A 60,948-nucleotide genomic window follows, 5' to 3' on the forward strand; every position below is an offset into this window, starting at 1 on the left:
AGCATTATTAAGACAAATTGCTTTGATTGAAATTTTGGAAAATGTGCTTTTAATCAAATAATTTGAGCAAGTAATATCGCAAACGCCAGATTGTGCGAAGATAATAGGCACACATGTGACCATCTCGAAGATGCGTCTATTAAGACTATAAAATATCTAAAAGATCCATATGATGGATGAATAAGTCCACATATATCGTTTTGAATCATTTCTAGGAATTCAGGAGTCTCAAATCTAATTTTTACTGGTAATGGCTTTAAAATTAGTTTTTCCTGAGAACATGCAGCACAACAAAATTCACTAGATTTAAGAATTTTTTGGTTTTTTAGCGAATGTCCATGGAAATTTTCAATAATTTTCTGCATTATGGTTGTTACAGGATGTCCCAATTGATCATGCCAAATTATAAATTCATTTGGGTTAGTAAACTTCTAGTTTACAATGGCGTGTGATTTAATTGTACTAATTTTAGTATACTATAACCCAGAAGAAAGTGATAACAACTTTTCTAATATAACTTTTTTATTTGAATAATGAGTTGTGATACATAAGTACTCATGATTTTCCTCAGCAAGTTTCTTAGAGACTTGATAGACAATAATGCATTATTTATTATGAATTTTATTTCTCCGAGAAACAAAATTATAACTCTTTTGGAGCCTTCTATCACATTGTTTGAGCTAATAATAATATTAACATATTTTTCTTTTGGTACAAGATGAGTAAAATATATATTACTTTTAAGAATGGTATGCGAACTTGCACTATCCGCAAGACAAACATCTTCATTATATATTCTTACCATTTTCTTCAAAGACAAATAATAATAAAATAAGTAGCAAAAAATTGTATTCCTGATTAGAATTGTTTTTCTAAAAAAACACTGTACATAAAAATAGTGTCATATACTAAAATATTATTATTATTACTATTATTATTATTTTAGAACTTGACACCTTTAGTGATTTTGAAATTCATAAATATAAATATTTTATTAAATATTATTTATATACGTCATACTTAAAATTTAAATACATTGGCCAATATTTCTTTTAGAATCCTCAATGAGATATTTCATAATGAGTTGTGTAATTTTTAGCAATATCTTTTGAAACAAAATTTGTCTCCTTTCTTTTGACATCATTTTTCAAAAGTGCTTAATAAAAATCAACTAAGTGCCTTGGGATACGACAGTTACGTGACTACGACAGTTACGTGACCAATGACCCTTTCCACCACAATGGAAATATATATCCTCTGTTGATTTATTTTACCCATTACTTCTTTCTTCATCCCACTTCTGATGAGATCCTTTTTAGTGAACATAATTTTTCTTCTTTCCACAATTTTTCTTGTTACCAAAACCTTGTCATTTACCTCTTTGGGGGTTATGATTTTCCGCATTTGCTTTAGGAAATGGGGTGGCGCCAGCTGAGTGTGTTTCATGATTTTTTAAAAGTAATTCATTATTACGTTCAGCAACAAGAAGGCAAGAAATTAGTTCAGAATATTTTTTAAATTCGCTTTCTTGATACTGCTGCTGTAGGAGCACATTTAAGGCATGAAAGATCAAGAAAGTTTTCTCTAACATGTCATTATAAGTTTTTTTTCCACATAATTTCATTCGTGAGATAATTCGGAACATTGCTAAATTGTATTCATTTATTAATTTAAAATCCTGTAGACGCAAGTGTGTCCACTCATATTGGGTTTGAGGAAGTATTACTGTTTTTTCTATGATTATACCTTTTTTCAAAGTTTTTCCACAGATCTGCACAATCTTTTAGTGTGAGATATTCATTTTACAATCATTCGTCAAGATGATGACGAAGGAAGATCATAACTTTAGCTTTATCATTTTGGGATGCATTATTTTCAGCTTTAATGGTATCGCCAAGATCCATTGAATTAAGATGAATTTCGACATCTAATATTCATGATAAGTAATTGTTTCCAAATATATCAAAAGCATTAAATTCAATATGAGAGAACTTTGACATAAAAAAAATTTATTACATGAGTCTTCCTAAAATTTGATCGGAGTCTCGTGTTGATAACGTGTTGTAAAATAAATAAATAAAAAAAATAAATATAAAATAAAAAAGTATAAATAGAAAACTCTAGTATTAATATAATAATATCCACCAATATTATTATCTCAATAAAATATAAATGATTCATATATATATTATATGTGACAACGTAAAAAGAGATATTAGTCTTTGATATTATTGCTCTGTGTATATTACCTTTGACTACGTCTTCTATTTATATTTGTATAAGTTTAACTTTTTCAAATTTTAAAAAAATAACATTATTTATTATTAAATATTTGTACCGATCAAGTAATTCTAATTGAAAAAATGGTTAATGATCATCTATATTGTAACAACTCACAAATTAATATTAGAAATATTTTGAAAACAAGAAGCTACTATAAAAAAATATATATAATAAAATAAACATATTCGTAATTTAAATATCTGTATAATAAAATAAAAAAGATATTTGAAGTAAGGTCCTGGAAACACTTTGGGAGGTGTGGCTCATGCTAAGCCCCTCATTCCTTATTCTTCTTCTTCATACTTTTCGATCCATGTTTCTCTCTCTCTCTCTCTCTCAATGCGTTGACTCTCTCTCCGCCATAGTCTCTGTCGTCGCTACGCCATCTCAGTCGCCGCTCGCTTTTCCTCTCTCTTTCTCTGTGCCTCTCTGGGTCGCTTCTTTCTTCCTCTTAACTTGTCGTAGGTGTTTTCTTTTTTGTTATGGTTTCTCTTGATCTTATCGTAGTGTTCACGGGGATGATAAATTGATGCGTTTGGTCAATGTATTTTTTCTTTACATGACTGCGTGCTTGATGAAATGCCCCAATAACAAGTAGGTTCTTTCTGTCGTGTGTTTTGGTCCTTTGCTACTAAATTGCACCATTAGTTGAAAGGTGTATTTACTTATTCTCTCTCGGTTGTTCATGGTGATTATTGTGTGATTTTCTATTCTTGATTTTTTTTTATACTTTCTTCTATTGCTTATGTAATGTAACTTTTATGATTCTTAGTTGCTTGATTTTGTTTTGATAAAATGATTTTGTGCTCTGTTGTTAATTTGAACTCTTAAATATAAATTTGAAATGAATACATGGATCCATTCTTACGTGTTTTAGTATTTATGAATGTTCAACTTGGTTGTTTCTTAGAAATTCTGAGTTTGTACCTTGGGTTTGTTCCTTCATCCTTTAGAGTTGAGTGGCATGATCTGTTCTGTTTTCCTCTTGGATGGTCAAAGGCGCTTTTTGCAATGATTCAACCCACTTATTCAGTTCTTGGTGGCTTGCATTGATTATTGTATGGACTTTTCTTTTGTTATGTGAGTGGGTGAATTAATAAGAGTAATGTTTTATTATGAGGTTGAAGAAAGAGGATTGAGAATTGGGATTAGATCCTAAATTTATGTTCACATTTAACTTGTGAATAATTGTTTCTGTGCTAATTTCAGGTTCTCGAGGAGATCAATCCTCAATTTTGGCGGCCCTAAGAGATAGATTCGACGAAACATTTGTGTGAGTGAATGTTTTTATGGTTATTTCTAGTGTATTTCTTAGTGCCTAATAATCTGGCCTTCTATTCATTAAATGTGTATAAAAATAATAAATATAACACCAGTCAAAATGATAAATATCTTAGTATCTTACATTTGAATTAAGAGGTATTGAACTATTGATTCAAATTTTAGAAATATCAAAATATACTTTTTACACCAAATATCTCTTCTTTCCCCGTTGGGGTAAGATTTTGATTTTTTTTTAAATCTAGATTGAATCTTATTTCTAATGGTTACATCTATTTACAAATAATTTTTTTTTCATTCATGATTATTCAGTTTGAACTCATTGGAACTATGAAGGGCTTTTGGAAACATTTACAATTATATAAGTTTTACAATTAGAGGGACAAGCTCTGCAAATGGCTGCTTGGTTATGATTTTTTTTAATTGACAGATTATATTTAGATTAGAGAAAATTATGAAATGGATTTGCAAGATGTGTTAGTACTTTTGTCCGTTCACTCTTGGTTATTTTTACTCTTGGAAGCATTGTGTAATGCTGTAATTTGAAACTGAAATGATGTTTTGTTGGAAAATAATTAGGTTAACAGTAGCCAGCGACCTTTAACACTAGCATTGTTGATGATAATGTCATTTGCTTGGTCTTCGGAATCTTATGCAAACTCTTATTGCACCGGGCACCCTTTTTCTTGGTTGCTTAACTGATAGAGGAAAGAATATGATAAAAGCATGTGTATTGATTGTCTTGTGCTTCTCTTTGGCCTAAAAAATAGCCAACTTTTTGAGTTTCTTTCCTCTCCTGCAATCAAATAGATTTAGCATCCCATCCAATTGCTCACTTTTTATTTTCTTCTTTAAAATTTTGTGAGATATCTCATACTTCTTTTGTCCACTTCTCTTCTTCATATTGGTCAATGTATTTGCTTTCTATTCATTCATTCATTCTTCTTCTATTTTTTCTTCCAGTGCATTTGTCAACTGAATCATAAGCATAATTGAAATGGAAGGTGATATATTTGGAGAATTAGGCAATACAACTCAAGTAGATAGTAGAATTCTACAAATATTTCAAAAGAACTTGTTGCAAGCCCAAGATATCTTGAACCAGAATAGGCTACTAATCAATGAGATAAACCAAAACCATGAATCCAAGAGGCCCGATAACTTGAGCAGAAATGTCGGTTTGATTCGAGAGCTCAACAGCAACATCAGAAGGGTGGTTGATCTCTATGCTGATCTTTCTGGTTCTTTCACCAAGTCTCGGGAAGCTTCATCTGAAGGGGACTCAAGTGGAACTTTGAAATCTGATGGAAAAATCAGTCAGAAGAGAATTAGATCTACCTGATTGATCATTGATATTTGAGTTTGAAAGCAGTTAAATCAACATGTTCATTCTAATGGCGGATAGAAATTGTCGAGTGGGACTATGTAAGTACTCTCCAAATTATTTTTTGTGTTCCATATTGGGTTTATGTCTGGAGGGCATAGAGCTTTAGTTAATGATCTAATCTCTTGTACCAATTTGTGTACCATATAATTGTAATTTCAAACAACTCGTTAGCCCCGTGAAATGGAAAACAGTGGGCCATTAATTCAATTTTCCAAGCTTGAACTTATTTAACATTGCTGATAGTGATTAAATTTTTCTGCATTGTTTGATAATATTTGATGGGTCATTCTTAGTTTCATTCCTGGTTCTGTACGTCTATGATCCAATCATCCAGCAACTCAAACTAAATGTCATCATTTATTGATGATTGTGCTCTTCGACTAACACACTCTGAGGATTAAAATTATGGGAGGTTGTGTGCTGGTCTGTTATCACTTAAATGTGCTAATCATTTTTTACTTTTTATAGTAGATGTTAGGTAGCGTTTGGTTCATGTCCATGTGCACTAGAGACATGGACACGGTGGAACGTGTACACTGTTTGTTTGTTGAGACACAAAATTTTGATGGACACGGTTACACACAGATGTACATGAAATACATGTATTTTGTGTATCTCCTTTAAGCTGTGACACTGAGACATAACTCATGAGACACAAAATTTTTTAATTTTATCCCTAGTTATCTTTTAAAATTCTAATTTTATCTTTTACCATATCTTCATAACTCTCTCTCTTCTTCTCCAATTCATTCCACCTTCCAACCTCTGTTCTACCCTGCCTTCTCCTTCCACCATTGTCACCGCCACCACTGCTGGCGTTGCCACCGCCTCCTTCCTTTGTCCGCCTCTCTTCCTCTCTTCTGCCTTCTCTCTCTTCTTCCGCCGTCGCCCTCATCTCCCTCTCAGCGTTGTTGCCGTCACCATCGTTGTGCTGCCTCCCTGTCGCCTTCCGTCATCCCCATCGTCGTGCCGCCTCCAGATCTGCCTTGGTTCGCCGCTCTTCTTCGTCGCTTGTGTCGATGCCTCTATTGCCTCTAGATCTACCTTCACCCACTTCCGTTGCCTTTGTTGGTTCATGCTGGTGCCGACGCCTCCGTTGTCTCTTCCTGTATATAGATCTATCTTCACCGCCTCTATATCTGTTTTTCAAATTGTACTTGTTTTTTGTATTTTTTTTCATTATTCTTTTTCATTGGACATATTTTGTTCAAGTTTCTTTTTTTTTCTTGGATCTCTGTTTTAATTTTTTATATATAGAAAAATTATTGATTTGATTATTGGATTAAAGATTTTGATGATATTTCATAGTTATTTAGATTGAGGCTGAAAAATTAATGACAGTGATGGTGGAAAGCAATGTTGGTAGTAGTGTTGCAGTGATAAGGGTAAATATGATATTTAGTTAAGATCAATGTGTCTTGTACATCATTACCAAACATAGCAAAAAAAAATTGTATATTTTGTGTCTATGTCTTACTGTGTATTTGTGTCTCAAAGACACTATCCAAACACTGCCTAGTACTAAAAGGAACATGGAGAATCACAGGAGGAATAACCATTTTCAAATACAACATCAAGCATTTAATACTACTAGATGTGGGATTTTGGGCATTCCAGTAATACTCATGAAATAAATACAATAATTATGTGATGAAATTGATTGTGACAAATAAAAGGGAATATAGGTGGAGTATTGTTTTGTTTTCATGTGCTTTTCTAGGATTGGAATGGAGGATTATATTTAATAATTTGATAACTTCAGGAGCTATTTTTTGCTAAATGTGTTGAGGATGCTTTTTGTCTGAATAAAGAAAGTGATCATAGGTAGTCTAACTCCATCTTGGTAACCAAACACGCCCATATTGTAACTAGTCACTGCTAATAATCACATGGAATATGATTGAAGTTGTAAGACATGAGTACTTTTTCCTGCCTTTTGGGTGGGGGCAATGGCATTGCATATGATTGTGATTGTAGAAAGATTACTAAAAGAAAAGAAAGTTGGCATTCTGCCAAACCATTAAAAGTAGCAATAAATAATTGACCAAGAATACTAAAAAGCAAATGAAAGATTAAAGAAGGGTGTATTCATGATGAAGCCTTTATTTGGAGCCTCTTGGATGCTTATTAGTTTTTTTTTTTTTTTTTTTTTGGTCAGAGATGCTTATTAGTTTTTACTTTTTAGGATGCAACCCCTTTCCCTTCTCTTTTCTTAGGAGTTAAAGACTACAGAGCTTTATAGAGGAAACAAGCCTTTTGCACTGTACTTTTTTATAATACATTTTGAGAAAAATTGTTCTTGGGATAATGGAAAAGCTTTAATCTTTTGGTTAAATATAATTTACCCTTTCAAGCTAAGACATACATGAATTATTTAGAATAAAATGATAATAATGTAAAAATGAAATGCTATGCACATACCCATATTAGAGCAAAATATTATGTGCAGAAGTTTAATTCACATTAGATTTATTAAACTACTCAATGCCCATTATTTTGAGTTTTTACTTTTTACCCTTTATTTTCTCATCCCCCCAACCTTTTTTTCTTTTTTCCTTTTTGAGAAATTAGCTCTCTCATCTATAGATCTAAAAATACCATAGACATAGACCAGGAAAAATAAAATAAAAATAAAAGAAACATACAGAAAAGAGTCTCAAATTAATGAAATTATACGATCCAAAACCTGGCACAGTTTTTTGTTATCATGGGTTCAATTTTAAGTAAAAAGCAATGTAAGCTAAGGTTGATTTTGGACTTAGAATTGAAGACCAGCTACATGACCAACAATTTTCAATTTTCTAGCTAATATTCATCCAACACCTAAGAAAACATGACTATTATCCAAGATGCATATATTAACAGTAATGGAATTATTAGCTGTAGCTAAAAAACTATTGATTACATATACTTTCTCATATATGTAGTCTATGGTGCCCACAAGTTTTGGTGGCTACGGTGACTATGGACTTTACAAATCATCAGATGCTGAAATTTTCAACCAAAATGAAAAATTGAAGCATGTTTCAGTTACAGTTCTATTAATAAATAATGACATGTTTATGGGTCTGTAAATAAAAGAAAAAAATTAGACTATTTATCATATTTCTTGACAAAAAAAAAATGGTCAATCGTTTTCTCTTGTCGTTGGAAATAGAGTCGCTACCAATGTCCAAAATTAAAAAAATGATAGTATCTGAAAATACTTATATTGTATTAATCTTTTTTTCTCAGGTTAATAAATAATTATTTATATCTTTTATTTTTAATTAAAATAATCACTTTATTCTGCAATAAAAAAAGACTAATAATTGTTTATATCTTTTATTTTTAATTAACATAGGTCAATGTATAATTTTTTTTGTAAGGATTATGTTAAATAACTAATAATTTTTTTTAAACAACATAAACAACGGACTTTAAAATTAGTCCAATTCAAATAAAATATATTATACTTCAAATTACTCACTTAAATCTTAATATTAGAATAATTATCTGCACATTTAGTAAATTGAACATCCGATATATCTATTGTTCACATTATTTAATATTTTCATTGTCTACTTATACTTTTTTTTTTTTGTAATTAATAATTTTAAATTTCACTTGACTAATATAATATTAAAATTTAATTAATAACAGTAACTTTAGACTTTAAATTTTTTATTGCAGAATAAAATGATTATTTTAATTAAAATAAAAGATATAAATAATTATTTATTAACGTGAGAAAAAAAGATTAATACAATATAAGTATTTTCAGATACTACCATTTTTTTTATTTTGGACATTGGTAGCGACTCCATTTCCAACGACGAGAGAAAACGATAGACCATTTTTTTTTGTCAAGAAATATGATAAATGGTCTAATTTTTTTCTTTTATTTACAGACCCATAAACATGTCATTATTTATTAATAGAACTGTAACTGAAACGTGCTTCAATTTTTCATTTTGTATGGTTGAAAATTTCAGCATCTGATGATTTGTAAAGTCCATAGTCACCATAGCCACTAAAACTTGTAGACACTATAGACTACATCTATGTAATATTGTAGTAGAGAATCAATGTTGTCCAAGTCTACTACAAGAGAATCCATGTCGTCCTAATGATGAACTGATGATAGAGAACGATGATATGCTTAAAAATTAGGAGGAAGAAAAGAATGATGACATGCTTTTCTTTTTGGTTTTCCATGATATTCTCAGGTCAAAGACTAATCTGTCACGAATTTGAGTTCTATTTAAGAGTTTGTCCAACGGGTTACTGCATGCACAAGACGAAATTCGAACTCCCAACACTTGTTTAAATAGACTAGTGAACTATAACTCTGTAACCCTGTATTAATGAATTGATTGGGACTTTGGTGACTGCCATAACAAATGAAAATGCTGCCATCCCGATTGGTTTAATATGCATGTCGAGTTTGAATTTGAAAAAGAAAAATTGAATAAAATAGTTGAGCCGATGAGCCTAAGTAAACTTATCTCATCCCCATTCATTTGCACAACAGGGTGTTGATGAAAATGCGGTTCTAGTATTCACCAACAATTTCAAACACTAGAATAGAAAAAATAAATAGGGTGCCATGTGAAAGATCATTGAAGTCATTGATTCGGTTTCTCCATCAACGCTGTCAAACATTGTTTCCAATCTGAAACTTGATTTTGGCCATTCGCCACCTCAAATATGAATCCAGATTGTGGGACACAGTCCAAGGCTTGTACACAAACAAAGGCAGCATCTTCTTTGCTAATACTTCCACTAGCTGCACAACCCTGCTTTGTATATATATTAGTGCATATCAAATAAAGTTCAATGCCATGCTAATACTACTTTTGTTTTCATCAAATATTGTTGCTTCAAATTTTACTTGTAACTCTTTTTTAAATCTAAAATACGAGGCTGTTTATTTTTCTCTGTTATTGAGACTATTATAAGTATTCTGTCAAATATAATGCAAGTAAATCAAATTGTCTATATTGCACTCTTTCTATGCGGTCCTTTTCCGAATGACCGGACCTATATAACACAAGATACTTTGTGCCAGATTGTCCTATTATATGCATATATTTTACAACCATGTTAGGTGTATTCCAAAATCAACCACCAGTAAAAATGCATATTGAAATACAAAAATACATAATAAAAATTAGTTAAACTACATATGTATTTATACACAAATACATAGTAACTGATTTGGTATTTGATTTTTAATGTGCACATAGTATTTCTGTATATTTTATTGTACCTTATTCAATACTTGTATCATATTGATCCAACATAAACTAGAAATAACCATTTTAATAGAAAGAGATTGCTAATATTAGATCAGAATAGCACTCACAGAAATGTTCTAATAACAAGTAGCAATATCAAATAGTGACGAGATTAGTTGATAGCAATAGCATGCTTTGTTTTGGGTTTGACAAGTAAAAACATCCTATGAAACATATACTTATTATGTCTCAGATTGTTTCCATTATCAAAAAGAAGAAAAATAAAAATGTAGGGTGTTGTATGTACCTGGTCGAAGGTAAAGCCTTGATTTCCACCAGCTGTATCTTGAAATGCACCGGTTCTAATAATGGTGTAAGGAATCCCTGAGCTCTTCAACACTGATTCATCTTGCTCTGCCAATTTCTTTGCATTGCTTTTCATCATAGATTGGATCCCACTTTTACCACTATAAACTGACAACTGCTACTTTGTTAAAAAAACAAAACAAGGCAACAAATAAACACTCTTCTTGTTTTCTTCAACGGAAAGTAACCTTGAGAAGAGTAATGCTTCTCCTATGACTCAACTTTGTTGGAGAAATAAAGTTTTGAATCGACCAAAAAAATAAAAAATAAAAAAATTAGGATCAATATGATGTTTGGGTAAATACTTAATCAAATTAGCATTCATAAAACATCAAATCTTATATGAAATAAGCTAGTATATTCTTCCAAATCTTATATCTATTTAGATATTTTTATCCAAATGTTATTTCTAATAATGCTTGCAAAAAATCGCATAAAAGATATTATCTCTAAAACCTTTTTTTTTAATATATATTTAATATTTGGTTATTTTTGTCACGATTTTAAGTATTTCGGGTGTTCGTTTGTCATTTGTATCTTTCAAAATTATTTTTGTCAACGCTATAAACTTTTGGGTACCATTTTGATAGTTTACTTAGAAAATAGCATTTCTAGGGATAATAAAGGAAAAGGGTACCTGTGATAAGAGGATTATATGTTGTACCCCTTGAAGGCTCCCAACATTGGAAAGAAAACCCTCCTGGAAAACATTAATGAAATAATTCAATCATTTATCCATTTGGAACATTGTTCTAAGGACAACAAATATAATAGTATCACCTTTGTCTTTGTCTTTATCTCTATAAGTGCAAAATTTTGACACTAAAAAATGATCAAGTATCATTGTTCAAATTTTACAAATGCAAATGAGTGAAGGTGTTCATACATACATTTGGGCATATAATTGTGCGAACTCCTCTGAGAGCTTTCTTGAGGAATCGATTGTCACTTGTATCACCTGTCATGGACTGTTCCCAACAAATATCATGCAATGAGTAAATAATAATCATGATTAAATAAGGAACTATAAAAAAAATGAAAAAAAAAAAAGGTTATTAACTTTTATCCACCTCAACATAAGTTCCAAAGGCTTCAAGTGCAGCCCGTTTATCCTTTACCAGTGCCTTTATTCGAGTTGGCTTCACAATTAGTGACAATATCACCATCTGTGTAAAACCCAGAAAACATTGACTCAACAAGGCTTTAATGTCATGGATTCCTTTAATACAGGGTAAAGAGATATAAATATTCGTGTATCCTCTCCTATTAGTTTAAATTTTTAGAAAAAGTGATTTCACGACATGGCTTATATGAAAATTAGAAAAAGTTTAAAATTCGCTCCTTGTTAACCCCAAAAAGAAAATTCCAGCTCTCTTAGTTATATATTTTGTAAAATATAGCACTAAATACTCCTCTAATTATAACACTATTCCTAAAAAATAACTTTAAGGGAAAATCAATCTTCCTAATCAGATAGAAGTCGTCAAGATGATTTTCACCAAACTATTTAGTAAAATTTTCCCTTTAATATAAGTCAATCAAGACAATGGATACATATTTATGAAGTATAAGGTTCCAGAAGTTCGGAGGCAATTCTCTTTAAAATTTAATTTTGATATATTGCCAATATAAAAAAATTTTATACGTACATTTAATAATGTAATATTACGTAAGTAAAAATAATTACTTTTTACATTAGAAAAAGACTCGCATATATACTCAAACAATGCATAGAATACAAAGGTGTATTCATTGAAGAGAAGAAAAAAAAAGAAAAAAGAAAAAGAGGGACTCGCATGTTTGTTTTTTCTCACCTCGGAATTCTATGTATGCTTACAATATATATGCCAGCAAACACCTTTACATTAATCGCGTAAATGATAATTTAAAAGAACGGATGTAACTTGACGATTATGTAAAACGTTTTACATTGTGAGTGCATCAAAATAAAACTCTTTCCACTCAATGTAAATCCTATGTATTACATCTATACATATGTTGATTCATGTTTCAGTTAGTTGTAAATGTAGTGAATAAATAGGGACCAACTTTTCTGCCTGTGTAAATAACATTGTTGATAAGAAAATTGTTCTTGAATTACAAGATTTTTATATATCAATAATAAGGCAAAGCTTGTAATAATAATTTAAAAAAAAATTGGCAAGCAGACCTGACCCATCTCACTATCTCCATCTGTTACTAGCACTGCATCCCTGATTTCATCTTCTGCGTTGGTACAATACAATTGTGTGATATCAAAATTTCAGAACAAATAAGCATAAAAGAAAAAGAGTAAACTATCAAGTATAAGTATTGATGGACGGAATCAATATTTCATATTCGAGTAAATGCAATTACCTTTCATGCGAAGTTAATAACTAAGAATCCATTAAATAATTTAACAAATTTGATTAAATTGTAGTATAAAGACTCTCAACTATCAACTTCACGTTCAACTTCTTTCATATGAAGTTAATTGCGCTCAAATTTTCACCACTAAAATAACTTACCCGGATAATCATCCTCTTCATCTTGTGTGTTAGTGTCGTCTTTTGGAAGGAGATCAGGTGCACCATACCATTTCCTTAATTTTGGACCCCCTAGAAATTAATTAATTAATACATGTTTGATTATAGAGGAAAAATAGTATCCAAAATTATTTTCGTTAATCTATAATGTGAGAAGAACAGGAGGAGTATGTTTTTAAGAAGCCAAGAAGAAAAAAAGAGGGTACGTGGAGAAGTATCCACCTTCGATGTAATCGAGAATTTGGTCGAAAAAAGTGAGCTTCTTCTTGGCATGACATACAAGAGAAAATGAGTTATCTGTGTTGATGAAGAGGAAAGAAGAACGAAATGGTGTGGTTGAAGTTTGAGAATCCAAAAGAAGATGATGGCTTTGGAGGGAAAGGATGGAAGAAAGCGTAGAAGAACACACCAACGCCATTGTTGGCAGTGGCGCCTTCCTCCAACCGTTGGTTCCCGCTTGAAAGGATAACACTCTGCAATTCCCTAAAAGCCCTTACTAATTCGTGTTTCTTAATTCTTACCGACAAAGGAGTTAGAGTCATAGTTATCAGAATCGAACTGGTGATGGAACCAGTCAGATTACTGGATTATTGGATTATTGATTCAATCGATGAGTTATTAGTCGAATTGGTTAATTCGGTCACTAGTCAGACTATTAGATAACTGGACATACAGTTATTTTTATGTGAAATTGATATTTAAAAATTGTTAAATGATTTAACAAGTTTGACTAAATTATCATCTAACGATTTTTAACTATCAATTTCATATGAAAACAAATATACGTGAGTCTTTACCTATCATCAGAACGGCGCCTCCAACCTCCTGTTAAACACCGTTTATAAACATTTTTAAGTAAAACTCTATCTTTTTCACCAATAATAAAATAAAAAATTCAGACCAAGGTTCTTATGAACTATAATCAAACTGACCACTAATTACTAGATCACTGATTTAAAGATTTCTAAGTTTAATTGTATTTTAATTCTTAAGTTTATCTTTTTTTATTTCAAACATGTATATTTTAAATTTTTTAATTTTAATAAATATTTAATTTAAATTAATTATATTATATTAATATTTTAAAAATAAATAAAATTTATTATATAAACAAAGAAAATATTAAAAAACAAATTTTATAAATAAAAAAAATTTCATTTGTTAGATAAAGGTAGTTCAAATATTATGTTAATCCTAAAATTAAAATTTTATCATCCACAATTGGTCTACTAGTAGTCGAAACTCCAACTTTCTTCCTCTTTGATTTATACTCTATCATATATGCATTCACCGTTGTTTGTCATGGTCATCCATAGTTCTACATCTTCAATTCATGTCTTGTCACAACTTCTTCTTCACTCAAATTGTTTGGAGAATAGATTTTTTTTATTTTTTTTTTAATTATTTGAAAAAATATAATCTCTCCTCTTATATTTTTTAAGTGGAATTAATACATATGAAAAAATATATTAAATAATAAAAAAAATAATATTTTACTAAACAATTAAAAAAATAAAAAAAAATCTATTTTTTATTATCTGAATTTACTTCTACTCACAAGTCACACCACCTCTTTCTTTATCAATGTATATGTTGTTATTTATTTTTGGTGAATGCTAATGGTGCTTAAAAAATAGTGCCTATTTATTAAAAAATATTAAAAATTAATATTTAATTTAAAAAATATAAAAATAAATTATTTTTAAAAATTCAAATTTTAAATTAGGTAAAAATTAGACAACAATTAATAAACACCATAAAATTTTTCTTATTTTTTATGTTATCACCTATCTATATTTGTTTTTGCTTGCATCACCCTAGACTTTGTCTCTCATCACACTATCAGTGTCTCTACTCTGATTCTACCCCTTGCCTTTATTATAGACAAAGTACCTTTTTTTTAACATCGCCCCTTCCTCTATTACATTTGAAGATCTACTAGTTTTGCCTCTTTGTGTTTTATTTATGATTCTTTCAAACCAAAAATAACATTGCTATATTCCAAGTCTAAAAACTATCGAATTTTTAGTTCGGTTCGATTTACCAATTTTTGGATGATTTGGTGTTTATCGCCATTTTAAATATAAGACGATTTTACTTAAGAACCGAACTGAATTGGATATTCATTTTTAATTGATTCAGTTTGACCGATCGATTCGAAATTCAAAACTAAAGGCAAGTTATCTAAGACCTATAAAATCAAAGTTGAATTTGGATCGGATATAAAAAAAAAAAATCTACTTGTAGATAGAGGATAATATGATAGTTAGTAGCGAATTTTGGTACTACTCAACCTACCTCATTTCATTCTATCTTACCCATATATTGTCCTACTCCTATTTGTGGTATTGAAAGTTTAGGAAAGTTTTTAAGTATACCGATACATCGGTGTTTCAGTGATTTTTAATCGTTGATTTTAATTATATATATTATATATACTTTTTATAATTAAAATTAATGGTTAAAAATCACTGAAACACCGGTATATCAGTACACTTAAAATTTTTTCGAAAGTTTATATCCAAAAATATTTCGTTAGTTATTCATCTTACCTTTATCTACTTTGTTCTTTCTTTACGTATCTTGTTTCTCCCAAATATATTTGTCACTATTTTGGTTTATATTAATAAACTTTAATCTGTAAAATCAAAATATATGAATGATGAAATATATGTACTGACTAAAATTTAAAGAGTAAATATCCAATTTGATATCCAAAATTCAAAGTGTGCATCAATTAAATCTATAACTTTTATAAATGACTAACTACGTCTTTTAAATTGAGAAACATGAATTCAATTTCATTCCTAAGTAAACTGTCATTTTAATGGTATTGATGTATACTATTAAGTGCCTGCTTGGCATTCTAATTGTACACTAATGTGGACAAAAGTTAAATCAGACTCAAATTGGTCCCAGAATTTGTTTTATGATATCCAAATTAGTCCATCTTAACTTATAAAACCCTAGTCCTCTCTTGTCCCTAATTTTAATCATTTCTTATCTTTTGTTCTCTATTTTTTCTTTTACAGTTCATCTTTTGAATGTCTTTACCATCAACAATATTTTCTACAAAAAAAACTTAAAGAAACCTTCTCCTCATGAATGATATATTTCTCTGTGCATATATATCTGGTGAATAATTTGAGAATAATTGCGAGATCTGCGACGAAAGAATTCATGGAGACACTGTAGGTCGGCGTTGACGTCAGCATGATTGAGCAATTCGGTGTTGGATTCTACTTTGCGTACTTGGTTGTCGAGAAGGTGATTGTGACAACCAAGCATAACGATGATAAACAATATATTTAATCATCGTAGGGAGGTCAATTATTTACTGTGACTCGGTCAGAAACCAAATGCCCCCTCTTCCACAAGGAGAATCAAATAAAGAACATATTAATTTGTGTATGAATTTATTTAAAAACACATTGAAGTATGTACATCAATTTGAATCATTGTGCATGCTTAGATCTTAGACTTTAGGAGAAACTTTTATAATGTTTTAAGAATTTTTTTAATTGAAAGAATTTGATGTTACAATAAGAGATAATAGCTGAGTGATTGATATTTTTTTTGTTTTAACCGATAGACTACTTAGAGGAGAAGAGGATTAATTAAGGACCTTGTAAAAAAACATTCAGAATTCATTCGGTATTCCATTTATCTTTGGATTGAGAAGACTATTAAAAAAGATATTAGGTTGCGTATATTTATAGGAACGGGATACTGAGATAGGGATACAGAAACACAAAATTATGTTTGACAGATGAGATATAGATAGAGACATTGTGTCCAGAGATACTGAATTAGTGTATTTTGTGTCCATCCTGACATGAAGGACACATATATACTAACAAGGAACACAACTTATTTTTTATTTTTTATTATTCTTATTAGTTTTTCATAATTATATTTTTCTTCTCAAATTTTTTGAATAAAAAAGAATAAATTATATTTTCATAATTTGCTCTATTTTATTACCAAACAGAATATAAGAACACTAAATTCCGTGTCTCTGTCTTTTATGTTTTGTTCTTAATGTCTTATCTTGTCTTATTTTCAGAAACAAATGCAGCCTTAATAACGATAAAAAAATGAACTAAAGAAAAAGGAGGAAGGTGATGTTGAAAAAGTTGATGAAAAGAAGAAAAAGGACTCCAAAAAGATGAAGAAGATCAAAGAGATTTCTCATGCAACAAATAAACAAAAAATGAATAGGAGAAAAAAAGACAAAGAACAGAAGAGAAGAGATGAAAATTGGGGACGAAGGAGGGTTAGGATTTTATAATTCAACATGAACTAATTTAGATATTAAAAAATAAATTTGAAACCAATTTGAACATATTAGCATACAACTAGAATGCCAAGTTGGTACTTAATAGTACATATTGTTAGGATTTGGTTGAATTAGTCTCACATTGCTTAAGATAGCAAATGGAGTGGGTGGCTTAGGCTATAAATATGAGGCTAATTTTTTCATTTGTTTTTGCACCGGTCAGAAACACTTTAAGCTTGTATCTGATTTTTCTTTTCCTCTGTACTCTTTATTAGAGAGTGTTGTGAGGTGTAGTTAGATATTTGCTTTGAGAGAGTGTGGATGTACTGGGGTGCCGGTGTTAGAGAGAAAGAAGTCTATGTGTTGTAACAATTTTCACATAGTGATATTCTCTAGTTGTCATTTGACAACGGCCGTGGTTTTTTCTCCGGTAATTGGAGTTTCCACGTTAAATTCTTTTGTTGTGATTGTGTCTATTTTATTTCTTTGTCAAAGGTGTTTTCTCAAGGGGGAATGGTGTATTATTCCCAACAAGTGGTATCAGAGTTTCGGTTCGGTGGGATTTATTCTTAGTATGCTCTGTGGTTGCAACTTAGTCTGACCTTCCACATCAGAAAAGAATTTTGTCCTGTGGCTTGAGGTTGATCTTTGGTTGCTGTTGTTGTTGCTGGAAGGCAGTATGACACTATGAGAGTGCAGTTTGGAAAGGTTCTGGCTAAGGAAAGACTTGGTATTTAAGTGTGTCCATTGTGACCCACCTCTCTTTCCTGGGGACCCTTCCTAGTGCACGGTTGAGTTATACTATTCCAGTATACGGTTGCAACAATGTCAGGATATTCAAGTGCTGTGAAGTTTGAAATAGAGAAATTTGATGGAAGAATCAATTTTGGCTTGTGGCAAATACAAGTCAAGGATGTGTTGATACAATCAGGTTTGCACAAGGCGTTGAAGGAGAAGATCTCTGGTTGCTCTCTCTATGAGAGAAGATGATGTTCTCTAGAAGACAAGAAGTATCCTCATGGTATTACCACACTGCCATGGATAAGGATAAGTTGTGGCAATCGGGTCCACAATTGCACACAGGCATTGGTTGGCGTTAAGATGCAAGGTGTGTGGCGGAGTTAGGTCGATGGCTGAAGAACTTCCAGGAAAAGCCAATTTGGAAGTTGCACCATGAATTTTCAGCAAGGTTTCGATCTGTACCAAGGCGAAATGCTTGGAGTGGTCTAATTCCAAGTGAGTATACTTTCATGGTGGAGTATGATAGTTCTCTGAACTATGATTGTCGGTATAGACAATGGCAACAAAGAATTGTCGGTGTTGACAATGGAAGCTGAAGATGTGTGACTATTTCAATCAAGGTGGAGATTATTAGGATTTGGTTGAATTAGTCCCACATTGCTTAGGATAGCAAATGGAGTGGGTGGCCTAGGCTATAAATATGAGGCTAATTTTTCCATTTGTTTTTGCACCAGTCAGAAACACTTTAAGCTTGTATCTGATTTTTCTTTTCCTCTGTACTCTTTATTAGAGGGTGTTGTGAGGTGTAGTTAAATATTTGCTTTGAGAGAGTGTGGGTGTACTGGGGTGCCGGTGTTAGAGAGAAAGAAGTCTATGTGTTGTAACAATTTTTACATAGTGATATTATCTGGTTGTCATTTGACAACGGCCGTGGTTTTTTCTCTGGTAATTGGAGTTTCCACGTTAAATTCTTGTGTTGTGATTGTGTCTATTTTATTTCTCTGTCAAAGGTGTTTTTTCAAGGGGGAATGGTGTATTATTCCCAACACATATGAGTCTCATTAAAACAGCAGTTCACTCAGAAACGAACATAAAATTCTTAATTTAAAGAACGTAGTTAGTCATTTACAAAAATAAAAAATTTAATTGATGTACGATTTGAATTTTGAGACGAAATTAAATATTTACTCAAAATTTTATTTTATAATCTTATATATTTTTATGTTTATTGTTTCTATCAATTTTCTGTATATAATAGTACCTATTATAATTATATATTATATTTGTTCTTTTATATATATATATATATACCAAGTAGGTGAGGCGGATACACTACGATTCCAACTCTCACACTAGATCGAGTAATTATGCGTTTCTAAATAGCGATGAAGTTGGTCGATACATACAGATTTAAGTGGTGTTATCAATCCTTTTTATAGTTTTAATTCAATAAGATTTAAAATAAAAAAAAAATTATACCATCATTCCATTCGATTCTAACTCCAATCATAAATTGAAAATTCTTTTTTACATGGTAACAAATTACAATTAAATTGATATTTTTTTAATTTTAAACATTATGTTTGTTCAAAAAATATTTTAAAATATTACATATAATTAATAATTTATTAGAATCAACCTCTTCTAAAATAAAAAACTTAATAACATAAGAACCTCCTTAAATAAAAATACTAGGACTCTCATACATAATAGAAATTACAAATATAATAATAATTAATTCTTTATTTTATTACTTTATAATTTTGTTCACTTTAAAAAAATTTCTTATAGATATAAATATTTATATTTATAAATATAAAAATAATATATTTAATAAGAGTAAATTATTTATCTTTTTTTCATTAGTGATTTATTTTCACAATCAAGCCAAGTCCTCCAAATAAAAGCTAAAAATTAATATTTAGAATTTATATTTTATATAGTAAAAGTTTAATGAAAAAATTAGTGTCAAGAATCATTAAGAGACTTTAATTAACGAAAAAGATTAATTATATTAAAATTATTAAAAAGGACCAAATAAAAATTATATTAAGAAAGAACCAATAAATAAAATTTGAAATGACAAAATTATCTTATTATTCTCTTCTCATCTTCATGTCTTTGCTTTGTGCTTTTTCCTCTTCTATCATCTCTATTGCCGATGTGTTTTCTCTTTCTTTTTCTCGACATTTCTTATTCTTCGTTTTTGTCAGCTTTATCTTCTTATATACAAATACCGTAGGTGAATTACATACGGATTTATTAGGTGGTGTTATCAATCCTATCTATGGTTTTAATTCGATAAAATTTAAAATAATAAAAAATTTTCTGTACCACCATTCCATTTGATTCTGACTTCAATCATAAATTAAAAATTCTTTTTTACATGGTAATAAATTACAATTAAATTGATATTTTTTAATTTAAACAGTAAATTTGTTTAAAAAAATATTTTAAAATATTACATATGATTAATAATGTAAAATAAGCTCTTCTAAAAATAAAAAAGTTAATAACATCCTTAAATAAAAATACTAAGACTCTCATACATGTTAAAAATTATAAATATAATGATAATTAATTCCTTATTTTATTACTTTATAATTCTTTTTACTTTAAACAATTTTTTATAAATATAAATATTTGTATTTATAAAAATAATATATTTTATAAGAGTAAATTATTTATCTTTTTTTCATTAGCGACTTATTTCACAATCAAGCTAAGTCTTCCATATGATAAAAAATAAAAAATAAAAATTAATATTTAGAATTTATGTTTTATATAGAAAACGTTTAATGGAAAAATTAGTGCCAAGGATCAGTAAGAGATTTTAATTAATAAAAAAGATCAATTATATTAAAATTATTAAGAAGGACCAAATAAAAATTATATTAAGGAAGAATCAATAAATAAAATTTGAAATGACAAAATTATCTTATTATTCTCTTTTCATCTTCCTGTCTTTGCTTCGTGCTTTTTCTTCCTCTATCATCTCTATTGTCGATGTGCTTTCTCTTTCTCTTCCTCAGCATTCCTTTTTTTTCGTTTTTGTCGGCTTCATCTTCTTGTGTACATGTTGAGTATGTTATCCATTTGTCTTAGTTACAAATTGAAACAAGCACTTGATTCGAAGCCAAATCAAAATTCAACTAGTGTTGCAAAAGGTCTTTATGTCTTGTGTTATGTTAGGAGAATTTAAAATTTTTAATCTCATGTTCTGTATTTTTTTTTATTGATAATCTCTTACCCAAATTGAAAAATATTGTCTTACTCATGAAGTTTGCATAATTTTGTATTTTGTTTGATATGTATAGTGGATTGTAACTATAACATTCTTACTATCAAAGTGGCGCAGTCGAAAGCGTGACATTCTAATAGTGAGGGTGTTACAATTTACCTATGCAGTTGGGGTAGTCTGTGAAATGTTTATCTCATTTGGCTTTACATGAGACCTCTTTGGCATTTTTTTTTTGTTTTTCCTAGCCTTGTTCTATATCACAAAAAGATTTATTACAGCCACATATGTTTACGAAGAATAACTCATTGTGAATACACAAATACATAACCCAAAATCTACACAACTAACAATATATTGGTCTAAAACAAAACAAAAAAAAAAAAAACTTACAAGATGGTCCATGTTAATAGGTTCAGGTTCTTCAACAGGTATGTTATTGGCACCATCACCAATACCAGCCACATTTTCTATAGGGGAAGGTGCATAAGCTACATTTTCAGTCATCACAATCAAAACTTTGCTAGCAGCTTTTGCCTTTTTCTTTTTTGGTTGTCAGTCGGGTTTAGCTGGTGCTCCTTTGCATGTTTTATAGTAATGCCCCTTCTTCCTGCATTTGCTACATATTACCTGAAAAGTTCTTCTCACCATGTCGCCACTCACTGGGGGAGGGGGAGGGTGCACTGGATTCAGTCCGACGTTTCTTTGGATGACCAGCTGGTCTTACTATCCTAGGAGGTTGTGGTTTTGGATGGCCTGTCTTCTCCCAAAATTCTTCGCTGTTAACTTGATTTACACACAAGTCATATGTTTTTCTCACAGCATCCATGGTGAGATAAAAGCTACAAAGTCTTTGACATCCTTGATCCTCAGTCTAGAGATAGCAGCAACTACATGAACACATGGCATCCCTAGACAACAACAACAAAAGCACGAATATGATGTGCCAAAAATAGTGGAAATAATAAGCCAAGAAATAACAATTAATGTTTACCTGTCAACTACCATGCATTGCAAGTGCATGTATGTTGTTGAATATTGACTCCCAATTTGTGTTTTTCCCTAGTAACTTCAAACAGAATCTGATGTCAGGGCATCTTGGCTAGTTTTACAAGCCATTTTGAGTATGTTTTAGGTTAGTTTTATGCATTTTCTTAGGCAATAAGCAAGCATTTGGATGAGTTATGCATTCATGTCTTGATTCAATCAAATATTTTGAATTTTAAACAATTTCATGAGAATAATGCAAGGATTAATTGATGCAATGAATGATACATTATCTTATGATTGGAGCAAGGCTTTGATGCAATTGTTTGATTGATTTCAGATAAGAAGGAAGCAGGAGAAGAGCCACGTTAGTGGCCAAATTAGTGCCACTAACGTGGGCACTAACGTGGACAAGGCAAGGAGAAGGACCGTTAGTAGTAATGTTAGTGCCACTAACGTCATCAAAGGGTATGCTCAAAAGAGGAAAGCCACATTAGTGCCACTAACGTGGGAAAAAGAAGGAGAAGGACTGTTAGTGGCAACATTAGTGCCACTAACGTAAGCGAAGATGTGCTCAAGGGAAGAATAAGCCACGTTAGTGGCCAAGTTAGTGCCACTAACGTGGCCATTAATGTGGGAAGCTCAAGGAAGTGGCGTTAGTGGTGGCATTGATACCATTAACGTCATCGAACGATGAAGCAAAGGCAAGGATTGAGTGGCGTTAGTGGCCACATTAGTGCCACTAACGCCACCATTAACATGGGCTTAGGCAAGGTGTGGCGTTAGTGACCACGTTAGTGCCACTAACGCCAGGAGTAACGTGGATTCAAGGGGTTTTAGGACGTTAGTGACCACGTTGGTGTCACTAACGTCTTCGAGCCAGGAAATTACACATAACATTACTCACACTAATGGCCTAACTAACGTGACTACTGCCTCAACTGAACTCTTCCAGCAAGCTGAGCAAAGCCCAATGAGTTTGTTAACTGCTTCAACTAAGGACAAGGGCCCACATCCAGAGACTTCAAGACTCAACTAAGGATAAGAGAAATGGTATATATAGGAGTAGTTTTGAACTAGAGAGGAATTGGAACCTGGAGGGGATCCAGATTTGTAAACACTCATAATTTACTCTTCTTTATAATTAGTTGCTTTCCCATGCATTTTACATTTCAATTTCCATTTCCCAGAGCCATGATCAACTAAACCCCACTTCATTGGAGGAGGGAGCTCTGTTGTAATTCAATGGATCAATAATAGTTCTTATTGTTCTTTTTCTATTCATTCTCTTTGATTTGCTTGAAAACTTTTGATCTTCATCCAATTGAGCAATTGTCTCGGAAGAGAAATTGTTCATACTTGGATTTCCTCAAAACCTTGGAAGAGGAATGAGGAAATCATGCTAGAAACGCTTTCTCATGTTGGACTAGATTGGGGGTTGGACGGATATAGTGACATATAATCCTCCCGATGCTTTGATCTAGAAAAACATGTGGTATAATCAGTGATCGTACTTCATCTCTTCCCATGAGCAATTAGATCAAGGAATTGGGCAATTGTTCAAACTTAGAGAAATTGAATTGCCAAGGAATTGAGATTTAATCACCTAAGATTACCAAGAGATCAATGAGTTTAATGGATTAAGGAAGAGATGAGAATGAACTTGATTTGGAGAATGCAACATCTCCTGAACCCAATGAACTTCCCTATTCTTATTTTCCCATTCTCTATATTTTGCTTACTTTAATGTTCATCACCCCCATTCCCATCTAATTTCCTGCAATTTACTTTCTGTAATTTACTTTCTGCAATTTACATTCAACTATTTACCTTTTCGTCATTTACAATTCTTGCTATTTACGTTTCCTGAAATTTAAAATTTTGCAAATCTCAATTCAATTCTGTTTAGTTCAACTAGACCATTCCTCTAATTAAAGTTGCTCAACCAATCAATCCCTGTGGGATTCGACCTCACTCTACTGTGAGTTTTTACTTGACAACAAATTCGGTATACTTGCCGAAGGAAATTTGTTGAGATACAAATTTTCCGTATCAATTTTATGGCGCCGTTGCCGGGGATTGATTTTGCATTGACAATGATTAAATCAGAGGATAACTAGATTGAACATCTTTCTTTTCTTTTGTTGTTTAGTTTAATTTCAGTTTGATTACTTTCATTTTAGCAATTTCAATTACTTTTCATTGTTTATTTACATACTTGCACACTAATCCACTAAATGTTTGACAAATTGCACCAATCACTCTAACCACAATTCTTAACAGAGTGATTCCTCCACTTGCTTTCTTTTGTTTTTGGCTGTGTGTATGACAGGTAGAAGAAGGGGAGCTACAACCTCTTTTGAATCTGAACCTGAGAGGACATTTCTTAGACTAAGGAGGGAAGCAAGAGGAAAGAAGGTTATTGGTGAAGAAGAAGAGGAGGAGGATCTGGATATAGATATAGCTGATGATATGAACAACCATCATGGAGAAGGTATGGGAAATCATGTTGGAGAGGGTGCTGGCAATCATGTTGTGTAGGAGAGAAGAGTTTTAGGCTCTTTCATCAACCCAAACCCAGGAAATTGTGGAAGTAGCATTCTAAAACCAACCATTCACGCCAACAACTTTGACACCTATAGATTGCTCTTGTTCCCCTTTTCTCTTAGGGACAAAGCATCTAAGTGGCTTGAATCCTTTCCTAAAGAGAGTCTGACCACCTGGGAGGATGTTGTCAATAAGTTTCTAACAAAGTTTTACCCTCTACAGAGGATAATCAAGCTGAGAACGGAGGTGCAAACCTTCAGATAGCTAGATGGAGAAACCTTATATGAAGCCTGGGAAAGATATAAGGAGCTAACAAGAAGATGCTCCCCTAATATGTTCAACGAATTGGTACAGCTGCACATTTTCTATGAAGGTCTTTCTAGAGAAGCAAAGAAGGCCCTGGACCATTCTTTAGGAGGCTCTCTCAATGCCAAAAAGACCATAGAAGAGGCCATAGATATCATTGAAACAGTGGCTAATAATGAGTACTTCTATGCCTCAGATAGGAGCACCAACAGAGGAGTGATGGAGCTGAGTCATATGGATACATCGCTAGCTCAGAACAAGTTGATTACCAAACAATTGGCAGATCTCACCAAGCAGATGGAGAAAAATCAGGTTGCAGCAGTCAATAATCAACCACCAGCTCAAGAGGGGGTGAACACAGAGGAAGGATGTGATTGGGAACAGGCCAATTATGTTAAAAACTCATCAAGACAATCCTATGATCCACACTCCAAAACATACAATCCTGGTTGGAAGAACCACCCAAACTTTGGGTGGGGAAGCCAGCAAAACCAAACCCAAGACCATAGGCCTCAAAACTCCAATCATTACAACAATTCCACTTATCAACACCCCAACCAAAGACCATATCAAGCCCCACATAACACTTCCTTCCAACCTCCATATCAAACACAAAATAGCCATCCTCAACCTCCACTTCCCAACCTACCATCACATTCATCATCTGAGGATAGAATCTCCTGGATTGAGGCTTTGCTTGAAGAACTTTGCAAGGAGTCTAGGGACATGAGAAATTTCAAGGAGGAAGTGAGATCCAATATGCAAAACCAGAGGGCTGCCATTAAGAAGTGGTGCGCAGAAATCGTGACGGTTCATTCCTTGGTAACGGCGCTAAAAACTTAATACGCACGTTCATAATCTTAGTTCTTTGTCACAACTTCGCACAACTAACCAGCAAGTGTACTGGGTCGTCCAAGTAATAAACCTTACGTGAGTAAGGGTCGATCCCACGGAGATTGTCGGCTTGAAGCAAGCTATGGTCATCTTGCAAATCTCAGTCAGGCAAATTCATATGGTTATGGATATTTGATAATTAAAATATAAATAAAACATAAATTAAAGATAGAGATACTTATGTAAATCATTGGTGAGAGTTTCAGATAAGCGTATGAAGATGCTTGTTCCTCCTGAACCTCTGCTTTCCTATTGTCTTCATCCAATCATTCATACTCCTTTCTATGGCAAGATGTATGTTAGGCGTCACCGTTGTCAATGGCTACATCCTGTCCTCTCAGTGAAAATGGTCCAATGTGCTGTCACTACATGAATAATCATCTGTCGGTTCTCGATCATACTGGAATAGGATCCATTGATCCTTTTTGCGTCTGTCACTACGCCCAGCACTCGCGAGTTTGAAGCTCTTCGCAGCCATCCCTTCCCAGATCCTACTCGAAATACCACAGACAAGGTTTAGACTTTTCAGATCTCAAGAATGGCCGTCCATGGATTCTAACTTATACCACGAAGACTCTGATTAAGGAATCCCAGAGATATTCATTCAATCTAAGGTAGAACGGAAGTGGTTGTCAGGCACGTGTTCATAGGTTGGGAATGATGATGACTGTCACGATCATCACATTCATATTGAAGTGCGAATGAATATCTTAGAATCGGAATAAGCTTGAATTGAATAAAAAAACAATAGTACTTTGTATTAATTCATGAGGAACAGCAGAGCTCCACACCTTAATCTATGGTGTGTAGAAACTCTACCATTGAAAATACATAAGAACAAAGTCTAGGCATGGCCGAATGGCCAGCCCCCAAAACATGATCAAAGGATCAAAAGATAATCCAAAGATGTAAATACAATAGTAAAAAATCCTATTTATACTAACTAGTTACTAGGGTTTACAGAAATGAGTAAATGATGCAGAAATCCACTTCTGGGGCCCACTTGGTGTGTGCTTGGGCTGAGCATTGAGCTTTACACGTGTAAAGGCTTCTCTTGGAGTTGAACTCCAGTTTGTAACCTGTTTCTGGCATTTAACTCCACTTTGCAACCTGTTTCTGGCGTTTAACTCAGAATGCAACATGGAACTGGCGTTGAACGCCAGTTTGCGTCGTCTAAACTCGGGCAAAGTATGGACTATTATATATTGCTGGAAAGCCCTGGATGTCTACTTTCCAACGCAATTGAGAGCGCACCATTTGAAGTTCCATAGCTCCAGAAAATCCACTTTGAGTGCAGGAAGGTCAGAATCTAACAGCATCTGCAGTCCTTCTTCAACCTCTGAATCTGATTTTTGCTCAAGTCCCTCAATTTCAGCCAGAAAATACCTGAAATCACAAAAAAACACACAAACTCATAGTAAAGTCCAGAAATATGATTTTTATTTAAAAACTAATAAAAATATACTAAAAACTAACTAAATCATACTGAAAATTATGTAAAAACAATGCTAAAAAGTGTATAAATTATCCGCTCATCACAACACCTAACTTAAATTGTTGCTTGTCCCCAAGCAACTGAAAATCAAATAGAATAAAAAGAAGAAAATATACTATAAATTCCAAAATATCAATGAAACTTAGCTCCAATCAGATGAGCGGGACTAGTAGTTTTTTGCCTCTTGAATAGTTTTGGCATATCACTTTATCCATTGAGGTTCAGAATGATTGGCATCTTTAGGAACTCAGAATTCAGATAGTGTTATTGATTCTCCTAGTTCAGTATGTTGATTCTTGAACACAGCTACTTTATGAGTCTTGGCCGTGACCCTAAGCACTTTGTTTTCCAGTATTACCACCGGATACATAAATGCCACAGACACATAACTGGGTGAACCTTTTCAGATTGTGACTTAGCTTTGCTAAAGTCCCCAATTAGAGGTGTCCAGGGTTCTTAAGCACACTCTTTTTTTTTGCTTTGGACCTCGACTTTAACCGCTCAGTCTCAAGCTTTTGGCTTGACACCTTCACGCCACAAGCACATGGTTAGGGACAGCTTGGTTTAGCCGCTTAGGCCATGATTTTATTCCTTTAGGCCCTCCTATCCACTGATGCTCAAAGCCTTGGATCCTTTTTATTACCCTTGCCTTTTGATTTTAAGGGCTATTGGCTTTTTGCTCTTGCCTTTTGGTTTAAAGAGCTTTTAGCTTTTTCTGCTTGCTTTTTTTGTTTTTTCTATTTTTTTCGCCATTTTTCTTTTCTCTTTTTTTTTTCACAAGCTTTTGTATTCACTGCTTTTTCTTGCTTCAAGAATCATTTTTATGATTTTTTAGATTATCAAATAATATGTCTCCTTTTCATCATTCTTTCAAGAGCCAACATATTTAACATTCATAAACAACAATTTCAAAAGACATATGCACTGTTCAAGCATTCATTCAAAAAATAAAAAGTATTGTCACCACATCAAAATAACTAAACTAGTTTCAAGGATGAATTCGAAACCATGTACTTCTTGTTCTTTTGTAATTAAAGCATTTTTCATTTAAGAGAGGTGATTGATTCATAGGACATTCATAACTTTAAGACATAGATAATTAAACACTAATGATCATATAGTAAAGACACAAACATAAATAAAACATAAGGCTCAAACCGAAAAACAGTAAAATAGATAGACAAGGAGATTAAGGAGTGAGTCCACCTTAGTGAGGGTGGCGTCTTCCTCTTCTTGAAGAACCAATGGTGCTTTTGAGCTCCTCTATGTCTCTTCCTTGCCTTTGTTGCTCCTCCCTCATAGCTCTTTGATCTTCTCTTATTTCATGAAGGATGATGGAGTACTTTTGATGTTCCACCCTTAGTTGTCCCATGTTGGAACTTAATTCTCCTAGGGAGGTATTGATTTGCTCCCAATAGTTTTGTGGAGGAAAGTGCATCCCTTGAGGCATCTCAGGGATTTCATGGTGGGGAATTTCCTCATGCTCTTGTTGAGGTCCATGATCTCTTATTTGCTCCATCCTTTTCTTAGTGATGGGCTTGTCCTCTTCAATGAGGATGTCTCCCTCTATGTCAATTCCAGCCGAATTGCAGAGGTGGCATATGAGGTGAGGAAAGGCTAACCTTGCCCAAGTGGAAGACTTGTCAGCCACTTTGTAAAGTTCTTGAGGTATAATCTCATGAACTTCTACCTCCTCTCCAATCATGATACTATGAATCATGATGGCCCCGTCTATAGTAACTTCAAACCGGTTACTAGTAGGAATGATTGAGCGTTGAATGAACTCTAGCCATCCCCTAGCCACTGGTTTGAGGTCATGCCTTCTTAGTTGAACCGGCTTGCCTCTTGAATCAATTTTCCATTGAGCTCCTTCCTCACATATGTCTATGAGGACTTGGTCCAACCTTTGATCAAAGTTGACCCTTCTTGTGTAGGGGCGTGCGTTCTCTTCCATCATTGGCAAGTTGAACGCCAGCCTTACATTTTTCGGACTGAAATCTAAGTATTTCCTCCGAACCATGGTGAGCTAATGCTTTGGATTCGGTTCACACTTTGATCATGGTTCCTAGTGATCCATGCGTTTGCATAGAACTCTTGGACCATTAAGATCCCGACTTGTTGAATGGGGTAGGTGAGAACTTCCCAACCTCTTCTTTGGATCTCATGTCGGATCTCCGGATACTCATTCTTTTTGAGCTTGAAAGGAACCTCAGGGATCACTTTCTTCTTAGCCACAACTTCATAGAAGTGGTCTTGATGGACCTTTGAGATGAATCTCTCCATCTCCCATGACTCAGAGGTGGAAGCAATTGCCTTCCCTTTCCTCTTTCTAGAGGTTTCTCTGGCCTTAAGTGCCATAAATGGTTATGGAAAAATAAAAAGCTATGCTTTTACCATACCAAACTTAAAATGTTTTCTCGTCCCGGAACAAAAGAAGAAAGAAAGTAGTGGTAGAAGAAGAAGAATCAAGGATATGGAGGGAGAAGGTGTATTCGGCCAAGGGTAAGAAGAGAGGGTTGTGTTGTGTGAAAATGAAGAAGGAATGAGGGGTTTATATAGGAGTGGGGGAGGGTTTAGGGTTCGGCCATTAGGGTTGGATTTGGGAGGGAAAAGAGTTTGAATTTTGGAGGTAGGTGGGGTTTATGGGGAAGAGAGGATGGATGTGAGTGGTGAAGAGGTGATGGGAAAGAGTGATTGAGGTGATTGGTGAAGGGTATTTGGGGAAGAGAGTTATGAAAAGGTGTGAAGAAGAGAGAAGAAAATGTGGGGATCCTGTGGGGTCCACAGATCTTGAGGGAATCCTGTGGGGTCTACAGATCCTGAGGGGATCCTGTGGGGTCCACAGATCAAGTGGGGTCAAGGACTTAGCATCCCTGCTCCAATTAGGCGTGTAAAACGCCCTTCCTGTGCAATCCTGGCGTTTAACGCCAGACTGCTGCTTGTTTCTGGCGTTAAATGCCACCTTGGTGCTTGTTTCTGGCGTTAAACGCCAGACAGATGCTTGTTTCTGGCGTTTAAACGCCAGACTGCTCTCCTCTAGGGTGTGCTATTTTTAATGATATTTTTCATTCTGTTTTTTTTTATTTTTCAGTAGTTTTTGTGACTCCACATGATCATCAACCTAAAGAAAACATAAAATAACAATAGAAAATAAATAAATATAATTAGATAACATTGGGTTGCCTCCCAATAAGCACTTCTTTAATGTCAATAGCTTGACAGTGAGCTCTCATGGAGCCTCACAGATGTTCAGAGTAAGGTTGGAACCTCCCAACACCAAACTTAGTGTTTTGACTGTGGGGGCTTTGGTTGACTCTGCAGTGAGAGAAGCTTTTCATGCTTCCTCTCCATGGTTACAGAAGGAGATCCTTGAGTTTTAAACACAAGGTTATCCTCATTCAGTTGAAGGACTAACTCTCCTCTGTCCACATCAATCACAGCTCTTGCTGTGGCTAGGAAGGGTCTTCCAAGGATGATGAATTCATCATCTTCCTTCCCAGTGTCTAGGATTATGAAATCAGCAGGGATGTAAAGGCCTTTAACCTTTACTAACACGTCCTCTACTTGTCCATAAGACTGTTTTCTTGAGTTGTCTGCCATCTCTAATGAGATTCTGGCAGCTTGCAACTCAAAGATCCCAAGTTTCTCCATTACAGAGAGTGGCATTAAGTTTATTCCTGACCCCAGGTCACACAGAGCCTTCTCAAAGGTCATGGTGTCTATGGTACATGGTATTAAGAATTTGCCAGGATCCTGTTTCTTTTGAGGTAATTTCTGCCTGTCCAATGAATTTAGTTCATTGGTGAGCAAGGAAGATTCATCTTCCCAAGTCTCATTACCAAATAATTTGGCATTCAGCTTCATGATTGCACCAAGGTACTTAGCAACTTGCTCTTCAGTAATTTCTTCATCTTCTTCAGAGGAAGAATACTCATCAGAGCTCATGAAGGGCAGAAGGAGGTTCAATGGAATCTCTATGGTCTCTAGATGAGCCTTAGATTCCTTTGGTTCCTCAAAGGGAAACTCCTTATTGGTCACTGGATGTCCCAGGAGGTCTTCCTCACTAGGATTCACGTCCTCCTCTTCCCTTGTAGGTTCGGCCATGATGGTCAAATCAATGGCCTTGCACTCTCTCTTTGGATTTTCTTCTGTATTGCTTGGGAGAGTACTAGGAGGAGTTTCAGTGACTCTTTTACTCAGCTGGCCCACTTGTGCCTCTAAATTTCTAATGGAGGATCTTGTTTCCTTCATAAAACTTACAGTGGCCTTAGATAGATCAGAGACTATATTTGCTAAGCTAGATGGATTCTGCTTAGAGTTCTCTGTCTGTTGCTGAGTGGATGATGGAAAAGGCTTGCTATTGCTAAACCTATTTCTTCCACCATTATTAAAGCCTTGTTGAGGCTTTTGTTGATCCTTCTATGAGAAATTTGGATGATTTCTCCATGAGGGATTATAGGTGTTTCCATAGGGTTCACCTATGTAATTCACCTCTGCTATTACAGGGTTCTCAGGATCATAAGCTTCTTCTTCAGAAGATGCCTCTTTAGTACTGTTGGATGATTCCTTCAATCCATTCAGACTCTGAGAGACCATATTGACTTGCTGAGTCAATAATTTATTTTGAGCCAATATGGCATTCAGAGTATCAATTTCAAGAACTCCGTTCCTCTGAGGCGTCCCATTACTCACAGGATTCCTTTCAGAAGTGTACATGAACTGGTTATTTGCAACCATGTCAATGAGTTCTTGAGCTTCTGCATGCGTTTTCTTTAGGTGAATGGATCCACCTGCAGAATGGTCCAATGACATCTTTGATAATTCAGACAGACCATCATAGAATATATCCAGGATGGTCCATTCTGAAAGCATGTCAGAAGGACACTTTTTGGTCAGTTCCTTGTATCTCTCCCAAGCTTCATAGAGGGATTCACCTTCTTTCTGTCTGAAGGTTTGAACATCCACTCTAAGCTTACTAAGCTTTTGAGGAGGAAAGAACTTGGCTAAGAAAGCCGTAACCAGCTTATCCCAAGAGTTCAGGCTATCTTTAGGTTGAGAGTCCAACCATATTCTAGCTCTGTCTCTTATAGCAAACGGAAAAAGCATAAGCCTGTAGACCTCGGGATCAACCCCATTGGTCTTAACAGTATCACAGATCTGCAAGAATTCTGTTAAGAACTGAAAGGGATCTTCGGATGGAAGTCCATAAAACTTGCAATTCTGTTGTATCAGAGAAACTAATTGAGGTTTCATCTCAAAATTGTTTACTCCAATGGCAGGGATTGAGATGCTTCTTCCATCTAGATTGGAATTAGGTGCAGTAAAGTTACCAAGCATCTTCCTTGCATTGTTATTATTTTTGGCCATGTCTCCTTCTTTTTCGAAAATTTCTGTCAGATTTTCTCCAGAGAGTTGTGCTTTAGCTTTCCTTAGCTTCCTCTTCAGAGTTCTTTCAGGTTCAGGATCAGCTTCAACAAGAATGTTCTTATCCTTGTTCCTGCTCATATGAAAAAGAAGAAAACAAAAAAGAAGAGGAATCCTCTATGTCACAGTATAAAGATTCTTTTATGTGAGTAGACGAAGAAAAGAAATTCGAACACATAAAGAGGGAGAGGGTTCGAACTTTTAAGAAGAAGAGTAGTGTTAGTAGATAAATAAATAATTAGAAGGGGGTGAGAGAGAAGAATTTTCAAAAATGAAATAAATTAAAAAAATTGTTTTTAATTTAAAATTAAAATTAAAATTCAAAAATTAAGAAAGGAAAATTGAATCAAATTAAATTAAATTTAAAATAATTAGTTAATTTAAAAAGGAATTTTGAAAAAAAAGGAAGGTGATTTTCGAAAATTAGAGAGAGAATTAATTAGGTAGTCTTGAAAAATATATGATTGAAACAAAAAGATAGGATTAGTTTGAAAAAGATTTGAAAATCAATTTTAAAAAGACAAGAAATTAGAAAAGAAGTTAGAAAAGATTTTGAAATTAATTTTTTAAAGGATGTGATTGAAACTTATTTTGAAAAAGAAATTTAAAAAGATTTGATTTTGAAAATTAAAGTTGATTACTTGACTAACAAGAAACAAAAAGATATGATTTTGAAATTTAAAGATTGAACCTTTCTTAATAGGCAAGTAACAACTTGAAATTTTTGAATCAATCACATTTAATTGTTAGTAAAGATTTTGAAATTATGAAACAAAATAAGAAAAAGATTTTTGAAAATCAATTTGAAATTTTCGAAAATATGAAAAAAAATGAAAAAGAATTGATTTTTGAAAAACATTTGAAAAATATAAGATTTTTAAATTGAAAATTTGATTTGACTCATAAGAAACAACTAGATTTTAAAAATTTTTGAAAAAGTCAACTCAAATTTTCAAATTTTATGAGAAGAAAAAGAGAAAGATATTTTTTTTATTTTTGAATTTTTAATGAAGAAAGAGAAAAACATGAAAAAGACTCAATGCATGAAAGTTTTGGATCAAAACAAATGATGCATGCAAGAACACTATGAATGTCAAGATGAACACCAAGAACACTTTGAATGTCAAGATGAACACCAAGAACTTATTTTTGAAAATTTTCAAGAAAAGAAAAACATGCAAGACACCAAACTTAGAAATTTTTTATTTTTAGACACTAAGAATGCAAGAATGCATATGAGAAACAAGAAAAGACAAAACATAAAAATGCAAAGATCAAACAAGAAGACTTACCAAGAACAACTTGAAGATCATGAAAAATGCAATGCATGAATTTTCGAAAAATGCAAGAAAGAGATAAGCATGCAATTGACACCAAACTTATGACTTGACACTAGATTCAAGCAAGAAACATCAAATTATTTTTTTGTTTTATGATTTTATTAATTTTTTTTTGGTTTTTTCGAAAATTATTTTAGGAAAAACGAAAAAGAAGAAATTTTTTTTGGTATTATTTTCGAAAATAAGAAATAAAAAAGCTTAAAAATAAAATAAAATTACCTAATCTGAGCAACAAGATGAACCGTCAGTTGTCCAAACTCGAACAATCCCCGGCAACGGCACCAAAAACTTGGTGCGCAGAAATCGTGACGGTTCATTCCTTAGTAACGGCGCTAAAAACTTAATACGCACGTTCATAATCTTAGTTCTTTGTCACAACTTCGCACAACTAACCAGCAAGTACACTGGGTCGTCCAAGTGATAAACCTTACGTGAGTAAGGGTTGATCCCACGGAGATTGTCGGCTTGAAGCAAGCTATGGTCATCTTGCAAATCTCAGTCAGGCAGATTCATATGGTTATGGATATTTGATAATTAAAATATAATTAAAATATAAATAAAATGTAAATTAAAGATAGAGGTACTTATGCAAATCATTGGTGAGAGTTTCAGATAAGCGTATGAAGATGCTTGTTCCTCCTGAACCTCTGCTTTTCTATTGTCTTCATCCAATCATTCATACTTCTTTCTATGGCAAGCTGTATGTTAGGCGTCACCGTTGTCAATGGCTACATCCTGTCCTCTCAGTGAAAATGGTCCAATGCGCTGTCACTGCATGGCTAATCATCTGTCAGTTCTCGATCATACTGGAATAGGATCCATTGATCCTTTTTGCGTCTGTCACTACGCCCAGCACTCGCGAGTTTGAAGCTCTTCGCAGCCATCCCTTCCCAGATCCTACTCGGAATACCACAGACAAGGTTTAGACTTTCCGGATCTCAAGAATGGCCGTCCATGGATTCTAACTTATACCATGAAGACTCTGATTAAGGAATCCCAGAGATATTCATTCAATCTAAGGTAGAATGGAAGTGGTTGTCAGGCACGCGTTCATAGGTTGGGAATGATTATGACTGTCACGATCATCACATTCATATTGAAGTGCGAATGAATATCTTAGAATCGGAATAAGCTTGAATTGAATAGAAAAACAATAGTACTTTGTATTAATTCATGAGGAACAACAGAGCTCCACACCTTAATCTATGGTGTGTAGAAACTCTACCGTTGAAAATACATAAGAACAAAGTTGATGAGCGGATAATTTTTTTGCATTGTTTTTACATAGTTTTCAGTATGATTTAGTTAGTTTTTAGTATATTTTTATTAGTTTTTAAATAAAAATCACATTTCTGGACTTTACTATGAGTTTGTGTGTTTTTCTGTAATTTCAGGTAATTTCTGGTTGAAATTGAGGGACTTGAGCAAAAATCAGATTCAGAGGTTGAAGAAGGACTGCAGATGCTGTTGGATTTTGACCTCCCTACACTCAAAGTAGATTTTCTGGAGCTACAGAACTCCAAATGGCACGCTCTCAATTGCGTTGGAAAGTACACATCCAGAGCTTTCCAGAAATATATAATAGTTCATACTTTGCCCGAGTTTAGATGACACAAATTGGCATTCAACGCTAGTTCCATGCTGCATTCTGGAGTTAAACGCTAGAAACAGGTTACAAAGTGGAGTTAAACGCCAGAAACAGGTTACAAACTGGCGTTCAACTCCAAGAGAAGCCTCTACACGTGTAAAGCTCAATGCTCAGCCCAAGCACACACCAAGTGGGCCCCGAAAGTGGATTTCTGCATCATTTACTTATCTCTGTAAACCCTAGTAACTAGTTTAGCATAAATAGGACTTTTTACTATTGTATTCAGATCTTCGGATCATCTTTTGATCATGTTTTGATGATTGAACCCTCCTTGGGAGGCTGGCCATTCGGCCATGCCTGGACCTTGTTCTTATGTATTTTCAACAGTAGAGTTTCTACACACCATAGATTAAGGTGTGGAGCTCTGCTGTTCCTCATGAATTAATACAAAGTATTATTATTTTTCTATTCAATTCAAGCTTATTCCGATTCTAAGATATTTATTCGCACCTCAATATGAATGTGATGATCGTGACAGTCATCATCATTCCCAACCTATAAACGCGTGCCTGACAACCACTTCCGTTCTACCTTAGATTGAATGAGTATCTCTGGGATTCCTTAATCAGAGTCTTCGTGGTATAAGTTAGAATCCATGGACGGCCATTCTTAAGATCCGGAAAGTCTAAATCTTGTCTGTGGTATTTCGAATAGGATCTGGGAAGGGATGGCTGCGACGAGCTTCAAACTCGCGAGTGCTGGGCGTAGTGACAGACGCAAAAGGATCAATGGATCCTATTCCAGTATGATCGAGAACCGACAGATGATTAGCCATGCAGTGACAGCGCATTGGACCATTTTCACTGAGAGGACAGGATGTAGCTATTGACAACGGCGATGCCTAACATACAGCTTGCCATAGAAAGGAGTATGAATGATTGGATGAAAACAGCAGGAAAGCAGAGGTTCAGGAGGAACAAGCATCTTCATACGCTTATTTGAAACTCTCACCAATGAATTACATAAGTGACCATAGCTTGCTTCAAGCCGACAATCTCCGTGGGATCGACCCTTACTCACGTAAGGTTTATTACTTGGACGACCCAGTGCACTTGCTGGTTAGTTGTGCGAAGTTGTGACAAAGAACTAAGATTATGAACGTGCGTATTAAGTTTTCAGCGTCGTTACCAAGGAATGAACCGTCACGATTTCCGCGCACCAAGTTTTTGGCGCCGTTGCCGGGGATTGTTCGAGTTTGGACAACTGACGGTTCATCTTGTTGCTCAGATTAGGTAATTTTATTTTAATTTTAAGCTTTTTATTTCTTACTTTCGAAAAATACAAAAAAAATATTTTTTTTCTTTTTCGTTGTTCCCAAAATAATTTTCGAAAAAATCCAAAATTTTTTTATAAAATCATAAAATCAAAAATATTTTGTGTTTCTTGTTTGAGTCTAGAGTCAAGTTTTAAGTTTGGTGTCAATTACATCTTTTTAATTTTCTAAATATTATTTTCGAAAATTCATGCATGTGTTCTTCATGATCTTCAAGTTGTTCTTGATAAGTCTTCTTGTTTGATCTTTAAAATTTCTTGTTTTGTGTCTTTTCTAGTTTTTCATATGCATTTTCAATTTGTTAGTGTCTTTTCTAGTTTTTCATATGCATCTTCAATTTGATAAGTCTTGATGTTCATCTTGATCTTCAAAGTGTTCTTGGTGTTCATCTTGATATTCATAAGTGTTCTTGCATATTTTTCTTGTTTTGATTCATAATTTACATGCATTGAGTCTTTTTGATGTTTTTCTCTCTCATCATTAAAAATTTAAAAATAAAAAAAATTATCTTTCCCTTTTTCTCTCATAAATTTTTGAAAATTTGAGTTGACTTTTTCAAAAATTTTTAAAATCTAGTTGTTTCTTATGAGTCAAATCAATTTTTCAATTTAAAAATTCTATCTTTTTCAAAAATCAAATCTTTTTCATTTTTCCTTTATAAATTTCGAAACTTTCAAAATTATTTTCAAAATCTTTTTCTTATTTTTATTTCATATTTTCGAAATTAATGCTAACAATTAATGTGATTGATTCAAAATTTTTAAGTTTGTTACTCGCCTAATAAGAAAGGTTCAATCTTTAAACTCTAGAATCATATCTTTTTAGTTTCTTGTTAGTCAAGTAATCAACTTTGATTTCAAAAATCAAATCTTTTCAAATTTCTTTTTCAAATCTTTTTCAAATTAAGTTTCAATCATATCTTTTTCAAAATCAATTTCAAAATCTTTTCTAACTTCTTATCTTTTCAAAATTAATTTTCAAATCTTTTTCAATTAATCCTATCCTTTTGTTTCAATCATATCTTTTTCAAAACTACCTAACTAATTCTCTCTCTCTAATTTTCGAAAATCACCTTCCCCTTTTTCTAAAATTTCCTTTTTAATTAACTATTTGTTTTAAATTTAATTTAATTTGATTTAATTTTCCTTGCTTAATTTTCAAATTTTTAATTTTAATTTTAAATTAAAAACAAAAGTATTTTTATTTTAATTTATTTAATTTTCGAAAATTCTTTTCTCTCATCTCCTTCTAATTATTTTATTTATCTACTAACACTCTTCTTTTTCTTAAAATTTCGAACCCTCTCCATCCTTCTGTGTTCGAATTTCTTTTCTTCTTCTACTCACATAAAGGAATCTCTATACTGTGACATAGAGGATTCCAAATTTTCTTTTTTGTTTTCTTCTTTTTCATATGAGCAGGAACAAGGATAAGAACATTCTTGTTGAAGCTGATCCTGAACCTGAAAGAACTCTGAAGAGGAAGCTAAAGCACAACTCTCTGGAGAAAATCTGACAGAAATTTTCGAAAAAGAAGGAGACATGGCCAAAAATAATAACAATGCAAGGAAGATGCTTGGTGACTTTACTGCACCTAATTCCAATCTACATGGAAGAAGCATCTCAATCCCTGCCATTGGAGCAAACAATTTTGAGATGAAACCTCAATTAGTTTCTCTGATACAACAGAATTGCAAGTTTTATGGACTTCCATCCGAAGATCCCTTTCAGTTCTTAACAGAATTCTTGCAAATCTGTGATACTGTTAAGACCAATGGGGTTGATCCCGAGGTCTACAGGCTTATGCTTTTTCTGTTTGCTATAAGAGACAGAGCTAGAATATGGTTGGACTCTCAACCTAAAAATAGCCTGAACTCTTGGGATAAGCTGGTCACGGCTTTCTTAGCCAAGTTCTTTCCTCCTCAAAAGCTTAGTAAGCTTAGAGTGGATGTTCAAACCTTCAGACAGAAAGAAGGTGAATCCCTCTATGAAGCTTGGGAGAGATACAAGGAACTGACCAAAAAGTGTCCTTCTGACATGCTTTCAGAATGGACCATCCTGGATATATTCTATGATGGTCTGTCTGAATTATCTAAATGTCATTGGACCATTCTGCAGGTGGATCCATTCACCTAAAGAAAACGCCTGCAGAAGCTCAAGAACTCATTGACATGGTTGCAAATAACCAGTTCATGTACACTTCTGAAAGGAATCCTATGAGTAATGGGATGCCTCAGAGGAACGGAGTTCTTGAAATTGATACTCTGAATGCCATATTGGCTCAGAATAAAATATTGACTCAGCAAGTCAATATGATCTCTCAGAGTCTGAATGGATTGAAGGAATCATCCAACAGTACTAAAGAGGCATCTTCTGAAGAAGAAGCTTATGATCCTGAGAACCCTGCAATAGCAGAGGTGAATTACATGGGTGAACCCTATGGAAACACATATAATCCCTCATGGAGAAATCATCCAAATTTCTCATGGAAGGATCAACAAAAGCCTCAACAAGGCTTTAATAATGGTGGAAGAAACAGGTTTAGCAATAGCAAGCCTTTTCCATCATCCACTCAGCAACAGACAGAGAATTCTGAGCAGAATCTATCTAGCTTAGCAAATATAGTCTCTGATCTATCTAAGGCCACTGTGAGTTTCATGAATGAAACAAGGTCCTCCATTAAAAATTTGGAGGCACAAGTGGGCCAGCTGAGTAAAAGAGTCACTGAAACTCCTCCTAGTACTCTCCCAAGCAATACAGAAGAGAATCCAAAGAGAGAGTGCAAGGCCATTGATTTGACCATCATGGCCGAACCTACAAGGGAAGAGGAGGACGTGAATCCTAGTGAGGAAGACCTCCTGGGACATCCAGTGACCAATAAGGAGTTCCCCTTTGAGGAACCAAAGAAATCTGAGGCTCATTTAGAGACCATAGAGATTCCATTGAACCTCCTTCTGCCCTTCATGAGCTCTGATGAGTATTCTTCCTCTGAAGAGGATGAAGAAATTACTGAAGAGCACGTTGCTAAGTACCTTGGTGCAATCATGAAGCTGAATGCCAAATTATTTGGTAATGAGACTTGGGAAGATGAATCTCCCTTGCTCACCAATGAACTGAATGCATTGGACAGGCAGAAATTACCTCAAAAGAAACAGGATCCTGGCAAATTCTTAATACCCTGTACCATAGGCACCATGACCTTTGAGAAGGCTCTGTGTGACCTGGGGTCAGGAATAAACTTAATGCCACTCTCTGTAATGGAGAAACTTGGGATCTTTGAGGTGCAAGCTGCTAGAATTTCATTAGAGAGGGCATACAACTCAAGAAAACAGGCTTATGGACAAGTAGATGACGTGTTAGTAAAGGTTGGAGGCCTTTACATCCCTGCTGATTTCATAATCCTAGACACTGGAAAGGATGAGGATGAATCAATCATCCTTGGAAGACCCTTCCTAGCCACAGCAAGAGCTGTGATTGATGTGGACAGAGGAGAGTTGGCCCTTCAACTGAATGAGGACAACCTTGTGTTTAAAACTAAAGGATCTCCTTCTGTAACCATGGAGAGGAAGCATGAAAAGCTTCTCTCACTGCAGAGTCAACCAAAGCCCCCACAGTCAAACTCTAAGTTTGGTGTTGGGAGGCCACAACCAAACTCTAAGTTTGGTGTTGAACCCCCACATTCAAACTCTAAGTTTGGTGTTGGGAGGTCCCAACAATGCTCTGAACATTTGTGAGGCTCCATGAGAGCTCACTGTCAAGCTATTGACATTAAAGAAGCGCTTGTTGGGAGGCAACCCAATGTTATTTAATTATATCTATTTTATTTTCCTTGTGTTATTTCGTGTTTTATTAGGTTGATGATCATGTGGAGTCACAAAAACTACTGAAAAATAAAAAAACAGAATGAAAAATAGCATTGAAAATAGCACACCCTGGAGGAGAGCAGTCTGGCATTTAAACGCCATAAACAAGCATCTGTCTGGCGTTTAACGCCAGAAACAGGCACCAAGCTGGCGTTTAACGCCAGAAACAAGCATCTACCTGGCGTTAAATGCCAGAAACAGGCTACATTTGGGCGTTTAACGCTAGAAACAAGCAGCAGTCTGGCGTTAAATGCCAGGATTGCACAACAAGGGCGTTTTACATGCCTAATTGGAGCAGGGATGTTAAGTCTTTGACCCCACTTGATCTATGGACCCCACATGATCCCCACCACTTCTTCTCTCCTCTTCACTCCTTTTCATAATTCTCTTCCCCAAATACCTCTTCACCACTCATATCCATCCTCTCTTCCCCATAAACCCCACCTACCTTCAAAATTCAAACTATTTTCCCTCCCAAACCCAACCCTAATGGCCGAACCCTAACTCCCATCCCACCCCTATATAAACCCCTCTTTCCTTCTTCATTTTCACACAACACAACCCTTTCTTCTTTCCTTGGCCGAATACACACCCCTCTCCCTCTCCTCCATTCTTCTTCTTCTTCTACTACTTTCTTTCTTCTTTTGCTCGGGGACGAGAAAACATTTTAAGTTTGGTGTGGTAAAAGCATAGCTTTTTATTTTTCCATAACCATATATGGCACCTAAGGCCAGAGAAACCTCTAGAAAGAGGAAAGGGAAGGCAATTGCTTCCACCTCTGAGTCATGAGAGATGGAGAGATTCATCTCAAAGGTCCATCAAGACCACTTCTATGAAGTTGTGGCCAAGAAGAAAGTGATCCCTGAGGTTCCTTTCAAGCTCAAAAAGAATGAGTATCCGGAGATCCGACATGAGATTCGAAAAAGAGGTTAGGAAGTTCTCACCAACCCCATTCAACAAGTCGGGATCTTAATGGTTCAAGAGTTCTATGCAAACACATGGATCACTAGGAACCATGATCAAAGTGTGAACCCGAATCCGAAGCATTGGCTTACCATGGTTTGGGGGAAATACTTAGATTTCAGTCCGGAAAATGTAAGGCTGGCGTTCAACTTACCAATGATGGAAGAGAACGCACGCCCCTACACAAGAAGGGTCAACTTTGATCAAAGGTTGGACCAAGTCCTCATAGACATATGTGAGGAAGGAGCTCAATGGAAAATTGACTCAAGAGGCAAGCCGGTTCAACTAAGAAGGCATGACCTCAAACCAGTGGCTAGGGGATGGCTAGAGTTCATTCAACGCTCAATCATTCCTACTAGTAACCGGTCTGAAGTTACTATAGACCGGGCCATCATGATCCATAGTATCATGATTGGAGAGGAGGTGGAAGTTCATGAGATTATACCTCAAGAACTTTACAAGGTGGCTGACAAGTCCCCCACTTGGGTAAGGTTAGCCTTTCCTCACCTCATATGCCACCTCTGCAATTCGGCTGGAATTGACATAGAGGGAGACATCCTCATTGAAGAGGACAAGCCCATCACTAAGAAAAGGATGGAGCAAACAAGAGATCATGGACCTCAACAAAAGTATGAGGAAATTCCTCACCATGAAATCCCTGAGATGCCTCAAGGGATGCACTTTCCTCCACAAAACTATTGGGAGCAAATCAACACCTCCCTAGGAGAGTTAAGTTCCAACATGGGACAACTAAGGATGGAGCACCAAGAGCACTCCATCATTCTCCATGAGATTAGAGAAGATCAAAGAGCTATGAGGGAGGAGCAACAAAGGCAAGGAAGAGACATAGAGGAGCTCAAAAGCACCATTGGTTCTTCAAGAAGAGGAAGACGCCACCCTCACTAAGGTGGACTCATTCCTTAATCTCCTTGTCTATTTATTTTACTGTTTTTCGATTTTTGAGCTTTATGTTTTATTTATGTTTGTGTCTTTACTATATGATCACTAGTGTCTAAGTGTCTATGCCTTAAAGTTATGAATGTCCTATGAATCCATCACCTTTCTTAAATGAAAAATGTTTTAAAAACAAAAGAACAAAAAGTACATGATTTCGAATTCATCCTTGAAATTAGTTTAATTATTTTGATGTGGTGACAATACTTTTTGTTTTCTAAATGAATGCTTGAACAGTGCATATGTCTTTTGATATTGTTGTTCATGAATGTTAAATATGTTGGCTCTTGAAAGAATGATGAAAAGGAGAAATGTTATTTGATAATCTGAAAAATCATAAAAATGATTCTTGAAACAAGAAAAAGCAGTGAATACAAAAGCTTGCAGAAAAAAAAAGAGAAAAAAATAGCGAAAAAAGAAAGAAAGAAAAAAAAAGTAAGCAGAAAAAGCAAAAAGCTCTTTAAACCAAAAGGCAAGAGCAAAAAGCCAATAGCCCTTAAAACCAAAAGGCAAGGGTAATAAAAAGGATCAAAGGCTTTGAGCATCAGTGGATAGGAGGGCCTAAAGGAATAAAATCCTGGCCTAAGCGGCTAAACCAAGCTGTCCCTAACCATGTGCTTGTGGCGTGAAGGTGTCAAATGAAAACTTGAGACTGAGCGGTTAAAGTCGAGATCCAAAGCAAAAAAAAAAAGTGTGCTTAAGAATCCTGGACACCTCTAATTGGGAACTTTAGCAAAGCTGAGTCACAATCTGAAAAGGTTCACCCATTTATGTGTCTGTGGCATTTATGTATCCGGTGGTAATACGGGAAAACAAAGTGCTTAGGGCCACGGCCAAGACTCATAAAGTAGCTGTGTTCAAGAATCAACATACTGTACTAGGAGAATCAATAACACTATCTGAATTCTGAGTTTCTATAGATGCCAATCATTCTGAACTTCAATGGATAAAGTGAGATGCCAAAACTATTCAAGAGGCAAAAAGCTACTAGTCCCGCTCATCTGATTGGAGCTAAGTTTCATTGATATTTTGGAGTTTATAGTATATTCTCTTCTTTTTATCCTATTTGATTTTCAGTTGCTTGGGGACAAGCAACAATTTAAGTTTGGTGTTGTGATGAGCGGATAATTTATACGCTTTTTGGCATTGTTTTTACATAGTTTTCAGTATGATTTAGTTAGTTTTTAGTATATTTTTATTAGTTTTTAAATAAAAATCACATTTCTGGACTTTACTATGAGTTTGTGTATTTTTCTATGATTTCAGGTAATTTCTGGCTGAAATTGAGGGACTTGAGCAAAAATCAGATTCAGAGGTTGAAGAAGGACTGCAGATGCTGTTGGATTCTGACCTCCCGGCACTCAAAGTTGATTTTCTGGAGCTACAAAACTTCAAATGGCACGCTCTCAATTGCGTTGGAAAGTAGACATCCAAGGCTTTCCAGAAATATATAATAGTCCATACTTTATCCGAGTTTAGATGACGCAAATTGGCGTTCAACGTCAGTTCCATGCTACATTCTGGAGTTAAACGTCAGAAACAGGTTGCAAAGTGGAGTTAAACGCCAGAAACAGGTTATAAACTGGCGTTCAACTCCAAGAGAAGCCTCTACACATGTAAAGCTCAATGCTCAGCCCAAGCACACACCAAGTGGGCCCCGGAAGTGGATTTCTGCATCATTTACTTATCTCTGTAAACCCTAGTAACTAGTTTAGCATAAATAGGACTTTTTACTATTGTATTCAGATCTTCGGATCATCTTTTGATCATGTTTTGATGATTGAACCCTCCTTGGGAGGCTGGCCATTCGGCCATGCCTGGACCTTGTTCTTATATATTTTCAACGGTAGAGTTTCTACACACCATAGATTAAGGTGTGGAGCTCTGCTGTTCCTCATGAATTAATACAAAGTATTATTATTTTTCTATTCAATTCAAGCTTATTCCGATTCTAAGATATTCATTCACACCTCAATATGAATGTGATGATCATGACAGTCATCATCATTCCTAACCTATGAACGCGTGCCTGACAACCACTTCCGTTCTACCTTAGATTGAATGAGTATCTCTAGGATTCCTTAATCAGAGTCTTCGTGGTATAAGTTAGAATCCATGGACGGCCATTCTTGAGATCCGGAAAGTCTAAATCTTGTCTGTGGTATTTCGAGTAGGATCTGGGAAGGGATGGCTGCGAGGAGCTTCAAACTCGCGAGTGCTGGGCGTAGTGATAGACGCAAAAGGATCAATGGATCCTATTCCAGTATGATCGAGAACCGACAGATGATTAGCCATGTAGTGACAGCGCATTGGACCATTTTCACTGAGAGGATATGATGTAGCCATTGACAACGGTGATGCCTAACATACAGCTTGCCATAGAAAGGAGTATGAATGATTGGATGAAGACAGCAAGAAAGCAGAGGTTCAGGAGGAACAAGCATCTTCATACGCTTATCTGAAACTCTCACCAATGAATTACATAAGTGACCATAGCTTGCTTCAAGCCGACAATCTCCGTGGGATCGACCCTTACTCATGTAAGGTTTATTACTTGGACGACCCAGTGCATTTGCTAGTTAGTTGTGCGAAGTTATGACAAAGAACTAAGATTATGAACGTGCGTATTAAGTTTTCAGCGTCGTTACCAAGGAATGAACCATCACGATTTCTGCGAACCAAAAGTCTTGGCATGGCCGAATGGCCAGCCCCCAAAATGTGATCAAAGGATCAAAAGATAATCTAAAGATGTAAATACAATAGTAAAAAGTCCTATTTATACTAACTAGTTACTAGGGTTTACAGAAATGAGTAAATGATGCAGAAATCCACTTCTGGGGCCCACTTGGTGTGTGCTTGGGCTGAGCATTGAGCTTTACACGTGTAGAGGCTTCTCTTGGAGTTGAACGCCAGTTTGTAACCCGTTTCTGGCGTTTAACTCCACTTTGCAACTTGTTTCTGGCGTTTAACTCTAGAATGCAACATGGAACTGGCGTTGAACGCCTGTTTGCGTCATCTAAACTCGGGCAAAGTATGGACTATTATATATTGCTGGAAAGCTCTGGATGTCTACTTTCCAACACAATTAAGAGCGCGCCATTTGGAGTTCTGTAGCTCCAGAAAATCTACTTTGAGTGCAGGAAGGTCAGAATCCAACAGCATCTGCAGTCCTTCTTCAACTTCTGAATCTGATTTTTGCTCAAGTCCCTCAATTTCAGTCAGAAAATACCTGAAATCACAGAAAAACACACAAACTCATAGTAAAGTCCAAAAATGTAATTTTTATTTAAAAACTAATAAAAATATACTAAAAACTAACTAAATCATACTGAAAACTATGTAAAAACAAGGTTAAAAAGCGTATAAATTATCCGCTCATCAAGAAGCTTGAGGCACAAGTTGGATATCTATCAAAGCAAATCCCTACCCACAATTCTCCTAGTAATACTATGGCAAACCCAAGGGAGGAATGCAAGGCCATTACGCTAAGGAGTGGGAAGAAAGTGAAGGAAGCCTCAAAGAAAACACAAGGGAAGGAAGTTGATGAAAGCATAAGTGACAACGAAGAAACAAAAGCACATACCTCCAACCCACCCCCAAGAAAAAGAAGTCCTGAGACCATATGTTCCAAAAGCTCCTTACCCTCAACGATTGAGGAAGAATGAAAAGGACAACCAATTCTCCAGATTCTTGGAGATTTTCAAGAAACTTCAAATTAACATCCTCTTTGCTGAAGCATTAGAGCAAATGTCACTCTATGCCAAGTTTCTGAAGGAATTAATGACCAAGAAAAAAGCTGGAGAAATGATGAAACAGTGGTGTTAATAGAGGAGTGCAGTGCTATCATTCAACACAAACTACCTCAGAAACTGAAGGACGCTAGGAGCTTCCAAATTCCTTGTGTTATAGGAGAAATCATGGTGGAAAAGGCCTTATGTGATTTGGGAGCCAGCATCAATTTGATGTCCTTAACAATGATGAACAGAATGAAGATTAAAGAAGCCAAACCAACAAGAATGGCTCTCTAATTAGCAGACAGATCATTCAAATTTTCCCATAGAGTGGTAGAAGACTTGTTGGTAAAGGTGGGAGACTTCATCTTTCTGGCAGACTTTGTGGTGTTGGATATGGAAGATGCCAAAGTTTTGATCATCCTTGAAAGACCATTTCTAGCAACAGCTAGAGCCATCATTGATGTCCAAAAAGGAGAATTGGTTCTTAGACTACATGATGAGAAAATGGTGTTCAATGTGTTTAAAGCCATGAGTTACCCAAAGGAATCACTGGGAGAATGCATGAGGTTGGATGCTGTTGAAGCTTCGGTACAAAAAGTCCTTGAAGAAGAAGAACTTGAGGAGGTGTTAGAAGAAGACCCCCCATCAAGCAGTGAGACTGCACCAACTCAACCAACAGATGTACTCATCCCAAGCCCATTAGAGGAGAAGAAGGAAGAGAAGGAAGCACCCAAACTTGAACTGAAAGCATTACCTCCCACTCTCAAATATGCATACTTGGGAAGTGATGAGAGCTACCCAGTGATCATCAATTCTGCTCTAAGTAAAGAGCAAGAGAAGGAGTTAATTAAAGTGCTACAAAAGCACCAAGATGCTATTAGCTGGACCCTTGCTGACTTGAAGGGGATAAGCCCTTCCATGTGCATGCATAAGATCCTGTTGGAAGATGATACCAAGCCCTTCATTCAACCCCAAAGAAGGTTGAACCCGATCATGAAAGAGGTGGTACAAAAGGAGGTAATGAAGCTATGGCAGGCAGGGGTGATTTACCCAATTTCGGACAGCCTATGGGTGAGCCCTGTCCAAGTAGTTCTGAAGAAAGGAGGTATCACTGTGGTGCCTAATGAGAGGAATGAACTCATCCCTACAAGAACTGTCACGGGATGAAGAATGTGCATTGACTACAGAAAGCTCAATGAGGCTACAAGAAAGAACCATTTTCCAATTTCCTTCATGGACCAGATGTTGGAGAGACTTGCAGGGCATGCATACTATTGCTTCCTAGATGGTTACTCAGGCTACAACCAGATTGTAGTTGACCCAAAGGACCAGGAGAAAACATCTTTTACTTGCCCATATGGGGTCTTTGCTTATAGACGCATGCCCTTTGGATTGTGCAATGCACCTGCCACTTTCCAAAGATGCATGTCTATCTTTTCAAACATGAATGAAAATTTCATTGAGGTTTTTATGGACGATTTTTCAGTGTTTGGTGATTCTTTCCCTAGTTGCTTACACCATCTTGCCTTTGTGCTAAAGAGATGTCAATAGACTAACCTAGTTTTAAACTGGGAGAAATGCCATTTTATGGTAACGGAAGGGATAGTCCTTGGCCACAAAATCTCTAATAAAGGCATAGAGGTGGATAGAGCTAAGGTGGAAATAATTGAGAAATTACCTCCACCCAATAATGTTAAAGCAATTAAGAGCTTCCTGGGACATGCTAGGTTTTACAGAAGGTTCATTAGAGATTTTTCAAAAATTGCCAAACCTTTGAGTAATCTACTTGTCTCTAATGTACCTTTTGTGTTTGATCAAGAATGCATGCTGGCTTTTGAAGATCTCAAAAGAAAACTTTCCTTAGCACCCATCATAGCCCCACCTAACTGGGATTTACCTTTTGAGCTGATGTGTGATGCATCAGATTTTGCTATTGGGGCAGTATTAGAACAGAGGAAGAACAAATTAGTGCATGTTATATACTATGCCAGCAAAGTCCTTAATGAAGCTCAAAAGAACTATACCACCTTTGAAAAGGAATTACTGGCCATAGTGTTTGCATTTGATAAATTTATATCATACCTCATTGGTTCTAAAGTGATTGTTTTTACTAATCATGCAGTACTAAAATATCTACTTGCCAAGCAAGAATCAAAACCAATATTGATAAGGTAGATCTTACTGCTTCAGGAGTTCAACATTGAGATTAAGGATAGGAAAGCAGTAGAGAACAAGGTAGCAGACTACCTGTCAAGAATCCCTTGTGAAGAAGACAACGCACACATCTCATGTGTGAATGAATATTTTCCAGACGAGCCATTGATGTTGATTCATAAGGCACCCTGGTTCGCGGATATTGCCAATTTTAAGGCCACTGGGGAGCTACCTTTGGAGATCAACAAACATCAAAGAAGAAAGGTCATCAATAATGCCAAGTATTTCATTTGGGATGAACCATACCTCTTCAAAAAATGTTTGGATGGAATACTTAGAAGATGCATCTCAGAGGAAAAAGAACTGGAAGTTTTATGGAATTGTCATGGTTCCTGTTATGGAGGGCATTTTGGAGGAGAAAAAACTGCAGCCAAAGTACTACAATGTGGATTCTTTTGGCCCACCATCTTCAAAGATGCAAAAGAACTGGTGAAGAAATGCAATGAATGACAAAGAGCTGGAAACTTGCCCAAAAGAAATGAGATGCCACAACACTTCATCTTAGAACTTGAATTATTTGACGTATGGGGGATTGACTTCATGGGACCATTCCCAACCTCATACTCAAATAAATACATTTTGGTGGCAGTAGACTATGTGTCCAAATGGGTGGAGGTCATTGCAACCCCAACAAATGACAATAAAAAGTGATGAACTTTCTCAGGAAAAATATCTTCAGCCGGTTTGGAGTTCCCAAAGCTCTTATCAGTGATGGAGGAAGCCATTTCTGCAACAGATTATTAAAGACTCTGCTCCTGAGATATGGAGTCAAGCATAAGGTTGCCACACCTTATCACCCCTAAACAAGCAGACAAACAGAAATATCCAATAGAGAGCTCAAAAAGATTCTTGAAAAAATTGTGGGAGCTTCAAGAAAAGACTAGTCAAAGAAGTTGGATGATGTTCTTTGGGTGTATAGGACAGCCTTCAAGACACCAATTGGGATGTCTCCATATTAACTGGTGTATAGAAAGGCTTGTCATCTTCCAGTGGAGCTTCAACACAAAGCATTCTGGGCTCTCAAGTTACTGAACCTTGATGATAACGCTGCTGGTGAAAGAAGGATCCTGCAACTACATGAATTAGAAGAATTCAGATCCCAAGCTTATGAAAATACCAAGATTTATAAGGAGAAGGCAAAGAAATGGCATGACCTCAAGTTGGCACCTAGGAGCTTTGAAGAAGGACAGAGAGTCCTCTTCTACAACTCCAAGTTAAAGCTCTTTCCTAGAAAGTTAAAGTCAAGGTGGTCAAGACCCTTTCTTGTCACCAAGGTTTCACCTTATGGGCACATAGAGATCATGGAAGAAAGCTCACAGCGGACCTTTACTGTAAATGGAAACAGACTCAAACACTATCTAGGTAACATGGGGGAAAGTCCCAAGATGAAGTATAATCTCAACTGAGGTAACAATCGTCATGCTAGTGATGTTAAAAGAGCGATTGTTGGGAGGCAACCCAACCAGAGGTAAACCTTCTTTGTGATTCTTTTCTTTCTCTAATAAAAGGTCAAGTTAACATTCTATGCATTGCAAGGAATTAAGTTTGGTGTTTCACACCAAAAGTGATTGTTCCATGAGTTAATAATTCAAGGATGAATGTGTGATATTAAGTTTGGTGTTCCACCATGGATTTCACATGAACACATTGCAATCCTTCAATTAACATAAGAAATCACTAATCCCAAGTAGTCACAGAAGCCATTTGATTTGTGAAATTCTCTTAAGTTGTTTTCTTAAAAAGACTAAAAGCATATGATGGTACATTGCATGTAACTCATTGTATCAAGAAGTAGGCAATGAACTAAGTTTGGTGTTCACACACCAAAGTAAGTTCAGAAGGTTACAAACATACATGAATGCTAACCACTCAAGTGCTTGGGAAGCAAGCAACTTTCAATACCTTTATAGGAAGAACAGTCAAGCTTTTGGAAGGAACATGCATCATCATCTAAGGAGGAAAAGAAGGATACAAGAGCTAAAGGTGGTGATGAAAAAGAGGAAACAAGAGGGCACCAAGAGGTTGTACTATTTCTTAATTAAAATTGTCAATTGAAAGTGCACTTGTACTGCTGTTGATCAATGTCTCTTCAGTCTTTGAGTTAGTTGCATCATTTAGCTTCTTTTATATGTTTTGGCTTGCTAGCTTAAAAATGCTTAGGCCACTGCATCATATCTTACTATATGTCTTGTTGTTGAGCTTCAATAAAAGAAATTGTAAGGAAATGTTGTGAAAAAGAAGAGTGAAGTCCAAAGTTTACAGAATTGAGTCGTAGTATTTATGGTGGTATTTGCTAACTAAGTTGGTTCATCAATAAGGTTGAGGATTAGAATTTATCTTGAAATATGAGCTTCTTACGCACTCTATGAGACTTAGATGAATAAAAAGATCCTGGAAAGAAAAAGAAAATGAAAAGAAAGAAAAGAGCAAGCAATAAAGCTAGGCACCAATAGTTTGAATCCTAAGATATGTGTCTGTGGTGTTTTTGTGCAAGGATATGCTTGGATGATTAGGTTCTGAGGAGTGTTTCATCACTTGATAACTTGGGTTAACTAACCTGGGATTATCAACTGAAAGTCCACTATCAAGAGCAACCTTGTCACAAAACAATTAGTAACCCAAAGAGGTGTTGGACACCAAGGTCTCAGGAATGAATAACAAGCCATGTGCATGTGGTGTGTATGTGTTGAGGAGAGGCTTGAGTAAGTAAGTCCTCAGGAGTGTTTCAACACCTAGCACCTTGAACCAACTAGTTCGGGAGTGCTGGCTGAAAGCTTATCATAAAGAGTTGCCTCAACACAGAGCACTTAGCTAAATAAAGTAATAAGCTTCTAAAGAGAAAAAGAGAACAAAAACATAGCTAAGTTAAGGATCAAGAATAAGAGTCTCATAGAAGGCAATAGAGTGAGTATTTAAGAGCATATTATAGCCTAGAAACCAGCAAGAACATGAACCTAAGTTGTCATGCATGAAACTCTATGAACCAAGGTTTTGAATTCTCTCAATAAGGACTCATATCTCTTTGTATTTTCATTCATTTTTCTTATGTTCTATCACTTGCTTGAGGACAAGCAAGATTTAAGTTTGGTGTTGTGATGCCAGGGTATCTTGGCTAGTTTTACAAGCCATTTTGAGTATGTTTTAGGTTAGTTTCATGCATTTTCTTAAGCAATAAGCAAGCATTTGGATGAGTTATGCATTCATGTCTTGATTCAATCAAACATTGTGAATTCTAAATAATTTCATGAGAATAATGCAAGAATTAATTGATGTAATGAATGATACATTATCTTATGATTGGAGCAAGGCTTTGATGCAATTATTTGATTAATTTCAGGTAAGATGGAAGCAGGAGAAGAACCATATTAGTGGCCAAGTTAGTGCCACTAACGTGGACAAAGCAAGGAGAAGGACCGTTAGTGGCAACGTTAGTGCCACTAACGTCATCGAAGGGTATGCTCAAAAGAGGAAAGCCACGTTAGTGCCACTAACGTGGGAAAAAGAAGGAGAAGGACCGTTAGTGGCAACGTTAGTGCCACTAACGTGAGCGAAGATGTGCTCAAGGGAAGAATAAGCCACGTTAGTGGCCAAGTTAGTGCCACTAACGTGGGAAGCTCAAGGAAGTGGCGTTAGTGGTGGCATTGATACCATTAACGTCATCGAAGGGTGAAGCAAAGGCAAGGATTGAGTGGCGTTAGTGGCCACGTTAGTGCCACTAACGCCACCATTAACGTGGGCTTAGGCAAGGTGTGGCGTTAGTGCCACTAACACCAGGAGTAATGTGGATTCAAGGGGTTTTAGGACGTTAGTGACTACGTTGGTGTCACTAACATCTTCGAGCCAGGAAATTACACATAACGTTACTCACACTAACGGCCTAACTAACGTGACTACTGCCTCAACTGAACTCTTCCAGCAAGCTGAGCAAAGCCCAATGAGTTTGTTAACTGCTTCAACTAAGGCTAAGGGCCCACATCCAAAGACTTGAAGACTCAACTAAGGATTAGAGAAGTGGTATATATAGGAGTAGTTTTGAACTAAAGAGGAATTGGAACCTGGAGGGGATCCAGATTTGTAAACACTCACAATTTACTCTTCTCTGTAATTAGTTGCTTTCCCATGCATTTCACATTTCAATTTCTATTTTCCAGAGCCTTGATCAACTAAACCCCACTTCATTGGGGGAAGAAGCTCTGTTGTAATTCAATGGATCAATCATAGTTCTTATTGTTCTTCTTCTATTCATTCTCTTTGATTTGTTTGAAAGCTTTTGATCTTCATCCAATTGAGCAATTGTCTCGGAAGAGAAATTGTTCATACTTAAATTTTCTTGGAACCTTGGAAGAGGAATGAGGAAATCATGCTAGAAACGCTTTCTCATATTGGATTAGATTGGGGGTTGGACGGATATAGTGACTATAATCCTCTCGATACTTTGATCCAGAAAAACATGTGGTATAATCAGTGATCGTACTTCATCTCTTCCCATGAGCAATTAAATCAAGGAATTGGGCAATTGTTCAAGCTTAGAGAGATTGAATTGCCAAGGAATTGGGATTCAATCACCTAGGATTGCCAAGAGATCAATGAGTTGCATGGATTGAGGAAGAGATGAGAATGAACTTGATCCAGAGAATGCAACATCTCCTGAACCCAATGAACTTCCCTATTCTTATTTTCCCATTCTCTATATTTCTGTTTACTTTAATGTTCATCACCCCATTCCCATCTAATTTCCTGCAATTTACTTTCTGTAATTTACTTTTTGCAATTTACATTCAGCTATTTACCTTTCCGTCATTTACAATTCTTGCTATTTACATTTTCCGCCATTTAAATTTCTGCAAATCTCAATTCAATTATGTTTAGTTCAACTAGACCATTCCTCTGATTAAAGTTGCTCAACCAATCAATCCCTGTGGGATTCGACCTCATTCTACTGTGAGTTTTTACTTGATGACAAATACGGTATACTTGCCGAAGGGAATTTGTTGAGATACAAATTTTTCATATCAGAATCCTGTCATTATCTCTATTCCATTGTGTATTCCATTTTTAACTCTATGGTTTAATGTGCTTGTCAAGCCTCTATTGCTGAGCTGGTGCTAACTTCCCGCTATACCTCCCTAGAATCCTCTTGTGCTTGGTCATTTTCTTCATTATTGTACATCTTATTTCTTCACACGTTGGAATCGACTTCTCCCTAACCTCAACTATCATAGAGTTTCAAACCTCACACATGTTATTTGTGAGGCTATCATTATTCGGACTATGACTAAAATATGCCTTGCACCAAATTCCAGAGTCAAGCTGATTCATATACTCCCATGCTCTGTGGCACACACTCTTAAACTTCTCCGTTGGTGCTTTGAACTGCACCTGAGTAGTGCACTTAGCTGCATGCCATAACAGTCCCTTTACCTGCTTGTTATTGTACCTTTGTTGAAGATTCTTCCAAATGTGCAGCACACAATTTCTATGTTAGAAATAGTGCATGACTTCCTTTGCTGCATGCATAAGTCCCTGCAACGAGAGTTTAAAAAAATGGTAATCCAATTATATGCAACACATGTCTAACTATAGTCAATTATAGGCCAATTATATGCTACAGAGTTCTAATTATAAGCCAATTATATGCTACAGAAGTCTAACTAAAACCAATTATAAGTCAATTATATGCTACAGAATTATTTATACAATCCAATAATCTAAACAACATCAACATTATAATCCAATTATACTCTACAGAATTATAAACAAGATTACATTATATTGGCAAATGTTCTACCTTCTGTTGGTCGGACATGAGATTCCATTTATGCCTTTGATGGTCACCCAAATCATCCTGAAACTGAATTAAGAACCACATCTAATTCTTTGTATTTTTTGCTCTTGTCACAGCATATGCAATAACGAATACATGGTTGTTAGTATCAAGTGACATTGCAGTTAAGAGTTAGCCTCCATAATACCCTTTTAAAAAGCATCCATCTAGGCCTATTAGTGGTCTACAACCCTTAATAAACGCATTTCTGCACGCATTTAAGCATATGTAAATTTTGTCAAACAGGGGTAAAGACTGAAAAATTGGGTCAACACACATGTTAGCCGTGCTACCTGGGTTACTCGTATGCAATTCTTGTAAATAATCCCACAACTTCTCATATTGTGCCTTGTCGTTTCCAACAACAATTTTTCTAACTGCTTTCAAAGCCCTTTGGATCATTTTCGGATGGAGCTGAACATTGAAGTCCTGCTTCATATGCTCCGTTGCTTCCCTCGATGTGAGCTTAGGCTATGTTGCCAACCTTTTTTTCAGCTTATCTGTGATCCATGCCCTATCGGCCAAGTTGCTTTCATAATTCCTTCCACATGTATGCTTGTTGTAGAATGTCTTTATTTCAAATGCCATTGTTTTTGAGTTTCTTGCCACGTATATCAACCATGGGCAGTTCTCCTCTGCACATCTAGCCCTTACCCTCTCTTTCTCATTCTTGATATATATGCAATCTCTTTCATCCCAGACAAATACATCCTTCAAGGCCATCTTAAATCTCTCTATAGTCGGAAATTGCATTCCAAGCTCAAATTGAAGCTCTCTATATTCATTTTATTTATTGAAATCAAGTCCTTGCATTGTCCTCTCATTCTCAGAAGAAACTGGGGTATGACAATCTTTAGAGGCATATTCATAGTTGTAGTCATCACTGTCACTCTTTTCATTAACCACTGTTGGGTCTCCCATATCTGTTTCTACTGGCCCTTGGACAAAACCCAACCCACTAGCAGATGTGTCAGTTCCATTTCCTTTACTAGATTCACCATATAGCACATGTCTTTTCCTCCTCCTCCCGGCATACCTCTTTGAGGATTTCTTATCATTTTTCTTAGGTGACACTTTCTTCTTGTTTGATGGAGACACCAATACTTTTTTTCTTTGCTTTTTTGCCACGTCTTTTTAGAGACTTAGACTCACTACTATCAATCTCATAACTAGGAGGAGGAGGGTTGTGGGCCTCATCCTCGGCAATCTCATATCTATCATCCGATGAAGGATCATCTGTGACCACAACAGGCTCTTTCTCTGGTTCTGGCTCTGCTTGTGGCTCTAGTTCAACTTCCATTGGTTGGCTTATAAGGTACTCAAGTGGATGTAGAACTCATTTTTGCTGGACAACTTATGATGACTTTACACATGTCATTAATATCCTGGTCACCCTCAAGGATATGAAGCCCAAATTCCATGTTTCTTGCTCTTGCATCAAGCCAGCAAATTTCTTTGTATTCTGGATATCCTAATCCTTTAAAGAGTTCTTCCAAGTCCTTCTTGTTGACAAAATCAACATTCATGGGTGAAAACTTCTCAGTCTTTCCATCTACGTACCGTAACACTCCATTTAAATCTTTCTTGAGTATCTTACTATGATGAAAAACAGGGATAACAAACACATACATCTACAAAAATATTAACCACAATTCAGTAACAGAGCTAAACTTCAAAGCTAATCAAGAGCAAATAACTATAATGCTACATATACTTATCAATCTGCCAACTACATGTCTATCAGTCAAGAATTCTTAACTCATTAGTAAACATAAAGGTAGAAATTTTCAAAGTTAACATCACTAATATAGCTTTGCAACAACCCCAAATTATCACACAAAGACAGTACTTAAGTTACCAACAAACCACACTTCATCACATCCACCCATAATCACCATGCATAATACTCGCAAAGTTATCAAAGCTAATTTCGTGGCCACTATCTTACACACTCTTCAACTACACTACAGTAACAGATAAATTAAGTAGAAGGGAACGAAGCATTCCTTAGCGTTTCAAAGAAACTTTCCAAATGCAATCAATGTCTTGCTGCACAGTGATGTAACACGCTTGCACGTCCTCAACGTAACGCTCTTTTCGAGAGAAGGAGAATGATTTTCAGAATTAGGGCCAAATGTAAATGACGAGGGAGAGGAAGGGATTTTATGGAATAAGCCTATTTATAGAACGCAACATTTTGCCAAAGGTCCAGGGGGCGATTTGTCTCTATTAGAAAGGAGAAAAATTCACGTGGACAAGTTACTGACACATTAGCAAGTGACCTATTGGGAACCAGTTGCAGGGACTGGATTGTACATATATGAAAGTAGATAAGGACCGATTTGGGTTTTTATATTTGTTAGGAGGTGCGAAATCCATTAGGCAAATGGTTAGGGAGCAAAAAGGACATTTACTATTCTAGAAGACTTGACAAACTGTGTGTTTTGTAAGGAAAAACTCGAAACTGTCCATCACCTTTTCTTCTCTTGGCATGGCAACTTTTTGGGATCGATTCTAAAATGGAGGAACTTGCAGTGGACATGATCAGGTCAAGTTGGTAATTTACAAATTCGACTTTTTGGATACATTTTTGGCCATTTAGAACTCCACTGCTGCATGCTCAAGTGAAGATGACGATTTGATTTTTAAAGTTCGAAAAATACTTCTGTTTGTTTGGTTGGTTGAGTTTTATTTGATTTTGCGGGAAGAAATATGGTTTTTGATGGACTACCAATAAGAGCTGGTGCTTTAGGTAATCATAAATACATAGGATGAGATTATGGAAGTTTTTTTACTACTAAGCAAGATTTGTTAGCTCTGTGAGTTGTGTTCTGTTTTTGGTTTTCACTCTGTGCGACAATCGGCGGTGAAATCAAGTTCGCGAAGAGATTAAGAGAACTCGAATGAAACATATTTTTTTATGAGGAGTGCTAGGTAGCCAAAAATTAATTACAATATAAAAATATTATATAAAAATTTCCATTCTCTTGATAAGCAAGTGATATACACCTTCTTATCACTTACTCTCTTTATCACCTACTATTTTTCTGCCTGCTTAGAGTCATTAATATTCTTTCCAAAATCAATTTCAGTTTCTTCCAAATTAAATCCCTAAAATTCCTCACTCACATTATTACCCATTAAAATGCAATTTTCCTGTAGAAATTATGGAGGTTAAATTTAAAAATTTTAACAACTTCTACTGTACAACTCATATTTTACACATAAAATATTAGAAAATAAAAAATAAAAGATAAGATATAAAAAAAATTAAAAAATAAATTTTTAAAAATAATTATTAACTCATCATACTAAAATCAATAAATAAGCATACATATGAATATTAAATAAAAAATATTAAAATAATAAAATCATGACCTATTAATACACATATGAGATAATTTGAAAAATACAATAAGACACATAGTTTAAAATTTGGTAATATTAATTATAAAAAATTTATTAATTATAGACATCATATGTATGAAATTATGAGTACAAAATTATGGATGTTATTAATATGAAATTATCGATGTTATGCGTATGAATTTATGGATGTTATGAGTAAATTTATCAATTGAATAAATTAATTTAAGAATTTGACATTTTTTTCAAATTCAATGATGAAAAAATTTAAAAACATATATGTTAATTTAATAGTTACTTATGCAATAACTAAAAAATAATATGTGTATGGATGTAATATCTAATAAACATGAATTTAAATTTTAGATATTAGTTGTATGTAATTATGGATGTTATGTATATGAGCTTATGAATGCTATGCGATATGAACTTAGTTAGTACAATATAATTATAGATGCACATAAACAAAAAATTAAATCAGTTTATTACCATACATCATCAAAGCTAGTGTAGTCTTTCATATTCTCGAAAATTGATTGACGGACAATAATCTCATCGGGTGAGTTTGTCTGTTATTCAAATTATTCTTCAACTCCTTCTTGTAAATTTTCTTGTCCTATTCTAATTGTGCTTGTAATTGAAATAGAGTTGTGATTTTTAGCTGGAGGGAATAAACAACCTTCATGATCCAAATTAACAATGAAAAACCTATTAAACCAAGCTTTCACATTTGTCAGCGTTTGCCATAATAATAAATGAATTAGAGGAAATAAAAATCAATTGTTACCGTTTTTAATTGTCAACGTTTGCCATAATAATTAATATTATTACCATTTTTAATTGTTATTAGTGATTATTATATTCTTAAATTTAAGATTTGAACCTCTTTTTAAAGATGACATTCCATTGGTGTCTATTTATTAAATATGGGAGAGAGAATCATATGACATTATAATATTCAAATTATAAAAAAAAATATTAAATAATAATTACAAGAATGTCTAATAATTAGGGATATAATATTATAATTAATATCATTAATAAGTGGGGCTGATAAGAATATAATAAATAGATTGATAAGAGAATGAGATAGAAAATTAAAATATTATTAAATTATATAAATGAAGTAAATTATAAAAAATTTTGGTTAATTATGGCTTAAAATTTTTGGTTACCAAACTTTTTCTTTTTTTTATATGTGTTTCTTTAGCATGTATAAGATATGATTTTTAAGGACTGAACAAAAGTGTTAATTTTGTTAAGATAATTGTTTTTCTTGCATAAATGTTTACAATTTGGAATAAATGTAGATTGAAAAGAATAAGTGAATAACTGATTATTATGCATATTCAAATGCGTATATACAGTTATGATTGATTTTCCATTTTTATTGGACAAGTTTTAAGATTCTTTGCATTTAAACAACGAAAGATATAAATTTAATTTTTTTTTATAAAGATGATAATGATGGCAAGCTTGGGCACCACAACATCAATGCCGAAAACATTTGTTGTGGTTACGTTGGAATTCATTAGACAAAAAGTCATATAATGTGGTTTGAGGAAAAAGAAAGTTAGACAAGATAATTATTATATTTAGATGTTGTATTTAAGATAATTTTTTTCACTTCACATTTATACTCTTTTTTCATTTTTTATTTTCTTTATTTCACTTTCATACTTTTTTTTTCATTTTTTTTTCTTTTTATCTTCTTCACTTTTGTTTGGACAAGCTCTAGTATTTACAAAATATATTAGAGATAAAAAAAATATTATTAAAATGGTCTCTAAATTTTATATTCCTATATGTCTCAAGTAGAGACTGATATAAAAATTTGACTAAGAAATATATACAAAAATATGTATTTTATCTCTATCTCATAAACTAAACATATTATAAAATGTAGTATTGTCTTTTGTTTTTGTTTCTGTAGTGCATCCAAACATAGCCTAAGACATGGTTATGAGCATCATCGGTCTTTGTTACCACGGTAAAGAAAAAGTATTATAGTGAAAATATTAATAAAGAATGTGTATACTAGTAATTAAATTCATACTTTATAAACTTTTGTTTTTAATATTTACCGTCAATAAAGATCTATTTAATAAATTTAAAATAATTTAGGAACTCACTTGAAAGAAAAAAATAAAATGACCTAATTGTAAATTTAGTGCAAATTTAGGACAAATTTAGTAAAATTATAGAAATTAATAGAATATTTAAATTTATAATAAAATATTATTATAATAGAAATAAAAAAATTATAATAAATTAGCATAAATTATGATAAATTAGGATGTTTATTATATAAATAATTATATAATTAAATGTTGAGATAGAAGTCGATATTAAATTATAAAATTTTTTATTTTTTAGTATATGGCACAAGTAAAGATGTTTAATACTGGATCCAGCTGAAATTCGAGATATATTTTGTCGGGTTTAAATTTATTATTTTATCTGATTTTATTTTTGGGGCATGTTTCAGTTACCTATTTCGATCTAAAATTATATTTTACAATTAAAAAAATATTTTAAAATAAAATTATTAATAAAATATTATATTTTTATTTTAACTAATATTTTTTATATTATAAAATATTGTGTTTATTTTAAACTAATTTATTTTGGTGTAAATATGATATAATATTTGTTAAAAATAATTTTTAAAAGTAAAAGTTTATTATACTTGTATATACAAATTTTATAACAAATTAATTTAGTTTAATACGATTTATTTTAGGTCAATTTAAAATTGAGTTAAAATAGAACAAATAAAATATTAAAATTAAATT

At 34.5% G+C, this 60,948-nt stretch overlaps 2 protein-coding genes and 2 non-coding genes across 10 annotated transcripts; 2 read left to right on the top strand and 2 right to left on the bottom strand.

The window, feature by feature from the left end:
- Positions 1-2,534: 2,534 nt before the first annotated feature.
- On the top strand, positions 2,535-5,005 carry LOC107619239 (protein ELF4-LIKE 4). Of its 4 annotated transcripts, none has more exons than XM_088497783.1 (3): positions 2,535-2,716; positions 3,493-3,556; positions 4,528-5,005. In XM_088497783.1, exon 3 carries the CDS (start codon positions 4,562-4,564, stop codon positions 4,904-4,906), a length of 345 nt encoding a protein of 114 aa, XP_088353909.1. In that variant the 5' UTR covers positions 2,535-2,716; positions 3,493-3,556; positions 4,528-4,561; the 3' UTR covers positions 4,907-5,005. The 4 variants fall into 4 exon arrangements, with proteins under 4 accessions (XP_088353909.1, XP_016176978.1, XP_088353910.1 ...); XM_016321492.3 differs by having other exon boundaries at positions 2,605-2,744; XM_088497784.1 differs by lacking the exon at positions 2,535-2,716 and adding an exon at positions 3,280-3,363.
- Positions 5,006-9,382: 4,377 nt separating this feature from the next.
- Positions 9,383-13,666, bottom strand: LOC107619397 (NAD(P)-binding Rossmann-fold superfamily protein). Of its 4 annotated transcripts, none has more exons than XM_016321679.3 (8): positions 13,287-13,666; positions 13,047-13,136; positions 12,707-12,762; positions 11,607-11,702; positions 11,427-11,504; positions 11,174-11,236; positions 10,478-10,651; positions 9,383-9,729 (listed from the first exon to the last, which is right to left on the bottom strand). In XM_016321679.3, exons 1-8 carry the CDS (start codon positions 13,480-13,482, stop codon positions 9,559-9,561), a joined length of 924 nt encoding a protein of 307 aa, XP_016177165.1. In that variant the 5' UTR covers positions 13,483-13,666; the 3' UTR covers positions 9,383-9,558. The 4 variants fall into 4 exon arrangements, with proteins under 4 accessions (XP_016177165.1, XP_088356346.1, XP_020967186.1 ...); XM_088500220.1 differs by having other exon boundaries at positions 9,383-9,719; positions 13,287-13,564; XM_021111527.2 differs by having other exon boundaries at positions 9,383-9,719; positions 10,478-10,654; positions 13,287-13,564.
- An 18,751-nt stretch (positions 13,667-32,417) lies between these two features.
- Positions 32,418-32,525, top strand: LOC148543887 (small nucleolar RNA R71). Its single transcript, XR_015901849.1, has one exon. It is a non-coding gene; the product is annotated as a small nucleolar RNA R71 (small nucleolar RNA).
- A 6,645-nt stretch (positions 32,526-39,170) lies between these two features.
- Positions 39,171-39,278, bottom strand: LOC148543888 (small nucleolar RNA R71). The gene has a single exon (XR_015901850.1). It is a non-coding gene; the product is annotated as a small nucleolar RNA R71 (small nucleolar RNA).
- Positions 39,279-60,948: the final 21,670 nt, after the last annotated feature.

The sequence above is a fragment of the Arachis ipaensis genome, chromosome B9 (genome assembly GCF_059453495.1).
Source record: "Arachis ipaensis isolate K30076 ecotype BB chromosome B9, ASM5945349v1, whole genome shotgun sequence".
NCBI classification, from domain to species: Eukaryota; Viridiplantae; Streptophyta; class Magnoliopsida; order Fabales; family Fabaceae; genus Arachis; species Arachis ipaensis.

What these genes read in the sequence shown, in the direction of transcription:
- LOC107619239 (XM_088497783.1), top strand. Translation starts at nt 4,562, where the DNA reads ATGGAAGGTGATATATTTGGAGAATTAGGCAATACAACTCAAGTAGAT.
- LOC107619397 (XM_021111526.2), bottom strand. Translation starts at nt 13,482, where the DNA reads ATGGCGTTGGTGTGTTCTTCTACGCTTTCTTCCATCCTTTCCCTCCAA. An exon ending in GCACAATTATATGCCCAAAT is followed by an intron (nt 11,237 to 11,426) that starts GTATGTATGAAC and finishes AATGTTTTCCAG; the next exon opens with GAGGGTTTTCTTTCCAATGT. An exon ending in AAGGCTTTACCTTCGACCAG is followed by an intron (nt 9,730 to 10,477) that starts GTACATACAACA and finishes TATACAAAGCAG; the next exon opens with GGTTGTGCAGCTAGTGGAAG.